We start from the raw sequence: 72089 nt of genomic DNA on the forward strand, positions 1-72089 counted from the left end.
TGAGTCCAAGACTGCCCATATTTCCAAGGCATGTTCTACTCTCCTCTGTATGTCCTGTGCCACCTTGGAAGCAGTCGTACACATCCTGCCGCTGCTATACCTTCCTGATCACATCCAAAACCCAGACTGTTGCAGATGAAACTGGAGTTCTGGACTTTTTGGTTCCGTCCAGAGGTGTCAGGGATAACACCCGAAGACCCCGGAGTTCTACCTGTCTCGGTGCACAAATAAACAGAAACACGGGCTTCTCGATGGTGGCGTCAAAGACCAAAGGTTTATTACTGCAGGGACACAGAAGTCACAGAAACTACACACGGGCAGTATCTAGGAGCCTGTTCGATTTGTACAAAGTGGGTTGCTCCTTAAATACTACATTTTTAGCTCGGGGCAAATTCTTTACATGTTAGTACATTTCTAAACCCTTGTGTCCTAAACAATAAATATTTGGCGTTACTCAGGACTCGTCAACAATATCTGATGTCAAAACATTACAAACGAGGGGTTCCCACTGTTCCATCATAATCAAATGTCAACTTTTCATTCAAGAGCCGGACCGCCTCATCGTAAATTTCGTTACCTCCCCCTAATAAAGGCCCAGAAGGAAAGGAGCAGAGCCAGGTGCAGAAGATAGAAAAGCAGGATAAGAGATGTTTGTGGGTCGTAAATGGGCAAGGCTACCAGCTTTGGCCGCCTAATCATGATCAGGCCAACGAACACGAGAACCAGTATGGCAGGACTGGCCTCAGGCAGAGGAGGCAGTTTCTGTTGAGTCATGCAGCCATGGCGTTTTTCTGTCTTAAGGTGCACGTGTCACTAGAGAGGTGAATCGCCGGCCAAAGCCTACGTGTCCTTAATTGAAATGAAGTGATCAGAGGTCACTGCGTGTCCATTGACTATGTGAGGGCAAGAAATACAAAATGGCTGCCGTAATCTAAGATGGATGCCATGGGTAGATCAGAAATGTGTTCATAACAGGAGTGTTCTTGCTCGTAGCATAGCGAAAACACCAGGATATGCTAAATGGATCATTTGTGGTTAATTGATACCAAAATTATGTATTTAGGACAATATTGAAAACACGGGTTCAAATTGTCACGGAACCTCAGACCCTCCTTTTGCCCTTACATAGGCAATTACTCAGTCTATGTCAGAGTCTATCTCTATGCTCATCAGGTCAGTGACATGTTGTTGCATCATCATCCTTTCTCGTACCTTGTCTCCAAATGCAGGTGGTTTTCTGAAACAGGTTGCAGCACAGAGACTACACAAAGCGGGACCACATTGGATAATAAGGCAGCACGAGAACAGGAATATTAGGAGGATACCAATGACCATCAGAACCTTCCATCCCCACGCTGATAGCAGAGTCCAAAGCCATTCCATTAAGGACCAGTTTCCCTTGTCTACGTGAATAGAGTCGGAAATCTTGTGTAGCTTAGAGATCGCTTCGTAGACAGTCGGAGCATTATTGGGAATAAAAACACAGCAGCTCGATTGGATCATTCTGCATACCCCACCTCGATCTGCAAGTATTAAGTCTAGAACCATACGGTTCTGCAACGTCATGAGACGATCCGCCTGAAGCTCAGCTGTTAAGTTACTAAGGGCACCAGCAGTTTCTGTAATAGTAGATTCAACTACCCGTGTTAGCTGACGTATATTTCTACTATTGGCCATAGTCCCCCAGAACGGAAGGAATCCTTTGAAGAAGTCTCCAGCTTCCTGACCAGCGGTATCTTCCTTGCTGAAAACACCTCTTGCTACTCTGGTCTTGTGATAGTCTGAAGAAGCAGTGTACGTTGGAGGTAACAGTCGAGCAATATAACATGAACCTGAAAAGTCAGAAGGTAGCCATGTATATGCTCTATCTTGACAAATGAAGTAGGTAACCCTAGCAGTAAGAAAGGCAGGGGAAGAGTTAGACGGAAACACGTAAGTCTCAACTCACTCACTCTTCCCTAGCTGAGCTCTCGGATTTCTCCCATTTCCTTGCAAACAGACTTGACCTCGGTGAGGTACGACCAAGACTGGAGCGGAGCTCTTACGCTTGCTTTCTCCCAAACTAATGCGATACTCTGTAGAATTCCAACTCAAATATACCCGTAATTCATCTCTAGGGTAAGATGGGGTGTTATTGACGTCTTTAATCATGTCAATGATTCCCTTGACTAAAGCTTTATTGGCAGAGTTATATTTAGTGGAACATGGTGGACGCGGGGGATAGGTCTCAAGAGCATAGAAAAAAATGGTCTGAAAGGCCTGAAATGATCCATTATAGCTAAAAGGCAAGACCAGATAAGGGATGCCTTTATCCATAGTGTGGGGTATCAAACCACACACCCAGCAGTCTGTTGTGTTAACTACCAGTTGGTGTTGATGCAAGAGCTGTACAAATGTGTTATTAATGAATTCTGAGCGTCGAGCTTGTTCATGTTCAGGAAACGAGTGAAAAGAATGATCAGAAGCAACAGTAGAAGAAACAGGATCAAGGGGAGGTACTGTAGTTGTTACCGGTGTAAAAATGAAATGCACACCAAAGACGATTCCACCCACCAACGTCATTAAAACAATCAAAAACGTAATTGCACATTGCATCAGAAAGCATTTGCTATGAAGAATTTTGTAAAGTCTATTTCTGCGAACATAAATTACATTCTCTCGGTGCAGCTCAGGAAGCTCCATCTTCTACGACCGCTCGCGACCACTGATGATGTGTACGTAGATGAAAATGCCTCTATCAGCCCTGGGAGTTCCCAGAACTAACAGAAAGATCGACCTTGTGTCTGACCTCCGCAGATTCAACTAGGCACACAGCCACGACCCTACGGCTACCCAGACGGCAAGGCAATTTAAAACAACATAACAATACAAAGTGTTAGTAAACTTCCTGGCTGGAGGCAATGTATCAAAATTCAAACGTGTAAAATAGGCAGTTTCCTGCTTTATTTGTCCTTATTGTGAGACCGTAAGTTGTATCTCAGTTTTGCAGGAGCTGTTTGATCCGGAAACAGTGTATTTTCAGCAGGGGTTGCAATGTTCAGGTTCGCAGGTGGCAAATGTTCTTTTGATGCAGAGGACAAATGTTCAGAGTTCAAAGGAGCAGTTTCAGAAGGGGCATCAGAGTTAGATGAATCAGTGATCAGTTCTGCATCACTGAAAGGGATAAACCTGGGGACTTGTTTAGTTTCAGAGGCGCCGATTCCTTTCTTCACCCAGTTGTCAAAAGGAAGCGGCAGGGGCACATGCTTGGTGTGCGTTGCATGGATCCAGTTCTTTCGGCCAGCCACACGTATAGCAGTCCTCGTCGCCAACAGGACTTGGAATGGTCCGACGAATTTGGGTTGGAGATTTCTCGTCCGTCCAAAATTTCTTATGACCACTTGGTCACCTGGTTTCAGCTGATGACCTGGACTCTCTGGTGGCTTTGGCAATGCATCGAAAACCTGTTGGTGAATAAGACTCAATTTAGCAGTCAAGTCGAAAAGGTAATCAATTAACATTGGGTATTCCAGCTGCTTAAATTCCTTCGGTCTAGGTACCCCCCAAACATTTGCAGGACGACCAAATGCAATTTCATACGGACTAAGCCCTACTCTAGAATGCACAGTCGCTCTTGTGGATAACAGGGCCAAAGGTAGTGCATCTGGCCAGGACAAACCCGTAGAGGCCTGTATTTTAGCAAGTTTCAGTTTGAGGGTGCCATTGTAACCCTCAACTAAACCAGCAGACTGGGGATGATTCGCACTGTGGAATTTCTGTTTTATCCCTAAACCGGCACACACACTCTGCATAACTTTCCCTACGAATTCACTTCCATTATCTGACCATACAATCCGTGGCATTCCAAATCTGGGGAAGTATTCTTTGAGAAGGATTTTGGCAGTGGACAAGGCAGTGTTGTCCTTTAGTGGATATGCTTCGATCCATCTGGAAAAAGCACAGACTACCACTAGGACGTACTTTAGATTATTGCAACGATCCATGTGAATGAAGTCTAACTGAATCACTTCAAAGGGGCAAGAAGGAGGAGCGAAGTGACCAGCGGGTGTGGGGATTCCCTTGCCAGGATTATGCATCAGGCATATCATGCAATTTCTCACCACTCTCTCTGCACACTTACTAATCCCATCATTCTTCCAGACTGGAGCCAACATCTTACAAATTCCTTTAGAACTGATGTGCGCTGCTCCATGCGCAATCGTTACTACTGCAAGCACATACGCATCAGGCAACATCCAACGCTGCTGTTCTGACAAATCAATCCAACACCCACTCGAGTCCAATTTACCCGTATTCTCTTTCCATGCAAGTTTTTCCTCCTCAGTCACCTCTTTCTGAATTTCTTTTACACTTTCCACTGTATCCTCACACATTCCAGACTCAGAAATCCATCTTGCAGACGTTGCAACATACATTCTACTCATCATATTCCTAGCTGTCTGTTTTGCGGTCTCATCGGCAAAAGCATTCCCACGACCAACATCATCCGTGATTGCTTTATGAGCACTACACTTCACAATCGCAACTTCCGTCGGCAAGGTTAGAGATTCCAACAAGTCGTTAACTAGCTGACCATGTTGAATCTTAGTCCCATGGGACGTAATGAAACCTCTCTCTTTCCACAAACGGCCAAAACTATGGGCCACGCCGAACGCGTACTGACTATCTGTGAACACATTCACTCTCTTTCCCTTAGCTAAAACACACGCTCTCGTTAGTGCGATCAATTCTGCAGCTTGGGCAGAATTCTGACTCACTCTCGCAGTCTCCACAATCGTACTCAAAGTCGTTACTGCGTAAGCAGCAGTCACATCACCATTCTCCAATTTAAAACACGACCCATCAACATACAACGTGCCATCTGGATCTGGTAACGGAGTGTCTTTAAGATCAATTCGTCCTTTTGTCTCTTCCTCGGTTCTGAAGCAACAGTCATGTGGTTCCGAATCACTCGACTCCTGATTAGTCGGCAACAATGTTGCTGGATTCAATACATTGCATCTTTTGATCTGAATTTGACTCGCTAGCAGTGTCAGCTCGTAGCCTGATAATCTAGCACTGGTAAGGTGTTGTGTCTTGGTTCGGTTCATGAGTGTATCCACAGCATGAGGAACCATAACCACTAGCATGTTGTTCATCACCAACCCAGCAGATTGTCGAATGGACGCTGCAGCTGCTGCTGTAGCTCTCAAACAACTAGGCAACGCTCTAGCTACTGGATCTAATGTTGATGAAAAATACGCACAAGGGCGTTGTTTATCACCAAATCATTGCGTCAGAACACTCAACGCGCAACCTTCTCTCTCGTGAACATAGAGCGTAAATGGCTTACTGTAGTCGGGTGTACCCAACACATGAGCTGAACACAGTGCATTTCGTAACTCAGAAAAACTCTCCTGACATTCGGCAGACCATGGCACAGGACTCGGAACACCTTTCCCAGTCAAGGCCACCAATGGTTTTGCCAAAAGAGAAAAATTTGGGATCCACTGCCTACAGTATGAGGTAATACCTAAAAAGGCACGTACTTCTCTCTGTGTGCTAGGAACATTCATCTGCGTAATTGCTTTTATTCTCTCTGGGGTCAACTTTCTTCCCTCCTTTGACAAGAGATGACCTAGGTAGGTCACTTCTTGGCAACAGTATTGCATTTTCGAAGGTGACACCTTATGATTCAAACTAGACAAATGATGCAATAAGGAAATTGTAGCTGCTTTGCAAGTTTCCTTGTCATCGGCAGCCACTAGAAGATCATCGACATATTGCACTAAAGCAGAACCGGGAGGAAGTACAAAGGAATCTAGCTGACTTTTTAATGCCTGACTGTAAATGGATGGGCTCTCACAATAGCCCTGTGGAGCACGTTTAAACCTGAAACTTCGACCTCCTAGAGAGAAGCCGAAAATATCTCTGCTTTCCTCGGCTATCGGAATGCTGAAAAAGGCATTCTTCAAGTCGATAACTGAAAACCATGTGGCTGTAGCAGGAATCAACGTCAACAATGCAGTGATGTCTGGAACCACAGGAAACTGCAGAATCACAATTTTGTTAACCTCTCTAAGATCGATTACAAATCTAAAGACTGGAGGCTTTGAAGGATCAGTGCGTTTCAAAATTGGCAATACAGGACTGTTACAGACATTTCCTCTAGTTTCTTCCACTACGTCTTTCTTGATCAAATCTTGCACAATCAATAAAAGTGCACGTTCACCTTCAGTAGAGATTTTATATTGTGGGATTCGTGGAAATTTGACATTCGCTTTTAAAGTGACTACTTAAGGTGGAATTTCTAAGAAACCTACATCGTTAGGACCAGTCGCCCAAAGAGTATCAGGGAGTGAACGCAGCTCTGGTGGGAGTGCATCCATCGACAAGTACATCGGAGAGATGATTCTTTTGCCCAATGTAAGCTGTACTCCTGAAGGAGAACAGTACAATGTCGCGTACAGGCGTTTTAACAAGTCTAAACCAAGCAGATTTTCATTACAACCGGTCGTCAAAATCAAGGGAGCTTTCAATTGACGGGGTCCAACAGAAATAGACAAAGGACCAGATACGGGGTTGTAAACAGGGGCGCCTGAAAAACCTACAGAAACATTTGTTAAGCCAGACAAAGGTGCGCCAGGGAGTTTCGCATGAATGATAGAACTTTTTGCGGCACCAGTATCCAACAGAAACGGTTAGACTACACCTTATGTTGCTACTGCGACATAAGGCCCACTCTGATCTACTGGAACTGATACTACTCCCTCTCTTTGTCCATGGCTGTCCTAGTACTCATTTTGCTGAAATTCTTCACTAACTTCACAGTAGTCTTCAACGTGATACTGTTGAGATCTATTTTGTTGGGCAGACTGTCCATTTCGCTGATCAAAATGATTAGAAGGGCGATCATTCGTTTGTGGAGGCATAGCACCTCGTCCTCGACCTTTAGAATTTTGCATAGAACCACCACGACCTCTCTGAGCTGCTGCAGCATTATTTTGTGCTAATACTGGACAGTCATTCTTATAATGACCTTCTTTCTTGCAGTAAGCACACTGGTTCCACTGATATTGCGGTCTCTGAGAGTTATAATCTGTCCTCTGATATGACCCTTGCTGTGTATTAGTCTGATTCGTGCGAGGCGGATATGCTTGCTGCAAAAGAACTTTAGTTTTCAAATCTTTTGTTTTCTTATCTGACTTTTCCTTCTCCTCTTTATCTCTATTTTCATAATACTGGGCAGTTGCAAGTATTTGCGCAGTTGTAGAGACAGCCCACGCACTTTCAGAATCTTTCAATTTATTACTGAGCTCTGGTAACAGATTGTGTACAAATTTATCGACGAATAGTCTCTGTCCTCCTTCTGTGCTCATATCCTGACCACTGTGATCCACGAAAGTCTCTTCAAACCTTGTGAAAAAGTCAGAGACACTTTCGTCCTTTTTCTGCCTGCATGCGGACAACTTGTCCCAGTTAACGCGCAATGCTGGCATCAGAGTCTTCATTAAATCAATTATTCTACCGGGCAAATCAGCAATTAGAGGTTCGGGTTTGGAACCACCTATTTGTTGACCATCCGCTGCTATTATAGCTGCCCAATCACCACCTAGGGCAACTGGATGATTTTCTTTACGTATTTTAGCCCAAATTGGTTGCGGAACTACATTCCCAAATAACATGTCGATGTCCGCTAAATTCATCACGCAAGCTTCAACTGTCTGCGCTAACTCTTTATAGTATCCGGCTGGATTTTTACGCGGATCTGGCAAAGCCTGTTTCACTGCTAACACTTCGGCTCGCTTCCACCGAATGTGTATCCACACTCTCTGGAATTGGGCCAGAGCGGCTGCAATACCACGTACTGCATCTGCTTGCACAGCTTCGCGCCAAATTAGAGGAACCTCCCTCATAGGATATTGGCGACCTTGTTTCGTACTACTTTTCTCCAACTCCCTAGGTGAACGAAGGGATGGATCCTTCCTATAACTTAAAATCAGTTCCATCTCTTCCTTTATATTCTGACCAACTATCATACCTGCAGCAAATTCTTTTTGGACATGAATTAATTCGTCTAGATTTGATTCAGAGTCATCTTCTTCCAATTCCTCACGCAAAAGGAAGCACTTTTCATCAAACACATATCGCTGTGTCGGTTCATTCCATTGCATAAATGTATCTAATACATCTCTTGCACTATATCTTCCACTTTTCGAAATCCATCTAAGAGCTGTGGAATCTAATATTCCCCGTTCTTCAGTACTAGGAAGCTGACTACGTCTCTGAACGGAGTCAGAAGCAGGAGTCTTAATTAAAGTTTTATAGAAGGGAGATAGAATATTAGAGACGGAGTCAGTGATTCTCCGACGAACAGAAAGCGGAGTCATAATGCTAGCAGAAGCCGAAAATAAAGTAGCAGTCGGAACAGACAGAACAGGAACAGTAGGACTAGCAGGCAAAGTAGCTTGTGAAACAACAGGTGTAGGTGGAGCAGGTATAGGCAAAGGATCAGGAAGAGGGGGTGCCGGAGGAACATTACCATTGACCACAGGAGGTACAGGAGCTTGATTCAGGGGAGCAGGAATACCAGGTTGTCCAGCAACCGGTAATTGAACATTCGGTAAAGGTGGAGCCGTAGCACCCTGTGCATACGGTGGGGGTGACCTCAACAAGTAAGACAACAGGGGATCCTTTTCGGGGTCCTCTATTATCTTAGCTGTACTCGATGGCAAGGCAGGATAGCACTTGTCTATCGCTAAATTACGCTCTCTATTGGCCACCTCCATCGCTTTCTCAGACTTGTTGAGTTGCAGCTGCTTAGCAGACTGTTCTAAAGTCAACTCTTGTTCTTTCTGTTCTCTCTTCAACTTCTTAATTTCTCTCTGTTTAGATTCTTTTCGCCAGTAACGGAAAGAATTAAACATTGCCGGCCGGGCTTTCTTCTTAAACAATTTTATTTCTAAATTATCAAGGACTTCAGGTTCAAAACTACCATGCAGAGGCCAACTAAGGACACCGTCTTTTTCTGTATATCGGATCCATACCTCATTATAAGATATAGGACCCACTCCAAACTTACAGTACAGATCATAAAGAGGAGTCCCAATCGGAGGAACCAGACATGGGTCCTCCAACCGGGAGTCACTGTTGCAACCAAAACACGACAACATACAGTTTTTCCGACTTACCATTTTATAATCCGGAACACAGAACAGACAAAACACAAACAAAGATGTGCGCGCTCGAACTAAGAACTTAGGCCTACCAAAGTGAACAAATGTATCGATACCCAAACTAAACCAAATGATTATCGTAATTAGAACAACCAGTGATAATCTTACGAAACCAAACCAAACCAAGAACTAAAAGGATTATCCAAACAGGAGCAACCCTTACGAAGTAACCAACTAGCAACCACTTAATACTTAACTGAGGCACTGAAGACGTCACCAAGAAGAAACCCGTCACGTCTCGCCGTACTAAGGTCTGCACCTCGGGTCCAAGACAGGGCGACGGTCAAGGCAACGGACCACTGCAGCCGTCCGAATGGGAACCCTCGTGGAAGAGAACGTCGGGCCACTTTTGCGATATGCCGGGATCGATGAAGTGGGGCGCCTCCCTCAGGAATCTTCACACGAAGCTTCTCGAACTCTTCAGGCTTTTGGACCGGTACCGAATGACGTCGCCCCACGTGGGCGCCAATTGGAGTTCTGGACTTTTTGGTTCCGTCCAGAGGTGTCAGGGATAACACCCGAAGACCCCGGAGTTCTACCTGTCTCGGTGCACAAATAAACAGAAACACGGGTTTCTCGATGGTGGCGTCAAAGACCAAAGGTTTATTACTGCAGGGACACAGAAGTCACAGAAACTACACACGGGCAGTATCTAGGAGCCTGTTCGATTTGTACAAAGTGGGTTGCTCCTTAAATACTAAATTTTTAGCTCGGGGCAAATTCTTTACATGCTAGTACATTTCTAAACCCTTGTGTCCTAAACAATAAATATTTGGCGTTACACAGGAATCGTCAACAATATCTGATGTCAAAACATTACGAACGAGGGGTTCCCACTGTTCCATCATAATCAAATGTCAACTTTTCATTCAAGAGCCGGACCGCCTCATCGTAAACTTCGTTACCTCCCCCTAATAAAGGCCCAGAAGGAAAGGAGCAGAGCCAGGTGCAGAAGATAGAAAAGCAGGATAAGAGATGTTTGTTGGTCATAAATGGGCAAGGCTACCAGCTTCGGCCGCCTAATCATGATCAGGCCAACGAACACGAGAACCAGTATGGCAGGACTGGCCTCAGGCAGAGGAGGCAGTTTCTGTTGAGTCATGCAGCCATGGCGTTTTTCTGTCTTAAGGTGCACGTGTCACTAGAGAGGTGAATCGCCGGCCAAAGCCTACGTGTCCTTAATTGAAATGAAGTGATCAGAGGTCACTGCGTGTCCATTGACTATGTGAGGGCAAGAAATACAAAATGGCTGCCGTAATCTAAGATGGATGCCATGGGTAGATCAGAAATGTGTTCATAACAGGAGTGTTCTTGCTCGTAGCATAGCGAAAACACCAGGATATGCTAAATGGATCATTTGCGGTTCATTGATACCAACATTATGTATTTAAGACAATATTGAAAACACTGGTTCAAATTGTCACGGATCCTCAAAACCAACAGTAAGTCATACTACTACCTCTTTCATTTGACTCCTCAGCAAAAAGATGTCCCACCATGGAGCAGGGAAGGGTGTTGGTATCCCTTGGGAAAACCATATGTTCTGGGAACCTCTTTGGGATTGTTTTACATGTATATCCAAAAAACATCTGTTCAATGCCCTCCGTGGCCAAATCACTGATACTGCACAGGCACAATGTACACAATTGGACATATGTTTACAACTCATAATCAGTAATAGTGATGTGTGCATTACATTGTGTCACACAACAGCTCCTCCTCATCAATATCACACTTAATAATCTCTGTGACACACTCACATTGCACACATCCCAGCACCTGTTTTGATGTTAAAGAGACATCTGTATAGATATATCATCAAAGTAAAACACTCTTTTTCTGCTACAACTCTGTATTGGACTCTTACTCATCACCCAAATGAAAAGACAATGTCTGTAAATGGGATTTCTAAGAAGTAATGTGAGAAGCATTTTAAGGGGACACTGGAAACAGACTCTGCATAATAGGTATGCCTCTATTCGGGGGAACACTGAAAGGCTAGGGCTCTGGGCACTGTACATTTGGCACATGCCTGAAAAGCTCAAAGTGCACAGGACCTGTGAATTGAAGTATATCAGGGGCAACCTATAGCAAAATCAAGTCCCATGCATATGTAGGCAATGTGTAAGTGCAAGTCATGAAAGTAAACACAGCAGTGACAGCATTAGTCACACATCAAATTAAAGTAGGTGTAAGGTACAAACATGAAAAACGGGCACATGTCCATGAAAAACAGAAGAAATGTTTGACACTTTAACACCCCCCATGTGTTGATAAACACATATCTAACATTAACACATAAAACACATATCCAACCTACATCACAGGGAGAAGTGCAACCTAAAGGATGTTGACAATAGCCAGTGCAAGCTGAAATACTTACCATATAACATGTCACCCAATGCAATGTCTGCCTGATTTGGATTTCATCCCACATAGACAGTCGTCCAACATTTCCCCTTGTCCTGTGTAACTCCAGGACTGGTTCCAAGGCCACATCATATTACCACTTCAACTCAATCAGTGACGAATCAAACAAAACTGTAGTCACACATCACTAACTATACAATAACATCAAATAGTTAGAAAAGTATTGGCAGAACCAATGTGTTCAAAACTATTGAAAGTCGTTTTTAATGACAGTATGTCACAACAGGATGTGTAATAAAGGCCAATGACCAGTCCAATGTTGATCCATGTGGATATGGGGTTCTGTTTGTGGGTGTTGAGGTGTCTATGCCTCTTGCTGTGGGTGATGTGGGGTGATAAGGATAGTGAGGGGATGGGTGTCTGCAGAGTGCTTGCATGTTTGATTTTTTTGTATTTTGTGTTTGTGACTGGTGCTTGTGTGTGATGAAGTGTGTGCTTGCTTAGTCTGTACTTGGGACAATAATGGTAATATGGAATTTGAATGGGGAAGGAGAAGGAGTTGGGGTGGAAGGTTGGGGTGGGTGGAAGGCTGCAGTTAGGGAGAAGTCCAAATCCTGAAAAGATCTCTGCAGGCCAGACATTGCAGTGTGAATGCGTTCCAGGTAGGCCACCACCTATTTCTGTTGGTTGCCTTGCCCCTGGATGGCATTCAGAATTGAGTTCTTGTCCACAGAGATGGTCCTCAGGAGTTCAATAACCTCCTCATTCAGGGCAGCTGGGCTAATAGGGGCAGGAGCTGAGGGGCTAGTAGCGAAGTTGCTCCCCTCTTAGGGGTTCCAGCTTAACAGCCTCAAGTGCAACTCAGATAAATCTGAGGTACTCTTCTTCGGCTGTCCATCCGATCCAGATTGGCAGGAATGGTGGCCGGCTAACATGTTCAAGAACTTGGGGATCAAGATTGACAATGGTCTGACGTTAAGATCTCAGATCCTTGGTCTTACGGGATCATGTTTTGGCCTCCTCAGGATGCTCCGTAAGTTCCTCCCTCTGCTTTCAGAGGATCATAGGAAGACGACGGTGCAGGCCTTAATAGGTTCAAGATTGGACTATTCCAACGTCCTATATCTCGGCCTGCCGGAATATCTCCTGCAAAGGCTGCAGTTGGTCCAGAACTCGGCCACACTGGCCATTTTTGGTCTGTATAGGTGAGCCAGACTTTCCGGTCTTTTGCAGTCGCTCAATTGGCTGCCTATCCGGAAGTGGATAGTTTTTAAGGCTTTGACCTTGGCCCATAAGGCTCTCCACGCCTCGGGAGCAAAATATCTCCAGAAGAGGCTTGCTTTTTACCATCCGGCCAGATCTCTGAGGTCTGAATCACTGCTCCTTGCGGTGTTCCCACGAGTAAAAAGGGCTCGTATTGAAGGTCGCTCTTTTAAGCTGTTGGCGCCACAGCTTTGGAACACTTTGCCCCTAGCATTGCGCAGTACCTCTAACTTGCTGAACTTCAGGAAGGGCCTTAAAACTTGGCTTTTTGCCCTTTAGGTCGCTCTCTCTTCTTTCTGGCTGGCCCATTTTATTTTACTGTGTTGTGTTTTTCTCTGTTACAGGTTTGTCAATAAAAGCGCCGGGACACTCTATGGAGTAGCCGTGCGCTATAAAAGACTATATTAACATAACATAACATAACATAACTTGCTGGGGACACAACAAAGAGTGTAGCAATGAAGCTGGGGGTGGTGGACAAGGATGAAGAAGGTACTGAACCCATTGGGTCTGCCACCACTCGGGGGTGTCCACCAGAGGATAACTAAGATGATGACAAACTTGAGCTGCTGTCTTCTGTGGAACTCCTTACACCCTCCTGGCCACTGTGTCCCTCTGTGTTTGTGGAGTCACGTCCAGGCCGCTGTGACCAGCTTTGTCCCCACCAATGTTGGCTCCTCCCCATTCGCTTTCCCTCAATGTAGCTGAAATGATATGTAGCATGGGTTTACCGCAAATGAGTTTACATTCCTAACCATCACAATTCAACAGAAAACATTGATGTACACATATCACACCTGCTACATGGTTCACCCGGTAGACTTCAAATTTAGCTTGAGTACATGTATACATGCTACATAACTGCAAACAGATGGTTACACTCACGTCATAACCCCAGAGAGGCCCAGCTGCATTGATGGAGTTGTCTACACTCCATCCTTATGCCCATACTAGGGTAGTTGATCACCTTGCATATTTTGGTACTTGTATTTTGCCATTGTAAAATGATGTAAGCAAATAGGATGGATAGAGTTTTGAAATGTGCATAGTGCTCACACAAGGCCCAGAGTTCAACATATCTACCTATTCCTCATAACACATCATCATGTCTCATGCAAATGTTCATTGCACAGTGATGAGACTTTGAACTCAAAATTACATCAACGTTGCCAATCCTGCTTGGTTCAGGTGATAATGCCATTCATAGACTGTATAGATACAAGCCAATACACCTTTAAAGGTTTTGGACCTCACTGATTATGTATGACATAAAGATGTGGGATCACAAGAGTCCCAATGGACTGGCTCATCACAGCGCTCTTTGGTATTTCAAACTCAGATTGCCTTGTACGGATCAGTGTAGACACTCATTATCCCTACAGGTCTACATCTCACTCCCTTATGCATGTCCCCAGTCAGTGAATCTGTGTTTTGAAACAGTATTGCAGATGAATCATCAACTGGCAAACGCACAGTGGCCAACACTCATTTCACGGTATCACCAGTACTTACCAAAGGGAACTTTTGTACTCACTTCATTCAGCCAGGTGTCTGCTCACAAAAAAAATTGGATGTGGGCAGGACTCTTCTGTGTTCCTGGTAAGAAATACAATAGGCCCAGCACAACATCAGGCACCATCTACTAGACCTATACAAACAATGACTCATCTTGTGTGTGGCACATGGGCCACCACCAATATTGTTTGGGAAATGCCTGCCTGTAACACACAAAGTTGGCAAAGTAACATCTATGACTCTAGCCAAGACTCATCCACTTGCAGTTGCTGTTGGGCCCTCAACTGCTCATCAAGCTCCATGCCCCTTCCACGTTGGGAGGACCTCCCCAGCTGGACCTCCATGATCCTCTGAGTCCAGCACCTCAGGTCCTCCCACCTTTTCCTGCAGTGAATGCTACACTGGTTGAAGACCCCCCTCCCCCAGGTCCTGCACCATTTGGGTAAAGGCTCAATGAAAGGATTTTTTTCTCTTGGGCATTGACCTGTATGGACTCAATAGATGTAGAAACAGATTGTAACTGGAAGTTTTGGGATATCTGTAAGGTTGTTACAAAAATGTTGACACACAGTCATCAAGAGTCAACACAATACATGTGTAAATGTCACACTCTAGTTACTGCTAAAGCATGAATGCACACAGATGTGGTCATCTGTTTACTCACCTCAATAATGTTCATGACCTGCACTGAATGAGCCAGCCCAGTGACATCATGTAGCCTGGGGCCATCCTACTTGGAATATGATGTGAACTACCTTGACACATCAAAAACCATGCTAAACTACAGAAGGCCTAAGTAGATGTTCCCTAGTGCTGAGTATTATAGTATACACAACATCTTAAGACTAAGTGAAAATGAAAGGGCTGGCATGTGTGGCGCTGCGAGCTTCCTCACTTTGGGATGTGTGGACATGAGCACTACTTATTGGGATATCATACTACATCAGAATACATTTGTGTGGTATGTACTTCCATCACAGGACGGACGCATATGTAGTAGTGCAACTGTTCGGTAGGGCTCCCATTCACCAGTAAGTGGAATTGACACTTGCTCAATTTCTTTTCATGATAGTGCGTAGCTACGGGGCTCATTGAGGGCTTTTGTGAAAGTATTTGTGTTATTCGCAGCGCTGTCATGAGTTACAATTAACATGAATACTATCTTAAAGGCCCACAATCAGCCCCGCATCTACGTACTATTAAGAAGAGGAATGCGGGCAATGTAAAGCAGGACGTGTACTTTCAGATCCTGAAAGCACACATCGTGTTGCATTTTTTCCTTAATAGTGCTTAGGTGCAGGGCTGATTAAGGGCCTTTGTAAAAGTATTTGTGTTAATCTCAGCGCCGCCATGTGCTGCAATTAGCATGAATGCTATTTCAAAGGAGCTCAATCAGCCCGCACTTAAGCACTATTAAGGAAAGAAATGCAGAGTCTCGAACAGAACGTGTACTTTCAGAGTCTGAAACCACACGTCCTGCTTTAGACTCTACATTTCTTTTATTAATAGGGCACAGCTGCGGGGCTGATCTGGGCCTTTGAAATAGTATTCATGTTAATTGCAGTGCACATGGGCGCTGCAATTAACATGAATACTATCTCCAGGAGGTAAGGGCACTTTTGTACTTTTTGCTCTTCCAGCCTGGCTCTTTGGAGCATGTGCATATGGTTTAGAACTTCCCAAACTGTGGGTCAGGGCTCCTGACCCACAGTTTGGGAAGTTCTGTATTACGGGGAGGTGCTAAAATAATGGGTTCCTTTGAAGTTTTATAGCACTGTACTGTGATTGTCATTGAAATGATTCATTTGCTCACCCGTTGCCCACTGTGGAGACCTTCATTGCTTTAAATGCTGGAAGGCAATATATGAGCCCTCAAAAGTGGGAGTGAGCCAGAGACGGGGTTCCTACTGGCGATGCTGCTCACTTCTCTCTCGATCTGCTGCACATTTGCCACTTGGGCTGTTACTCTTCTCTGACTTTGCTCATAACTGCATCTATTACTAATGCTGCTAGCCTTAATGGCAATTCATTTTCCATGTCCTATGATTGATTTATTGAACTGAGCTTCATTTTTGCATTTCATATTTTACTTTAATATTTTAATAAACCCATGTGGTTATCCTAAAATTACTGATCTTGAATTCACTTTGCGAGTCAGGCCTTTTCTTTCTTCCTATTGGCTGTATATTTATAATGCTGTTTTGAATCTTGTCAACTGCGCAATCTGTCGCCACTATCATGTAGATTATGTAATTGATGGCATCAATGCGTCCACAGTTTTATTGTCCCTCTTTACTTGTGTCTTTCCTCTGCTCACATTTAGGGTACTACTTTTTTTACTTCTTGATTAATCACTGCATGAGAGCGCATGTGTTTTCCAGTTGTCTTTACCTCATCTTCATCCCTCTCCCTCCCGCTCTGTGTTGTTCTCTCGTCCACTTACTTCTCTCCCCCACCCATGCTTTGTATTGCTATTTTGCTTGTGTGCTTCTGTTGTGTACTCTCTGTTGTGCTTCTCCCCAGCCCTCTGTGCGCTGCTTTTCCCCTTCCTCCCATCACCCCTGCTCCTCTGTTATCGCTCAACACCTGTGGCCCTCTTATTTTTTAATTGATTCTTTCATGGTAAAAAAAATCATTTTTTAATTTACTTATACAAGTGGTGTCCACCATCTTGGATTTGTCAATACAAAATTACAACAAATAGCGCTCACATCATTCCACTGATGTGTACATGCGTTCTGATGCCTTTATCAGTAGAGCTAAGGAAAAGACAATACTTTAAATCAAAATGATAAAGTTCATTTATCATCGAATTTTTGTTTGAATTTCTGGCAAGATCAATATCCCAGCTCATATTAGAAGAGAAACAGGACCAATATATTTAAAAAAACTGGCATGTGTTCTAGCTATACATTTCAAAAGCCATCTTAGCAAATATCAAAGTCTGTGGTTAGTCAGAATTAATTACTAGCTAATGGTCCCTACAGTAATGATACAGAGCTAAACATTTTCTAAGTAGTCTCCCAGACAGTAATCAGCAATAACAATATAATTCATGTAACGTAAGCGCGAAACACATTGCGTCCACATCTTTTGCGGAAAAGAGGTTGTAACTGCCTATGTCACTAGGAGGTCCACTAGGTAGAATTTATACTGCACAATGCCAGACACAGCCATGTTTAGTGCATTCTCTGCAGGGGCCATTGGGGCGAGAGCCCTTTGGCTTTCAATGACATCACATTCTACCAGAGCCCAGTTCTCGGAATGCAGCTCCTGGCTAAAGGATGAGAATCCCTGGGATTATATTCCCATTCACTAGGTTCACCACAGACACTCGCAATCAACCAAAGGGACTCAAGTTAGCCCTGCTGGCGCCTTGTTTTTTTTAACCTGCCTCATGCCATATTTTTAATTGATTTTATTGGGGTTGCTTTGTGTATTGTTTACTGTTGCTGTTGCTTTTAGACATTTATCACTGCTATTTTACAATCTATATTGTTTTTACCGATAGCCTGCACACTAGCCTGTTCAGCAATGAGTGGGTACGGATCCCGGTCCGCCATGGCTGCTGTGCCGATTGCGCGGAGGGCGGACCCACCACTAACACTCTCTCCTCACTTCCGCCCACAAGTCACATCCGGTTGGGACACGGTTGAGTCATACACCGGAACTAAGCATAAAACGGCGTTCATGGCAAAGGGCAGCGGGCGCACCTGAGGCTAGCCTGTCTGCCCCTGGACCGGGTTCAGGGCCAGAACCCCTGGTCTTTTAAATTCTCATGCTTTCAGATATACCGCATATACCCCCAAGTCTGCGCAAGCAGGGCTGACCGCGCAGTCCCAACTTTCTGTAAGTGGTGCTAATTACCGGGTGGTACTGGGCTTGACATTGGAGGAGGATTTATAAATGCGTGACTTTGCATTTCAGTGCGGTTATGATGACTACCACACAAACATGTGTTAGTCTAAGCCTGATGCGTGGTACTTGGAGGGCTGCAAAAGGCATGCAAGAAATGCAGCAGGAGATAAAACTCACAGAAGGAATGTTCTGTGGTTGGCTAAGACAGGACACAACAGGGCATTTTTCAGATTCCATTGTGGTGCGATCTTGAATAACACAGACATCTCTCAGGGATTTAGCATTCCCATATGACAAGTGATAGTAATGGACACATTGTTACATTAAAAGACTTTTAATGGAGAATATGCTTTTGAATACTGTATCCTTTTTATGTTTGTTGTATGTTGCAACCTGCCTTAAGACCCTTCGTGTGGTGCTGTATATGTAGAAATACACTGTCTTTTCACTTTATTAAGCAAATGCTTGAGTGATATTTCCACTGATATTTGTCGCAGCACCCACACACTCGGGTGGGTTCTAGTCGCACATAGCCTGGGCTGCAGCGCACAGAGACCTTATACTGTCGCACACAAAGAAATAAAATTGGAGGGAGCATTGGTCATAAGTCAAAGACACACAATGGCAATGTGGGTCAATGGAAATAAGTGTCAAATCAGGGTCTTACCTCAGTCAGCATTCCAAATATAGTCCATGTATTAGCTATCAGGGCTACTAGTGATAAAGAAAACTCATTTTGGGAACATCCATGGATCTGTAGGTCTAAGAGAGATTGTGCTGTGCATCAGTTGTCTTGTCCAGACTGCCCAGAATTCATTTTCAGGCCTTGCCCTCTGCAGACTGAGCATACCTATCCCACATGAACCTCACATTCCTAGCAATTCAATACATAAAAGTCAATCTTCCCATCTAATATGTGACCATAAGGTTGTGTGGCACTCTTAAAGTGGTCTTTGAGCAACAGTTTTGCTATATCTGATGTGGGCTGATTGATCTCTGGGACAGTACACATGGCTAACACCATTCTCCAAAGCTCCTAACAGAATACAGACACAGATCATGGAGTAAAGCATATACATATCTATGCGTATATACCATGATATGATGTGGAAAATCCTGATAGGTACTATGTAGACATGCATATATCTATGCATGTAACACAAGTACAATACAGGGAGTATAATACATTACAATGCTGATGCTCGCTCCATAAAGTACAGTGCTTCATAATGAATTACATGATTGTCACATATAGGCACCACTCCATTTCACCAAACAACACAATATGGTTACACTATGGAATTCAGAGGCACTTTGTAGCCTATGGGATTGAAAGGCAGAAGTTTAACTAAGTAAAAAACTGTATTTGAGATAGTTACTTGTTCCTCTGGTAAGCCATAGTGCTGGTCATACAGGGAAAGGACGTCTTCAATCAGGGTCTCCTCTCACCTGTTTGGCCAGTCATAATTGCACCCAGAGGTGGTATACAGCAGCTAAGGTGGAGGAGGTATTGATAGAAGCAGTGTCAGAAGGCAAGTGAGTGTTTTTTAAAGAGCAGCCTACATGTATGCCACATACACAGTCATCAACGTAGACCCACACAGTGATTAGACCGCAACCATCACAGAGACCATTGTTAGCCTATGGGTAAATAGCCATCATGGTGGTAACCACCGACTACGTGGTCGACTTCTGCCGGCAGAGGCTGTCCCAAATGTTTTATATGCCAGGTCAGGCATCAGCCATTTTAGCGGTAGGAAAGACAGTAATTGTGACTGTTAAGTGCATCATCACCACTACAAATGAGGCCTAACACGTTTAAATTTGAAAACCTCCCTACACATACATGTCCGGTACAAAACTTCATCTGTGAAGTGCATTACCGTGCGTACAGGCACAATGTGTGCGGTGCACTGTAAACTGTGTTTGGTGGTATTTCACATGAAATGTCATGATTTCTGAATTAATGACGTGCACAGTTCTGTAACAGACATGTGAAAGCCACATTGGTGATTATTTTTGGAAGATTAACAGTAAACAATTATAATGTGAAATATATGTAAAGCTTCATGAAGCTGTTATGTTTTGTCACATCACTATTGCCTCACTCTTCATATACATTACTCTGGACACTCTGACCAATGTTCAATTTTATTTTTATTCCTCACATGGGTACCCATTTCCAGACCTTCAGACCATAGATAAAAGACATGTGATATGGAAATGGTGTTGTACTCGTCAGACAATATTGGATTTATGTCATCAGCTGGAGTCTGACCTCTTACCTCACATCACTTTTCCTATACCTAAAAAACTATTGTAAAGCTCATGCATTTTCTTGCCACAGGTTCCTTTCAATTCACTGCCACTATAGCCGGTGGTAGGTGACAGCCAATGTTCAGTCATGTACTCCAAGAGGTGCTTACAGCAATTTTGAGACACGTGGACAGCTACATCCAGTTCCTCAGACTTGCAGATTTATCCACTAGGTAGGGTGATTTCCATGGATTTGGTCACATCCCAAATGTGATTGGATCCACTGATGGCAGCCGTGTTGCCTTAGTACCACCGCAAGTCAGGGAACAAGTGTACTGGAACAGGAAGCACCTTTATTCTGTCAACATGCAAGTTGTCTGAGTTACCGGATTAATACTTCTCAATCACCTGTCCCTGATTCCCAGGATTTGCGGATAGCCGGTTGGAATACGCTGAGTCTCCTAGACTCAGCGTATTCCAACTGGCTATGGTTTTTGGCACCGCTGAGGAATCCTACTACACCAGAAGTCTGCTTCAATGAGGCCCATGGAAAAAAAACAGCAGCCACCGGATTTGTACTTCTCAATCATCTGTCCCTGATTCCTAGAATTTGTGCATGATTCCTTCATACTGCGGAACAGCACCCTATCCCAGCGGATGTCACAACTACTATGGGAGAAGGCCTGTCTTGTAAGAAAGTGTGATCTGTCCTAACCTTGTGTGGGTAATGTATTGTAGTATAATCTGAAAGTGTGTAAATAACTCATTGTCTCCCATCTAGGAGATACGCTGAGTCTAGGAGGCACAGAGTATTCCAACCGGCTATGGTTTTTGGCACCACTGAGGAATCCTACTACACCAGAAGTCTGCTTCAATGAGGCCCATGGAAAATAAACAGCAGCCAGTGGAGTGGGCTTTTGGGCCCCTGAAAGCCAAATTAAGATACCTCGACAAGACGGGGGAGCACTCTTCTACTCACTCTGTAATTTGTGTAAGATTACTGTGGCCTCCATGACATTGCCCTGTAACTAAACATCCCTTACATCTCAGAGGATGGAGGAGGGAAGAAGAAACTCAATCAAACAAAATAATCTGCCATTTTAAAGATGGTTGCTGATTAGAAAACAGACAAGACCATGGATATCTTTAAATGCAACACAGAAGTTAAAACCTTTGAGGAATTGATTCCTTACAAAGCCAAGAAAAGGAGGCAGAAACTTTGGAGCTACACTCAGAAACGATACAGTTCTTTGTAATTATTTTTGGGGAAATTTCCTAATGTAGTTTGTCATTACTTTCCAAATATGCAACAAAGGAAAATGTGAGAATTGAGAATGTGACAAGGTGAGATCCATCAGAAAGCATGCAAGATGTTCCAAACCAACTAATGTAAAAAACGACCCATTGTGAAACATGACATGTGGTGAATCAAATAACAATATTGGTATATGATGTCTCCTAAGTTCAGGACATTGACATATTATGTGAAATGTACATGATCATGAAATGAGAAAATATTTTCTCCTAATTCCTAAAACGTCAAACGATCTGAGGTGAAATCAGTGTTGACTTGCAGATTTTTTATAAGGCTCAATTGTCAAAGGAATGAAGAAGATGAAAAATCTAAGACCTATTCAAAGGGATTTGAAGGCCCAACCAGGCTTGCTAATATCAGTCTGCTCTTCAGTTGCCTGCACACCACTCAGAAATGAAATATGATGACCAAAGTGTCCTTATCCATTACTCATTTATTTCTCGTGTTCTGTTAACTTTGTTAAGAGGAGTAATCTTTGGAAGAAATCATCAAAGATGTAAGAGGATCTTGAGTTCTTGGAAACAAAATAGGGCCTGTTTTCAAAGACCATTGCCTTTGGCTCAAAAGAAAAGTGGTCAAATATTTCTTCAACCACCAAAAATAACAAAGAGTAGAGTTATGTGTCACAGCTCAATATACAGTAAAGGAAATATGTTCACACCTACATTTTAGAGGCATCACAAGACATTTTAGTATCCAAAGGCATAAGGGCCCTAGTACTCCTTTATATTGATGGCTGATCTTAGTAATAGTAACCCTAGCAAAAATACAGACACACAAAGAATTTGACAGCTGGGAAATAGAAGTAAGAACAATCTTAAATTTAACAGAGGCTACAGGGCCCCTGGTGCCTCAGTGATTCGAGACACATGCAGCGGGGCAGACAGTTTCCCTCCCATTTTCCCATTTATTTCTGCACCCCCAGGTTTTGCATGGCTGAACTTTACAGTCCATGCTGTACTGAAATGCGATGTGGTGGTTTAATGTTGCTGCCTTTTTAATGGATCTCCTATGAACAATGAAAGACAGCACCATGGGCCAGCCTCCACAGGACCACCCAACCGATTTACAACTTGTAATCCAGCAGGCAGTCAGCAGTGGAGTTTGGCAGTGTAGGAAAGAGGTGGTGACGTGCCACTCCATTCCCACACTACCCAAATCATACTCAGGTCCTACGGGATCTTGGTTATAGTCATAGGGTCTCATGGTAGTTGTAGTGATTTCTATGTGGACTTACCAACACTTGACAAATGGTCAATTGCATGATAAGTGAACTTCAACAGTAACATGGCAGACAAGTGAGAAGTGGGTAAAAGCCAATGCCATAAGGGGGTACTTAGGAGTCTCACCACTGTCCATATAATGAGTTTCCTTTCCGACGAACCGAAAGTGGTGGTAGGACCACCATCTTGTTGTCGGAGGATTTGGGGTGCATACTCACCCCTTTCCTGTTATCCCAGGCAGAGTTCAACGTGGATCCCTTTCTTGATAATTGCCACAATTCTCTCTCAAATAGACTATGGCAACCTACTGTATTTAGGAGCGGGGGTTACTGGTGGGGAGAGGGGCGCAGGGGAAGCGCTTGTCAACTACCAAAGCAATCCCGCTGCCTCTTCCTAAGGCCCTGTCCTTTCTGATAATAACATAGTCAGAAGGAATGGCATTCGCTAGGTCAGGGCCAAAACTTTCTCCCAGCCAGGTCTCAGTTAAAAAAAAGACAGGGCGGCAAATTGTGGATGTCCAAAGAATGCCTGCTGAGAGATCTGGTATTAAGAAGAGAGCAAGGATTGTAAGTTGGCAGGGTCGCAGGGGATGCGACATGAGAGCCGACCAAATGCCATCCACAACCAGGGCAGCCTTTTCTCAAAGCCCGCCTACCAGGAAAAATGCAGCAGCACGTAGCCAACTCGCCCCGAAGGGAAAGGAGCTCCACAGAAGTATAGGAGCGCATAGTGGAAAAGAAAGAGGAGAGACCACCAATAGGAAGACCCACGTCCGCACCCGTCCGCATCCGGGACGCGGACGGGCGCAGACAGGCCTTCCTTAGGCGCTCCTTTGGCGCGGGATGGGTGCGTCCGCAAGGCGCGTCCGCTGCGCGGAGGGAAACGCCTCTAAACTTATAGTCACGCAGGGGGAGTGGAGGGAGAGCTGCACCGCTGGTCCACCGACCGGCGTGCTAAAGTCCTCTCAAGATGGCCACTGCTCTTTCCCACAATACCAAGCGGCACCTCGTATGCCGGACTACGGTGAGAATTGGAGTGAGGGATAGGTCCGCCCCCACTGTGCTGTTGCCACCCAGCACAAGCGGGAAAGACCCGAAATAAAGTAAAAAGGGGAGGGTAGAGATTGCACCCGGCTTTCAGCCTCAGGTGCAGAAACTGAAAAGATTCAGAGGGAAATAAAGTGTCAGGGAGGCAGAGGGCACAAACCTGTCCAAATATGTAGAAGCAGTCTGCAGTCAGCGCTGCTAGGGCTTTCAATCAGCGCAATGATTCCAAAAGCAGCACTAGGGCAGAAACAGAAGCATGCACTAGCACTCCACACGAGCAAGTGATTTATAATAAACAAACAAGTGATTAAAATGAAACACAGCGCGATAGCAATCAGCGCGCAGTGCATGTAAAAAATCAATTAGTTTTGTATAAGAGTGCCACAGCACATCTAGCCCCAGAACTCCACTTCAAAGTTCTTCACGTTACGAGTCTGAAATCTTAAATATGATCAGTGTGGTGCACCATAATATGTAAAACGGGGTGATGAAGGATGCAGTATCTGCCAAACAACTTTCAAGCTGTGTAGTCTAGCCATTTCTTCAATAGTCGCCATAATTTTCCTCATTTTAACCGAGATGCCTTGATTTGTCGAGTCAATACTAGGCTTCATAAAGCAGTTAAAATAGCCCATAATTATTAAGTCTCCCTGCCAGTCAAAAAGCTCCATGGTTAAGGTCTCAAAGATAGATGGATCATCAGTATTGGGTTGATAGATAATACATAACACATATTTATGACCATTAATAGGTAGCTGCACTATTATCCACCTGCCTCCGTTGTCATAAGAGGCTCTAAGCAAAGTGTTGTCTAGCCATTTATCAACTAAGATAGCAGCCCCTCAAATAGAGACTGACTGAGATGTACAAGCGACTATCTTGTAATCCAGTTCTTTAAGTAAATGTCTAACTTTGTACGCCAGATGAGTTTCAACCAATGCAGCAACATGAGGTTTATAATTATGAATTTCCGCCCGAACCAACTGTCGCTTATTTGCTGAATGCAATCCAGCTACATTCCAACATAAACACTTTATGACTCCCATTGTTTTAATACTAGAATCATACAGAGGCCCCAAGGACAAAAGACTGTAGTCCCTTTATCACAATTTTTAAGTAAATAAGATATGTTAAGCATTCATAACATACATAGCATTCCATGCCGTATATGTCATTACAAATATAACATATAAATCAGACATATTCTTTCTCCTTGCTCCTTCAAAAATTGTCTGTTTAACGCCCCCACCCCAAAGTCCGCAAGCCTCGATCAGCCCCACACTGACCAAACCAGGGGGACACCCTCCCACACCACCCTATTCCTTGGGGAAAAAATCACAACCATCCAGGTTGTCGATGAACCTGACAGCCAACGTGAACCTGCACCACCCTGAGTGCCACCCGTTCCACCCTTAACACAGCGTATAATTATTTAAAGTAGATTACAAAAGGAGAGAAACCCCCCAATTTTAAAGGAAGAAGAAAGCCCCCCCCCCCCCCCTAGAGCCTATTGATATCACTAGGTCATATAAGCTATCATAAGCATTATCAAAATATGCATTCAGTGCTTATAAAGTCTTAGGAGGCTGCTTGTTTTGGAGACTTCCATTTGTCAAGAGTTTGCTGCACCTCTTTAACTAAATGGAAATGCTAAGTGGGACCTGGTATTTGTAGCACAGGGCCATGATGGTATTTGGATTCAAGTTCAACACCATTTAGTAATGTCAGACATCTTGTAAGTATACTCCCCCCCACACTGTCACATAGACATATGCCCTGATGAAGTATTTGGAATGGGTGTTAGGAGGAGTGTTTGCTGTCACTACAACTCCCATCAGGCATGATTCCACACACACACCTTCCCACACAGCTCAAACAGCACACCAGAAAGAGTGGTGATCAGACAATGTGGAGTAGTGTACTATCAAGATGTCTGACACTGTTGCTTGGTGTCTGAGTTGACCACAACTCCCATCATGGCCTTGTGCTCCAAACAACAGTCCCCAGTGTCAGTCATCTTGACAGTGCATTTCCACTCACCACCAGGGACAGCATAGTCCTAGGTGTGCTGTTTGAGCTGGGTGAGAACATGTATGTGGGACAGAGCCTGATGAGAGATGTAGTCACTGCACACACTCCTCCTCCTAGACAGCCCAACCAGGTCACCAGGGAGAGTGATGTCATGGATGTGTAAATTCAAGATGTCTGACACTGGTGCCTGTTGTTCGACTTGACTACAACTCCCATCAAGGCTGTCTGCTCCAGACACCGTGCAGCAGTGTCAGCCATCTTGCTAGTATATTTACTCTCACTGTAAGGAAAGCATAGTTCCATGTGGGCTTGTTGGGCTGTGTGGGAGGAGGAATGTTTGCTGTCACTACAACTCCCATCAGGCCTGTGCCTACACCCACCTTCCTAGCCATCCCAAACAGCCTACCTGTGACTCTGCTTTCCTGAGAGTGAGGGAAAATGTACTGTCAAGATGGCTGACACCGGTGGCTGGTGTTTGGAGCACAAAGCCTTGCTGTCAGTGTGTAAGAAGTATGTACACGATAGGAATGTTACGCCTTTTAATTTTCATTCAAGGAATGTTGTTTAGCAATATGACATACACATCACATGCTCATTTACTGTAATTTGGTTTTCATTTCAAAATAGTCATTTGTATCACTGTGTCTTTTACAGTGATGTCTTTAGAGGTATAATTGGTAACTTTGAATGTGGAGTAGCTATTTATCAGACTCTGGTGCTCGTGGTAGTCCATAGATGCTCTCTGGCAGAAGGATGGCACACACCTTCTCCTCCCATGAAGTGAAGTGCGCAGGTGGTGCAGGAGGGCCACTGCCAATCTGCTGGCTCTGGGTGGGTTCTCTGGCCAGCAATTTATGGACCCTCCTTTGCACATCATAGTACCTACTCCTGATATCATCCATTGTGCACAGGACAGGTGTTTCAGCATACACCTTGTTTTGTGCATCTATCTCAGCATCTCGGGGCTACTTATAACATCACTACCACATTTTTTCATTTTATACCTGGGATTCAGCATCCTGGGTAGTAGCAACACATGTGGGGATTTCCTAGGCAACACCAGTGTCTCCAGCCCCATTCCGTCTAGCCACTATGCCAGCCATTGGAGTTGTGCCACCAGGTAGTATGCCTCAAAATCCGGAGCACCCAATCCCCCTTTTATTAGGGGTTGCGGTAGGACCATCAGAGACACCCTGTTCTGACCACCATCCCATATCAGGTCCCTCAGCAAGGCACCCGTATCCCTGAACCAGCTCTTGGGGAACACCACAGGGAGATTCATAAAGTAATATAGCATTCATGGTAGCATAACCATTTTGGAGAGCGCTACGTGTGCCATAACAGGAATTTTGAGGGATCGCTAGAACAACACATTTGCTTTTAGTGACTGAAATCCCCTACCCAGGGTTCACTCCAAGAGGTCGGCGTGGCTATGGAATACATGAATACCCAAATATTTGACAGACCACAGTGACCAGGTAGCTACGAATGGTAGGTCCATGGGTCTAGTCAGTGTGGATCTGGTTTTTCCGAGTGTTAATTTGGAGTCTTGATAATGTAGCAAACTCTTGTAAGAGCTGAAACGCTCTTGTGTGCCCTGTGTTCCATTTCTGATATATAACAACATTTCATCTGGATACAATGAGATCATATGCACTGTCCCATTAAGCGTTAATCTAGGACTCTCTCCCTCACACCTAACATGTACCGCCAGGTGCTCCATTCCCAGAGCGTGTCCATTTATATATAGAGTAAGGTGGGGATACTACTCTGCCCGTACACACCCTTGCTGTGGGTTCTGTGTATAATAAACTAACCCACTGCAGCCATTCATCTCCCAGGTCCATCATCTTCATCACCTGCAACATGATGTCCCATCACATAGAATTGAAGGACTTTTCCAGGTCAACCGCCACCGCCACAACATCTGGGTATTTCGACAGATATTTGTGAAATAGAACATGATACCATCTCCTCAGATGGTTGGAGGTTTACCTGGTTGAAATTATTCTGTTTTGGTCTGCATGAACTAATTTTTGCATGTGTGGCATAATTCTGGTGGCCAACACTCTACTAAGAATTTTAAAGTCGAGATTCAGCATTGACAATAGTTTAAAGTCCGCTGTACCAGTCGAGCCCGCTTTATTTTTAGGCAATGGAGCTACCAACGCCTCCCCGGTAGAAGTTGTGAGGAAGCCCAACTGTAGTGCCGCAGCATACATTTTTTCCAAATGAAGGACCAGAAGCGCTACATATGTATAATAAAATTCCATCGGCAGACCGTCTGGCCTCTGTGTTTTCCCTATAGCCATTTATTTGACTGCCGCACCAATTTCCTGTTATAGTTATCACCATCCCTAGGCTTTTGTGGGTCACCTGATCTAAAGCTTGCAATCCCAAGCCTATCAGGTAGGTCACCATTTTATCTTCCTGCACATCTCCTGGTTTACTATATAATTTAACATAATAGTACCTGAAAGTGTCATTAATAATTTTGGGAGAAAATACTGTCGACCCCTCTGGTGTTAGTATACTGGGGATCGGGGAGCTCCTGCTCTCAGGTCGTATCAGCCATGCTATCATTTTCCCAGCCTTTCCTCCTTCAACATGTTGTCCCCTCCTCATAGGTTCAGCAATCTAGGAGTCTCAGTCATTCCTAGGTTTCATTGTATTTACATTTGATGTCTGACAGTCATTTCTTCTCCTCTTCATTGATCCCAGTGGCCCTATCCAGTGTCTGTGTTTGGGTTTCTGAAGTCTGGAGATCCCGATTGACCTACCATTTAGTGCCCACTGTCTGTCCCAAGCATTGCCCTCTTACCACCGCCATGAACGTGTCCCATTCTATTAAGGGAGTGCTTACAGTACCCTGATTTTGTTCAAAAAAAGTTGTGATGGCATTGGACAGCTGTTGCCTAAAACAGTAGTCTTCGATCAAATTGGGATCCAATCTCTAGAGTGAAATAGGAGCTCTCTCTGGGGTAGGAGTAAATTTCAGTAGGAGGGGACTGTGGTCCGAGATGGAGGGCCCCAAATATTCTGCCCCCGCCAGCTTAGTTGCCACTTGCCTAGAGCAGAGGAACATATCTAATCTCGTGTGTAGGCCATCAAGTGGGGAATAAAAGGGGATCCAAACTCCAGAGTAAAATAGGAGATCTCACTGGGGTAGGAGTACATTTTAGTTGGAGGGGACTGTGGTCCGAGATGGAGGGCCCCAAATATTCTGCCCCCGCCAGCTTAGTTGCCACTTGCCTAGAGCAGAGGAACATATTGAATCTTGTGTGGAGGCCATGAAGTAGGGAATAAAAGGAGTATTCTCTCCTTTGTTTGTTTTGCATGCTCCAAATATCTAACGATTCCCCTCTGGACATCCATTCCCTTAAGCCCATTACCCTCATCACTGCAGCAGTACCCTTAAAGGTGGTGTGGATCTATCTATGTCCAGATCTATCACACAATTATCATCTCCCCCGATGATCAGATCACCTGCAGCTATTTCCCTCAATGGTTTCGAGAGCTGATGAAGAAACTGGATCTGAGCCTGTTTTGGGGCATACATGGTCCCCAGTGTTATTTCTCTCCCTTCAGCTTCCCCTTCACCAATACAAATCATCCAGCTGTATCGCGTGAACAGGGGTGCCAGGCCTAATCCATGTAAGGGTTATTCCTTAGTCCCATCAGGGCTCCATTGAGAATTAGGGAGAGGATTACCTTTTTCATATGCCTCCAACCAAGGCCATGCTTCCTCTGGTGTGCTGCAGAAGTTCGTGGGGCCATCCAGGATGATCCAAAGTTCACCGGAAATATCAGACAGTACTGCAAACCAGCTTCTCGGATGGCTTTTATGGCCTCTAGAAAGGATGCTCAGTGTGCGTGTACTTGGGCTGTGCGGTCTGGAAAAATCAAGACTGTGCTGTTGCCCATGATGTAGGGCCCATGTGTATGAGTTTCTTGTAGGGTCAAGTCCCTATCCCTATAATAATGTAGTTTGGCTACAAATGGTCTTGGAAATCTCCCCGGGGCAGGTGAACACCCTGGAACTCGGTGTGCCCTCTCAAGGGCAAAGAGCCTGGAGAGTGAATCAGGGGCATTGCTCTCTCAACTATTTTTAAAGAACAATACCATGTTCATGCCCTCCATTCCCTCTGGATTGCCCACTATTATTATTTTATTTCTTCTATTTTACCTTTCTGTGTCTTCAGCCCATCATTCCAGCTCTGTAACTCTTGTGGTGGGGTCCTCTAGGCGCAAAACAACTTGTTTGAGTTCTGAGTGAAATTCCGCAACTTCTTTGACCCTATCGGACAGCTTACCATGCTCATCTTGTAATAGCGCCAGCCCCACTGACACTGCCCCGATGTCTTGTTGTAGTGCCGCCTTAGTATCTGCAATTGCGGTGAGTATTTCATCCAGATGGAGGTGTAGTGAGTTTTCTGCATCTGTGTGGTCACTATTATCTCTTTCATTAGGCAGTGGGGAGGGTTCCCGTGTATTAGGTTGTGTGGACCCTGCTTTACTTGTTGGTTGTGGCATTTTAGCACCTGGTATAACAGATGGGGTGTCGGAAAGCCCAGTGTTTCTCGGGACTCTCTTCTCCAAGACCCCGCGGTCTGCGGAACTCTATTGCAGTTTTCAATATGTTGTAGGGACCTGCTTTATCTTGTGCATGTTCCCCCTGTCGCCTGTGTACCAGTGCCTCTATCACCTGTTTCACTCTGCCGGTTTCAGTTTCCCCACTTAGTCTAGTTTTTAACTCCCCGCTTCTAGTGATGTTCCTGTAGGGTTCTACTCCATCCACGTCTGGTCTATACATTTTTTGTTGTCCAGGGTTAGCTTTTTCTTTGAAAAACAACTATTACAGGAGGGTCAAGGGGAATATATTTATAGACCATCCAAGTTCAAAACCCCTATTAGAACTATAAAGAACAAAAAGAACTAGAAGGTCTGGAAAAAAAAGCTGAGTCCTCTAAGTCTTCAGTGAGAGAAATAAGCACTGATATAGCATTGAACCAGACCCAAGTGGTCGATGGACACTAAATATACGATCGAAATCCTATCAGCCCACCCTTTTGGCGGAGCCTCGTCATGTAGGACATCTAGAACCCAATTGGTGTATCCATGCCCAGATGAATTGGCTAGATATCACACTATTATGGTTCACAAGATGGAAGTGTCCACGCCACTGGCGGTGCTGGTACAGTGCAGTGCAGTGAAAAATAAGTGAGTGACATTAAAATGACGGTCAAGGCAAAAGAAAGATCCCTTTATTGTTATTCACCTGGACGTCATATTAAAAAAGGGTGCAAAACAGTGTGAAAAAATCACTGTCTACTTTGCTGTATGGTTGATAAGGCCAACATGTTTCTGCCATGAGGCGAAACTACACCGGCATTCTTAAGGGCCACTAGTATAAAACTTGCTACTGCAAAGATACACTCTATTGATAGTGCAAAGAAAAAGTGAGGTGTCAGACCACAATAAGTCTGTCAACAGTAAATGTGGTCAATTAGACCATCCTACCGTATCCTCTTGAACCATGTGCTGATAGAGGATGCAGTCCCTGCAAACAAAGACAGAGAGAAATAAAACTACTATTTGTTGTTCTCTAAACATGACAGTCTACCAGGGGCAGTCAACCCTGGAAAAAACTATCATGTCATGCAATGAAGACAAAACAAGACTCAGCTAGGCCAGTAAAACCTGTGACGGCCGATTGATTAATACAGGTTGCACATAGGGTAAACCACAGAGAATTCTGAATAAAGTTTAAACAAATAAATAAATAGACTTACCCAGCAATGTGTGGGAGTCAAGCCTCACCTCACCCGGCAACGGCTCGGAGAATGAGGCCCCGCTCTATGCACAAACATAATGAATAAAAATATAGATAGACTGTCAGCAATCTGATCAGTGTCCTCAATCATAAGTATATAGTCATAGTTGTGCATGCAAACGCTTGGTTGTAAGTTGCCCACAATGATCACAGTGCCATGGAGAAAAGGGGTAGGTATAGCATCAAAATGTTGAATGTAAAAGTAGGTTATAACTGACAAGAAAGATGGAGTATTCATAGCACTACATCCCTCATGATGTTAACAAGCATTTTGCAACCCAAAAAATATTTCAATATTCTGTTTGCAATACAGTACAAAAATAACTGAAATGAGGGAGAGAGATGGCTCAACTGACTCTGTGTTTAAGCCCATTCTTCAAGGATAGTCTACCCTGATCCTAACTGGTATAAAAGGTAACCCCTCTAAGTAAGTATCCACCGGCCAGAGCGCCGGCCGAACGAACCGCTCCATAGCATTCGCACAGACAGAAGTAAAGGGAAATCGAGCCAGCGTGTGGCAGATAAAGTCGCATAGACTCACCTCTCCGTCGGTACCTCTCGGCAAGATCCACAGCCGAAGGGGAGGCAACGAGGAGAGGCGAGAAGCGCATTTAAATACCCCCCGTAATTGGTGGAGGGTCCGTTGATTCGGCTCACCTGGTAGGCCGATGACGGTCCTCCAATGCGGGAATTCTGGCCAATGCGCATGCGCGCCGGTGAACCACTCGTGTTATCAACGTGGTTCGGATCCGGAGCATGCGCGGTGTTAAAGTGTAAGCGTTGTAAGCATGCGCGGAAGTCTCCATCCTGGTGGAGAATAGCGCATGCGTGTTGTTTATTGTGTATTTGTTCGTCTACGGTGCATGCGCATTCTAGGCTAGTGTTTAGTCAAAGATTAGAGCCTGCGGGAATAGACACCCATCATGAACAAACACTCCTACCACCTCATAGAACTGAGTTTTACTAGTGTCTGCGCCTGCAATGGTACCAACGGGAACACGGGGCACTGCAGGACCAGTTTAGCATATAATCAAGAGAAATATTATAAGTGTGGTAGATTAGCGATTCGAAATTGGGATGTGAAAGGGGCATGTCTCAGTCGTTAATGTGTGCAAAGCCACAGTGTCTGCGCCTGCAATGGTACAAACGGGAACACAGGGCACTGCAGGACCAGTTTAGCATATAATCAAAAGAAATATTATAAGTGTGGTAGATTAGCGATTAAAAATTGGGATGTAAAAGGGGCATGTCTCAGTCGTTAATGTGTGCAAAGCCACAAAGGTGTGGGACACTACAGGAATAACTGATCATGTAGGCAAGAATTAGACACATGTAAAAGCAGCAATGGTATACAGTGTCTAATATGGACTATATAATGGTAGGACCATCTCGTTTGTGTATTATATCTACCAAAAGTCCAATCATGGGGTAAGACTGGCGTACAGAGATGTTTTATAAAGCAGGCTATGGGTAGTATTACTCATTTTGCATGGGTGGTCCTAGGTGGTCTTAAAGACAAAATGCCAAACAGTAATGATTCAGATTCCAGTCAATGGAAAATATGCTATGGTCAGTAACCCAGAGGATAAGTGAGCTGTTCATATGGACACCCATGGGATGTTGTCATTCAACCCTGCCACATCAGTTTTTAATTTGAAAATCCAACGTTGTTCCTTGATGAACAAAAACCGTGAAACATCTGTGATGTGTGCTGGGATGAAGGGTTGTTCCAGGACCAACCACCTCAAATCGTCTGCTTTATGTTTCTTAGCTAGAAAGTGGTTCGTTAGGCAGGTATACTGTTTGTTGCAACGTATCGTGCTCTTGTGTTTACTAATACGTAATTTTACTTTTCAGGTGGTATGTCCGACGTATGCTAGACCACAAGGGCACGTGATCATGTAGATCAATTTCTCTGAGTTGCAGTTAGTGTGGTTAATCAGTCTCCATGGTCTGGATGTTCCAATGTCAATAGAAAGAGTCTTCTGAGTCTGAGGGCATACGGTGCAACCACCGCAAGGGTAATGCCCCCTGACCGGAGCAGTGTTCCAAATAGTGTCAAGAGTAGTAGTGGTATCTCTTCTCTGGGTCTTGGGTCTGGTATGAACCAGACTATCCCTGATACTGGGCCCTCTTTTGAAGGCAAACAAGGGCTTGGGTATTTCTCCAGATGCTGTGTTCAGGATCTTCCAATGTTTCAGCACCGTTTTTTTGACCACATTAGATAGGGTACTGAAAGTATGTACCATCGTGATCCTGTCAGAAGGCGTCTTACTGTGTCGATGTTCAATCAGTGCCTCTCGATTGTTGTTGAACGCTCTTTTGTGCGCCCGACGTATCAGATAATTTGGGTAGTGACGTTCCTTAAGGTTTGACGATAGCTCTTTAGCGTGTTGTTCATAAAAGGTGTTCGAGGAACAATTTCTGCGAACCCTCAGAAATTGGCCTACCGGTAAGTTGTCACGGAGTGACTGCGGGTGAAAACTCCGGTATGAGAGCAGTGGTGACTTTATCTGCCACACTCTGGCTCGATTTCCCTTTACTTCTGTCTGTGGGAATGCTATGGAGCGGTTCGTTCGGCCGGCGCTCTGGCCGGTGGATACTTACTTAGAGTGGTTACCTTTTATACCAGTTAGGATCAGGGTAGACTATCCTTGAAGAATGGGCTTAAACACAGAGTCAGTTGAGCCATCTCTCTCCCTCATTTCAGTTATTTTTGTACTGTATTGCAAACAGAATATTGAAATATTTTTTGGGTTGCAAAATGCTTGTTAACATCATGAGGGATGTAGTGCTATGAATACTCCATCTTTCTTGTCAGTTATAACCTACTTTTACATTCAACATTTTGATGCTATACCTACCCCTTTTCTCCATGGCACTGTGATCATTGTGGGCAACTTACAACCAAGCGTTTGCATGCACAACAATGACTATATACTTATGATTGAGGACACTGATCAGATTGCTGACAGTCTATCTATATTTTTATTCATTATGTTTGTGCATAGAGCGGGGCCTCATTCTCCGAGCCGTTGCCGGGTGAGGTGAGGCTTGACTCCCACACATTGCTGGGTAAGTCTATTTATTTATTTGTTTAAACTTTATTTAGAATTCTCTGTGGTTTACCCTATGTGCAACCTGTATTAATCAATCGGCCGTCACATGTTTGACTGGCCTAGCTGAGTCTTGTTTTGTCTTCATTGCATGACATGATCGTTTTTTCCAGGGTTGACTGCCCCTGGTAGACTGTCATGTTTAGAGAACAACAAATAGTAGTTTTATTTCTCTCTGTCTTTGTTTGCAGGGACTGCATCCTCTATCAGCACATGGTTCAAGAGGATACGGTAGGATGGTCTAATTGACCACATTTACTGTTGACAGACTTATTGTGGTCTGACACCTCACTTTTTCTTTGCACTATCAATAGAGTGTATCTTTGCAGTAGCAAGTTTTATACTAGTGGCCCTGAAGAATGCCGGTGTAGTTTCACCTCATGGCAGAAACATGTTGGCCTTATCAACCACACAGCAAAGTAGACAGTGATTTTGTCACACTGTTTTGCACCCTTTTTTAATATGACGTCCAGGTGAATAACAATAAAGGGATCTTTCTTTTGCCTTGACCGTCATTTTAATGTCACTCACTTATTTTTCACTGCACTGCACTGTACCAGCACCGCCAGTGGCGTGGACACTTCCATCTTGTGAACCATAATAGTGTGATATCAAGCCAATTCATCTGGGCATGGATACACCAATTGGGTTCTAGATGTCCTACATGACGAGGCTCCGCCAAAAGGGTGGGCTGATAGGATTTCTATCGTATATTTAGTGTCCATCGACCACTTGGGTCTGGTTCAGTGCTATATCAGTGCTTATTTCTCTCACTGAAGACTTAGAGGACTCAGCTTCTTTTTCCAGACCTTCTAGTTCTTTTTGTTCTTTTTAGCTTTTTCTTTCCCTTAGTTTGGTCCGAGAGTCATCGGCCTGGCCCTACTGCGCAATGCCTAGGCCACTTCTGCACACATCTACCATTTCCCACTATTCGTTGTTACTTATGGAATACTGTCCCTGTGTGTCTGTGGTCTTCTTTGCCACCACCGAGCTCCAGGTTTCACTCTCTCCTGTTCGGGAGTCATTCACCGGGCCTCTATCAAACCCCTGGGCCAAGCGTCTAGTGTGCTGTGACCCAGGGGGGACTTCTCAGGCCTCTAAGAGCTGATCCTCAACTCTCCCCGTCTGTGCCTCAGTTGCAAGGCTTCTCCAATCCTGCAGTATGTTGCTTCCTCATGTATATTGCTTCTGGGTGTTCGGGGACCGAGCCCCTCATTCTGCGCCTGTTCCAACAGGCAGTGGCCTTCGACGTTTCTTTGGATTGCCTCACTCCTCCCGGTTCTGTTTTGCCTGGATCATGGCTTCCCAGGAATGCAGGATTCGCTGGGACAGGCGCTGCACCACTTGGGGTGGAGTGCACATCTCCTGCCTTCTGTATTTGCCCACTTTATACGGTTGTGGGCCTCATCTCCGCATCATGAATGTGCTTATGGTCAGGGCTCTGCTCCGGTTCTCGCACAATATGATCTGCTTCCGCACAGGGCAGGGCGGGGACTCTCAGGATGCTCCTCTGCCCTGCCGGCCCTCCAGATGTTTCGTGCCTTTGGCCCATGGCTGCTCCTTTGTTCCCTCTCTATTTCTCCTTTTCGGAATCGGTGCCACACCCATTATAATGCACCCCCTTGGAGGGATTGCCTCCTTTCCCTTGAATGGACAAATTACGAATATTTGCCTTGACAGGGACAGAGCTCTGCCCTTATGTGACCGCCATGTTGATGCTCCCGCCACGCCCCTTGCATCACTAGCATAATTAAATATTAATTAAAAAACAGAACTACTTTGTCTGATGCCCGATGAAGCTACCTGGTTTAGCTATAGGGGAGATAGACCGTGGATTCCCTCCTTGGTCGTCACCTACCCAGTCGGTCTTTAGACAGACTTTCTCTCGTCTCTATGGTTGTCTCTTCCCTTATCCTCACTTTCTCACCTCCTCTACTCCCCACTTCTTTTCTCTCTCCTTTCTCTCCTCTCCTAATGTATTGCTGATTGTTTGATGTAATATGTAATTGTTGATCTTTTTCTGTTATACTGTTAAACCACATTGTTGCACTTCTTTTCGTCCCTCCTGCATCCTCCCTCTCTTTATGTCTCTCCTTCTCCCCTCTCTCAATGTATTGAGACTGAACTTTTTTGTCTGATGCCCGATGGAGCTACCTGGTTTAGCTATAGGGGAGATGGGCCGTTGATTCCCTCCTTGGTCATCACCTACCCTGTCAGTCTTTAGACAGACTTATTTTTGTCTCTCCATATTGTCTCTTCCCTTTTTTCTCTCCTTTCTCTCCTCTCCTAATTGTATTGCCTATTTGTTTGGGATTTATTGTGTAATTGTTAAACTTTTCTGTTACATTGTTGATTTTCTGTTACATTGTTGATTCTCATTTAAAGCGCTCTGATTCCTCCAGGTCTAGCCATCGCTATATAAAACTCTTTAAATAAACATTGAAATTAATTAACTTCCCAACCTTTGCCCTTATATTCCCCACAACCCACACCTAAAACTAAACTGTCAAAAAATGAATTACACAACTAAAATGCATTTTAAATTAACTAATTATTAGTATTTAAAAACGAATTACAATGTAAGTAAAATTCATTCACTCCCCACCCTTTACCCCTACAATGCAAAACCCACACACATAAAAAATCAATTACCTTTATTAATTATCAATGACCTAATTAATATTCATTATCAACTAATTATTAGTGAATTAAAAATAAATTACTTCCCACATTTACCCCTAAAAACCCCACAACCCGGAACTAAAATTCATTACACAAATTTCCAAATGTAATTATCAATTAATTAATTAATATTAACAACTAATTATTAATTATTTAAAATTAAAAACTTCCCACCTTTTAACCCTATAAACCCAAAACTCCACAATATAATTCAACAAATAAAAAATGTATTATCAATTATTTATTATTAATAATTATCAACTAATTATTACTTAATTAAAAATAAATTACTTCCCACTCTTTACCCCTATAATCCCCAAAACCTGAACCTAAAATGAATTATACAATTACCATAAATAATTATAAATTAATTAATACTGATTAACAACTAAATAATAATTAATTAAAAATAAATACCTTACCACCCATACCCTTATAAACCCCACAAGCCACACATAAATGATACCACCAAAAAATGTAAAAACACAATTAACATTATTGAATCTCAATTAAATAAATAACAATTATTCATTAATGTATTATAATTGAATTACTTCCCACCCTATTCCCCTATGAACCCACGACCCGCTACGGAACTAGAAAGCACACAATTTAAATAAAACAAAATTCATAACTATTAAAAATGTAACACGTATATATATAAAAGAACTATAAACAATAATTATACGAAAAATACATCACATACATTTAAAATATATTTTAAAATACACAACACTAACTACAAAATCGATATTTTAAACAACTATATGTTTGCAAATTATAATAATGACTTCTATAGTTTTTTAAATCAATATTTCTTACTTTAAAGTCAATATTCTTGCTTTTGATATTTCTGTGTCACGATATTCAACACTCAATATTTGTGTAAGTCGACATTTCCAACTCAATATTTTGACTGAATACCAATTGCATGATCAATGTGATTTCTTTATTGGTGATGGTGGGTCTGTTAAGCAAGGTGATCCCCTGGGTGCTGGTAGATAGGATGGCTACAAGAGTGGAATGGTCTGGTTGGGGCTTGAAGTTTACTTAGATGCTGGTGATCCTGATCGTGAAGAATGGGGGCCGCTGGCTGCGGAACTCCTGAGCGGGGGGCTACTGTAGTGGAGCTTGCTGCCAGAGAGGTGAAGTGTTTTTCTATGGGAATGCTTTCCTTGACATTGTTTGTGCTACTTCTGATATGGTTGTTGAGCACAGACCATTTGATTGCTCTGATTTGCTGATGGTACTCTCTGAGAGCGGAAATGTAGGTGGCCTTGTTGATCTGCATTCAATGTAATTGGAGTAGCATTTTTGTGAGCCTGAGCTCTTTTATGATTTGCAAGGCTTTGTTGGCTTTGTGAGGAGTCATTTTAGATTCCAGGTGGTGATCCAAGTTTTGAAGTTTGAGATTGATTTGGGGAGGTTGTTGTTGTGTTGTGGTGTTGGGGTAGGAGTCTGTAGGACCAGGATACTTCTGAGATCCTATTTCACTCCCTTTGTGAAGATTTGGTGATGGTGTTTCTGTGGTTATTGGGGATGGTTATACTAAAGTTCATGAGGATGAGGTTGAATGCGTTCAGATCAGGTAATCGATGTAGGATTGTTTTCTGTGATTTTGATGAAGCTGGTAAATTTGGGGAAATAGGTGACCAGCAGCATGTGTAGGGCCTTCCACTTGCTCAGTGGGTACAAATTTAGACAGGTCCAAGAAGCATGAAGTGTTATATAAACATTACAATGCTATGTGATACACTACTAAATTAAAGGGAAGTGGTATTCCCAGAAAAAAACTGTAATTTGTTTGTGCTGCAGTACCCTGCCCGTCAAACATCAAATTAGACCCTAAATTTAAATTTCCAATCTCAGAACCCAGTTATCTCTTATAGCAGTAATTGACTGCATCTTTGCCGTTGCCCCTCTACTTTGCTTCACCTTAGACCTTTGTCTAGGTTCACAGCATACAAATACTACATACAGGGATACATTTATATCGCTATATTTAAAAATATCATAAGTAAACAAAAAATAAAATAGGTATGGTAAAGCTGTTGCAAAGATGCAATGCAGATCCGTAACATATAATGAATAGACAGTGATATTGTCATATGGAAATATCTGGAAATCTTATTCATACATGTACATGGGAGGCAAAGGCATTAATTGGCTGAGTGTACCTGGTATTGCAGGATAGAATAGTCCACTTTGTAGAACTACCAGACCTTTTAACTCCTTGGATGCTGATGACGGAACCGCTCCGTCATCAGCTGCGGGTGCGCTGTGCTGATGACGGAGCGGTTCCGTCATGGCCCGCTCGGAACACCTGCGCGGCGTGAATTCCGCGCCTGCGCTGGACGTTCCATTGAGCGGGGCGGGCCATGACGGAACTGCTCCATCATGAGCACAGCTCAACCGAGGCTGGTGACAGAGCGGTTGCGTCACCAGCATGCGGCCGCCGCGCGGCCGCCCCACCCCCTTAGCACTGCGGCGGAATAGCCGCCGCAGTGAAGGGGTTAAAACTCTATGGCTCTGTTTCTTCTGCAATGTGTAAACCAGTGCAGTTTCAATAGAATTTGACACTGGAGAGACATTCAGAAAGGGGTGGAGGGAACCACAATTGTCTAGATCAGACTGATGGAGATGGTACTAAAATGGTAATGAGGCAGGCTAATGGAAGGGATGTACAGCTCAAAGGGTCATTTTTAATCCAATAGCTGAATAGCTGCTTGGGGCCATGAGTCAATATTTCTTAGAATAGTGAATTGTTCAAACAAACAGATGCACAATTGTTTAACCAACTTGTAGGGATAAGGCACGAAAAGGGGATGGTGAGGGAAGCAATGAGTCCTCTTGGCTATGAATAGAGGAGGGCTTAGATAGTCAGAACTCTCTCCAGGGACTATTTCCAGAAGGGGCTGGTGTGAAATTAGACACATGAAGAAGACCAAGAGAGTGTTGCCATTGAGAAGAAAGTACGTTTTATTGCAAGCTGTTTCTGGAGCTGTGGTGTCCGAGTGCACAAGAATGAATTGACTTGAAAACACGTCACCACAGATTTCTGTAGCACAATCGGCCGAGCTTGTGGTCCTAAATGTGGTCCTTAAAAAATTCTGTGAAAGCTCAGCAGCAAATGAATGTAATCGAGTTGGACTGTATGTTGCACTGGCACATCTTTTACCGGAACCATTGATTGCGCACAGGCTTCTGGGGACCAAACATCATGTGCCCAATGTTGAGCGAGGTCAAGATGTCAAGGGATGGGGCATGTATCAGTGATGAAAGTCCTAACACTTCCACTTACGGTGATGAGACACCAATAGATGCTGTGGGAGAGAGTGCACCAAGCACTGAGCTGCCTCACAGCTGCAGAGCTGTGTCACATACCGAGGACCTGGGCCAGGAGTCAGGACTGCGCATGGATAGCGAACTTGGATCCGATCTGAAGGCCTGCTCTCACAATGGCAACATTAACTCCATAAAGGTCTTCTTCATCCAGACCACCACTAGAACCCTTAGAATTAACTCTCACTTATCTATTATATACTTTAGTGTAGCTGTCCTAAAAAAACTCCTCAGTACCAACTCAGCACTTAAATATTTCCAAAAAAACAACATCCTTTGTCTACAAGAGACCTGGGCCAATAAACCCCCTAATCCTTCTAGGTTTCTATGAACTTCACACCCTAGCAATAAAACGTAATATTTTTGGGAGAGCATCCGGCGGCCTTACGATTTACATAACCCAAGCTGGTAGGGGGCGTGGCCCAGCAAGATGGCAGAGTAGTCGCACTCTCCATGAGCTCCGACTATCTATGTATCCGGCATTATCCTGGAGGTGGTAAACGGACATTCATAGCTTACATTGTTTGATTCCCCTCTGTCTCTGCCCGGAGCTGCATCACCACAGCCTTGACTGTTATTGCAGCGGCTACAGCGGATCTACGGCTGCGACGTCCGGAGCCGGCCAGCATTCTTGCAGGCCCAGGCGGCCTGAAGCTTGCTTTGCTATGGAGGCAGGCACTCAGGAGCTTAAGCCCGGGCTGCTGTGGTGTCTCCGACAGCGGATCCCAGTGTGCTGTCAAGGGCCCCCTGGAGGTGGAGCCTGATGGTGAGTAGCACGGAGGGTGATTGCTGGGACCCTGACTCGCCGCAGCCGTTTTGGGAGTTGTTTCTCCCTTGGCTGCGCACTCTATCCTCTACAGCGTAACGCCAGGCCCCTGAGTGGCATGTTCTGCAGGCGCCTGTGACCCATTTACTGTGGTGATTCCGTGAGGCTCCGGCTAGTGCCGTGGCGCATTGGATAGTGGGGATTTGGCCCAGACATGTGGGGCACCCTGGGGTGAATCATGCTGAGCTGCATCATCTATGGTTGGCAGCCTTCTGCAGCCTGAGGTGTCAGCCTAATAATAGCTGAGGCGGTGAGTCCTGTGCTGTGGCAGAGGCCCCCTGGCTGGAGAGGAGTGCTTTGCTGGGTGCTCGTCACGGCAGCCTGGTAGAGTACGGAGCCAACGAACAGTAGCCACAGATGGGCTGTGGACACATGCCTCTTTGCCACTGCTGATCTCCTCATTGGGAAGAGGAGAATAATTAAGTCTCCCCTTGTCTGCTATCCCCCTGTGCTGACACCCTGCCCCTATAAGACTGGGGTGCCCCCTTCCACTAAGGGGGCCTCATGGTGGTGATCTCTGTTTGCCCTGACATCCGGGGTCTGTACTGTGTCCTGGTGACTTTTTGGCCGCCCCATTCGCTGGAGGGTTCAAAATCATAGTCTATGCTGCTCATTGCCAACAGTGCATGTGGCCTTAGGCTGTCCTCATTGTGTGACCACACAGCCACAATGGTCAAGGATAAAGGGAACAAAACAGCCCATCTATGCTCAACCACTGCCCTTAGAACATGGGGCCACGGTGTTGACACTACCTACGGGCCCGGATGCTCCGGTGCATACATAACGGAGGTCCTGACGGCCATCCACACCATGAAGGTTGAACTAAGCACAAAAATAGACTCTGTGGCTATAGACCTGAACTTGCTCAGATGCGATTTGCGGAAGGTCACAGACCGCATGACAACCACTGAGAAGAATGTGGGTACATTGCAAACAGAGCTGCACAAGCTCAAGGACACAGTGATCAATATGCAGCAGAAACTGGTGTGACTGGATGCACAGGCAGAGGATGCTGAAGGACGCTCCTGGGGCAATAATCTCTGCTTTGTCGGATTTCCGGAAAAGGTGGAAGGTCCATCACCGGACCTGTTTCTGGAGGACTGGTTGCTCAGCGTTTTAGCTCCAAAGAAGCCTTCCCGCTTCTTCATGGTGGAAAGAGCGCATCGGATGCTGGACCCCCTCGACACCGGGGGCACCCCGGAGCTATGATAGCCAGCTTTCTTCACTTTCTTGACCGGGACTTGCTGCTTTAACTGTAGCACAGCAAAGGCCACCTACAAAATGAAGGACACCAAATTTCCATCTACCCGGATTATACGCAGAGGGTGCAAGAGCAAAGGAGACCCTTTTTGGTCATTAAACACTGCATGAGGGACCTGAACCTTTGGTATAGCCTGATCTATCCAGCGAAACTCTGAGTGAAGCATGGTGGCAATACATTATTGTTTTTCTCGCCAGGAGTAGCAATGATTGGCTGGACGCAAGGGGCTCCCCAAGGGCCAGTCTGGTGCCCTCAACTATGACACCAGAGAAATCTGGGCCTCGTAGCCACTCACGGGGTTGTCGTCGCCGGGGAAATCACTGGATGCAGCTAAACCCCGCAGCCCTATCAGGATCCGGGTTTGCTCGAATGGCACATTGCAGGCCTCGGACGTTGTGCCTGACTCACAACCATCATCACCGGGGCACCCGTCCAGCACCAACGTGAGCGAAGATACGGATGTCTAAGAGGGGCACTGTGCTGGGGTAACTGAACTACTCCAACTCCCAAGGCATATTTGTGATACTCACTTGGTAATGCTGAAATACTGTGGACAGTGGTGGGGGACACCAACATGGTATGGAGTTTATCACTGATCCATACCTGATGGTAGGGGCCCGGGAGGCCCCTCTATTAGAGGCCGGTGTCTGTCGATGGAGTTGGAGGCATGTCCTCACACCTCACCATCCAAACACCCACTTGTTTCATGGGGAAGGGTGGGAGGTAGGTACTGCCATTTTCTTGTTTCTTATAATCATAAGGTTATACATTGGGGTGTTCCAATTGGGAATGGGGTGGCACCTACATGCCTACACCGAGCTACATGTGGCACAGGGGGGATTCTGGTTTAGCCCAGAGGGTGGGGTTTGATTATTATCAGTCTGTCCTTTGTGGAGCTCGAAATAACAAGAAGCAATACTGTACTGAACCTAGGGAGGGTAGGGATCACCTCCTATGTGACTGCTTACATTGGGGACAATGGGGAGTCAACGGAAGAGTGCTGGGGTAGCTGCTATGAGCAAGTGGCTTACGTGGAGCATGTGAGGTATCACCACCCTTGAAAAACGCAGAAGTATATTTGCTTATTTAAAAAGATATAGGGTGGCAGTGGCATGTCTGCAGGAGACACATGTATGGGGAGATTCCGTAAAATGTTTGGAGAAACAATGGAGGGGCTAAGTGTATGCCACTTCATATTATGGCTTTGCTCAGGGGCCCTGATGTGGATAGCACTAGGAGTCCCATTGCAACACTTACACCATGTTATAGATCCTGACGGACGATATGTCATTCTGTATGGGAGATTGGATGGGTCAGAGATCTGTATAATTAAAGTATATGCTCCAAACATTTACAATGCCCTTTTTTGGGGTACCTTCTTGTGGCGGCCTCCCCCTACTTGGGAGCACCAATACTTTTAGCCAGGGATATGAACTGTGTATTAGATGGCAGCCTAGACAGGGAATCTCCAAAGCTACACACTAGGCCAAAAATGACCAGATACCTACACAGGCTAATGCAAGGGCTAAGATTACGTGACATGTGGAGGGAGCGTCACACCACTGTGAGACAATTTTCCTGCTATACTCCAGCCTTGCAAACTTCCAGTCGATTGGATTTTGAATTTCTATCCTCAGATGTGGGTTGGAGTGTAGGAGGGGTGACATTTCAGACTAGGTACCTCTCTGATCATGCCCCGGTCCTATTGGAATTAGGGTATAGAAGAGTGAGGCCTGACATACCCCTTTGGCAACTTTTCATTGATGCTCTCACAGACCCGCCCTTTGTAACCACAATATCCATGCAGCTGGGTAACTACTTTCGGGAAAATTGGGGGACGGCCTCAAGCCGTGCTATGGAGTGGGAGGCCATGAAGGTGGTGATCCCGGGTATATGCCTAAAGACCACATTTGGCATCCGAGCACAGCTGGAAATGTGTGGAGAAGCGTGGCTCAGTGGTTAGAGGCGGCAGACCCAGAAGCTGAGATCGGCTGTGGACCAGGGTTCGATTCCCCGCCTTGGCGGGTCTCGGGCTCAAAATTCCTCGGAGTCGACAATTCTCGCTCCGGTGCCTACTCGACTCACGGGGTCACACTCTGCGACTCTGGGCAATAGCATCCTTAATCTCCACTACGGCCCCTCGCAGGGGGATGCCTGGCTTTCACCCTGTGGATACCCGGCCGGGGTATCTCACAGGGGAATACCAGGACGGGTTCCCTAAGCAAGCGCCTTGAGACCCCTGGGTTAAAGAGCGCTATATAAATCGAAGCACATTTACATTTACATTTACAAATGGATATCGCTCAACACGAGGCTGCTCTGGGGAGGTTGGAGGCAGTCCAGCCCCTCCAAAATTGGCAGAGTGGACTGAGGCTAAGGAAGCGCTTTTGACAGACGTCCGTAGGTTAGAAAAAAATCAATATACGACATACAGGCAGCGGCTTTACAGAGAGGGGGATAGAACTGAAAGACTTCTGGCACAGTTGCTCAAACAAGAAATGTCTGCGATGCAGATAAGGGATGAGGCTTCACCCAAATGTGTATGCAACCCGCTATTACAGAAGCACTGGCAACTCATTTGGAAAGAGTGGATACTAACCGTCCGGACGTAGGACCTGAGGTAACAGGAGGTTTCCTAGATGTGCTTGGGCTCCCTCAAATAGCTAGAGAAGAGCAAGAGATTTGTGGTTACCCCGGTAACTAAGAAGGGACTTCGAAGCACTATAGGCCTTCTTAAGACAGCCAAAAGCCCGGGCTCTGATGGCTTACCCGCAGAATTCTATATGTCCTTCGGGCCACTCTTGGTGGATAAATTACTGGAGGTCTACAACGAGGTACGGGGCAGGAATGTACTCCCACCTACCATGAGTGAGGCTCTTGTTGCAGGATAAAGATCCTAACCAACCGAGCTCCTATATATCGATATTGTTACTGAACACTGACGTTAAAATTCTAAGTGGCATTTTAGCTGAAAGCCTTTTCCCACTTATGAAATGCCTGATTCACCACGTTCAAGCAGGGTTTATCCTGGGGCGGGATTCAACTTATAGCTTACGACGGTTTGCACACGTGTGGCACACTCCTGCTCTCCTCAAGACCGACACTGCAATGTGTCCTTACATATAGCACAAGCATTTGACTCAGTGGAATGGCCATATATGTATACACTCCAACACTCATTCTTCATGATCCCACAATCCTTTTTTAATACATTGGAAGTCTTGCTTGGAGACTTATTGTGGGGCAAAAAACATAGGAAGGTGAGTTTACGGACATTACAGAGAACTTGGGGGAAGGGGGGACTTGAGGTTCCATGACTAGAGCTTTACTGTATGGCTCCCCAGCTCCAGTTTGCCGTGCACTGGCTCGATGACGATGACAATTGGGAAAAATCCCTTTTGGCAGGGAGATACCAACAGCATACGATTGCAGGGCTTTTAATTATGGGAGGAGCGATTCCTGACCGCTATCCATACACAATACGCCATGTTGCTACCCTATAGGAAAGTGCAGTTCGGTGGGAAGTCCGTCACGCTCCATACGCCCAGGACATGCCTCCGTGGGAAATTCGACCCTTCGCCGCAATCGTTGACTCTATGTTGATTAGACGATGGAAGGAGGGGGGTTGGTTACTTCTGGGAGACCTTTATAGGGCGGGGCAATTTATAACTCCGGAAGATGCTTGTGTAGAATTTGGATTGGAAGCGGGACAATTCCTGCAATATGCAATAATATTGACAGTGGTCTGGGAGTGGAGTTGTGGCTGCACTTTCCCTCCGAACCCCCCGCCACTAACAAACTAGTAACAATGTTGTACATGGCACAGGGGCAACACCTCATATCTCACCTCTACCAACATGATGTCCTGCTAGAACCCTTGGGTATGCAAGACAAATGGGACGTAACACTGCACTCCCCTCTGACAGCGACGGAATGGGGGAAAGTACATGAAGGGAATTGCAAGGTGAACGCTAATGCAAAGTTTAACTACTCCAATATAATGTCATTCATCATGTGTACATGACCCAGCGCACCCTCCATACGATATACCCACAACGTACGGACGCTTGCTCTATGTGCTCTACCGACTTTGTACATATGATCTGGCAATGCCCCAAACTCAAGCCTTACTGGGACGCTGTCTTGATCTGTTTAGGAGAAGCTGCGGGTTGGACTATCTCACAAGAAATCAGATAGGTACTCCTGGGCCTACTACCTAGGCCCAAAAATAAGGCACTGAGTAGGACATTTGTAAATATGGGCTAGACATTGGTTGAGCGACCAGTAGTTATACGGTTGATGCAACCCCAGCCACTGACACATACTGACTGGCTAAAAGATATGAAGGATTGGGCAATGGTGGAGCTCATCAGAATGAAATTTGTGAGGCAAGATGACAAAGTAGAAAAGGACAGGTTGGTGTGGAATACCATATTAATAGACCTCCAAGGGGACCTGGATCAGACCTCCCAACCGGCGGAGCAAGGGGGCGTGACTCATATTGGTGTGAGCATATTTAGCCCAGGCCTGGAAAGGTCAGTACGTCAGTAATTGGCACAAATTGCATTGAGGGTCCGACTACCACTGGGAGCCAGGTTGCTACAGGGAACAGGACGACATAGATGGAGGGTTACTGTTTATGTTTATTCACTTTTATGGCATTGAAATTGTTATACACCACAATATTTTGAAATGTATGTCTCTCTGATTATATAATGTATGAGACTATCCACACATGGGAATATTGTTTATTGGGACTAAACTGTGTTTGAAATATGGACGATCATAAATACCGCGATTTGTGGAATAATATTGTGTGTTATAATTGAACCTATATGCCAATAAAGAACAAATTTAAAAAATAACAAGCTGGTAGAATAACGACTACCTTAATTGCAACCAACACTAAAGATTTGCAAGTAGCCCTAATCAGCGGGCTAAAAAGCAATGATAATTTAATTTGACTTTTGTCAATTAACTGTTGTGTTAACCCTGCCACACACCGAAAAAAACAAGAACGAAAAACACTGGCAACAAAAATTGAATATTTACAAAATAAATATGCTTCACATCTCCCAGTTATTGTCAGTTACCTGAATACTCTGGAGCTTGGGAATCAGTAAACCCAAGCCAACCTCTTTCAGCATTTCCAGTTACAGCCTGGTTTCTGAGCACGCAATCAAAGCGTTCGAGGATCCCCTCTGACCCCCACATCCCTCTTTCAGAGGCAAGTCCACATCTTTATCTCAGGCCACCTGGCATCCTACCACAACTATTTTGAAGTGAACAAAAGAGATGAGAGTGACCACAGACCGCTGAGGGCAAATCTCCAATTAGAAGGGAAAGTCATCCCACAATTGCAAACACCAGGGGCTTCAACCAGGCAAAAGTGTCACAAAGTATTGAGTAGAATAAAATGGTCGGCATAGCTCGGCCTAAAACATGCGGAGTTGATTACTTTAAAGAGTTGAACCCATCAGAACTACATACAGTCCCCATCCCACTGTACTGGGAAGCACTCCTAGAGGACCTAAAACAAGCTCTAGGGTGGGGACCGGGCAACACCCAGATGCTGGTCACCCATGTACATCCACCCAACCTCTATATCAAACCAAGGGAATTACACCTTGCCAAATGAAGCCTTTCAAAGACCCTAAAGGCAAGGAAAAAGGGGAACAAATGTGAAAATACACTGAATCTCAGCCTTATGAGCAAAGCATAGAAAGAAAGTTTGGTACATAAAATCATAGTAGATTGAGGCAGAATGGCTGAAAATCTTCACTTTTCTCAAAGGATCGGGACATATACAACTTAAGAAATACATCATTAATCACAGTAACACCAGTCAGACAAAATAGAATAGAATAGTCGTCGACGAGGGGTCAGATACACAAAACAGCTTTATTTTACCCATCAGACCACACCATATACCAACTTACAACAACCTTCCTCAGCAACATGTCAGGCCCCAAAACACCAAATTTTACTGAGGTAGAGGTAACTGATTTAATCAAAAAGGTGAGGTCAGATGGAGCCCCAGGTCCAAACGGGGTCCCGCATCAGTGTTCAAAGCCTCACAAGAATACTGGTCAGGACTGCACATAACACTCTTCAAGCATGCCTATGCCAACTCAACAATTCTATTGCCATGAAAAGGTTCCATCCTCTTTCCAATTCACAAAAAAGGGAACCGCATGAAACCAGGAAATTATCACCTCTTCACCTGATTGGACCGAGAAGCTAAAGCTTATGCAAGATTATTGCTGAAAGAACTGGATGCCTGGGCAAACAATAATAGGATCCTTCCCTTCTTTCAATCAGGATTTAGGCCTGAAAATCCCCCCATTGATAACATCCTAGCACTGGGTTACTTGGCACACCGAGCTACACAGCCGACACAAAAATCTCTCTTTTGCTGTTTTGGGGATTACTGCACAGCATTTCACTGGGTAGATCAAGGAAAACTGTGGTAAAAACTAGACTCCTGGGGAATCCCCTGACCGTAACTAAAAGCAATAATAGAACTACACCAGGGAACCTGGGTCTGCGTAAAGACCAGCCAATCCACCGCAACAGTAACAGTGTTAACCAACAACGGTCTGAAACAAGGCTGTGTCCTTGCTACCCTACTTTCCAATCTTTACACAGCAGACCTGGGCACAGCCCTGAAAGGTGCTTGCCTACTAACACCAAGGTTGGGGAAAGTACAGCTCCAAATCCTCCAGTATGCCGATGACATCGCAATAATGGGCTATACATGAACCAGCTTACAGAAAGCCCTTAATGCACCCCACAGCTATAATCAAAAGAATATTCTCACAGTGAACCAGCTGAAGACCAAGTTTTCCATCGTTGGGAAGTACCCTCGAAAGAAAACCACCGAATGGCATTTAGGTGTTCAGCAAATTAAAACATGCACAAGATACAACTATGTGGGTGTCAGGCAATCAGATTGGGCAAAACCAGTGTCACACCTAAAACATCTAAGAAGTAAGGGAGTCAGCATCATTTACAGTTTAAAACATCTAAATAAACTGCTACATAGTGCCACTGCAGAACCCATCCTGAAAATCTTAAAAGACAAACTTGTCCCCTCCCTCAATTATGGTCACCTTGGATTTTCTGGCGCACTCAACAGGTACTAACACTCCCCCAACAGGCTAGAAGATCCAGAATGAGACTGGATTGCGGACTAACTCATTTGGATGTCATATGTTTAGGGGACATAATTAAATACTACATCAGCACTCTGCGTGCCTCAGCACCATCATAGATAGCTCAAATCAAAACAATTTTTGAAGTGGCTGGCTCTCCAGATCAGGCACAGTTGGCAGAGACCACAAGCTTACTTGAAATAGAAGTTCAAAATCTGTAAAACCAGGACATCCCGGTCACAGCCTGAAAAAATCAGAGAACGCACAGGTTGAGAAAATCTAATTTGAAAGGGACGTGGAAATCTTACGCTGCCAATCCAATTTCTCCAAACTGGATGCCTCCTATATCCAGGGATAACCCCAGCCTTACTTTGAGCAAGTATTGACAGTTAAAACTTTGAAGAGATTCTCATGCACAAGGCTCCTTGCACTACCAGAATCGGACTTCAACCCATCCTCGGACCGCCGGGACAACTCAATTGCTTGCAGTCTATGCAGCTACCAACGCAAATCCTGGCTTCACCTACTGTGCTCTTATCTAAAAATGGCTAGAGAGGGCCACCGCCTGGTATTCGCTACTTGCAGTACTAATGGCCTTAGAAACTGTAGTGAAGTCTCAAATGTGTGTTTCTCCATCAAAATAGCAAACCCGCGGCCAGACTAGGGAAATTCGCCGATGCAGTTCGGGTCGCTCTTACAAACACTACTAAAGCCACCACCAGCAATCAGCTGGCCATCAAACCAGAATTATGGCATTTAAATGGCTTGCACAGCATAGAAGGAAACACAAACAATTAAGACCTGAAGACCAACTGTACACGTCAGACCAGCTAATTCACTGAATCAAGGACTATATTCACAGACGTCGGATTTAATAGATTTTACTCTTAATTAATGCTGGGACAGTTAAAGATTTTCTCTAAAAAGAGCATTAATCTACTACGCTAAATGGTTCATTCAAAGCCCTAAGACAGAAAGGAACTGCAGACGCAGTTGTCGCCCTAATGCATTAGAACTTTAGATTCAGCCTGGACTACGCCTTTCCACGATTTTATAGAGTTTAGCGAACCCAGACATCCCAGCCAGAACGCACACAATGCCTATGAAACTAGGGGCATATTAGTCAGTACCTGGTTAAAATTATCGCAGTTTTAGTGGCAGAAACTGCCGCTAAAATGGTGATAATGGGCGCTAATATACGTTATAGATTCAAATAGAAACCCAGGTTAGATATGCCGGACATCTAACCTGGGCTTCTATTGGAATTCTATAACGCATGTTAGCAAGCTCATTATCGCCGTTTTAGCAGCAGTTTCCTGCCACTAAAACAGCGATAAGTTTCCCTACATACTAAATTGCAAGATATTGTAATAATTTTAACTAATTGAACAATAAAGAATGCATTTATTAAGTGATAAATGTCCCTTAGAACAAGGTCCTAAATTGAAACAAAACACGATACTTGACGAAATGGCTAAAGAGGCAGCAGAAAGAACATTGTTTGTGTGGTGCAGTTAGAGACTGCGGTGGACACATAAATGCGCAACAGCCAGATCATACGAACCTTACAAGCAGTTCTCGTCCGTCCAGAGTCAAACTAGTTTTGCAAGGGACAGAAGTTCTGTACTCTAGTTCTAAAGATTTAAACCAGTGCTGTTCCACATTATTATGATGTACTTCTTTGAAATGGGTCGATAAAATACTGTATAATTCGCCCTGAAAAATAGTGAAATGAAAATCCGTATGGAGTCATTTTTCCCCATAACAAAACTGCCTGTAATGTCATTTAGTCCATCATAAAAATCTCTCTCTCCATGATATGTCTCTGTCCGAAGTAATGTTCGCATTTTATTGGTTATATCTTTCTTTGCAAGAGGTTAAAAGCAGAGCTGTAATCTAGCAGCCCGTTTAAATGCCATTGCAAAACACAGGAATTTAAGAGGTGAAATAAAACCAAGATAAAATGCCTTCATGATTTGAGAGTTTAAGATGCTGCCCTTTGGAGGTGTCTTGAAAGTCGTGTTGATAGCTGATCAGTTCTGATGCGTTCGATGAATCATAGTCAGGTCATGTACCTGCTGCTTACAGTTGACAACTCAAGAGGAGATCACAGATTTCTTTTAATTTAATTAAATGAACAAGGTAAATTGTAAACTCTCATGAGAGTGGGTTATGTTTTTTTGATAACTAAAGCCATTTAATGGCTAAGCAGCAACTGGGAAAGGTTCTTTCTATTCACTTAATGCCATAACAGTTTACACTGTCAGTTTATCGTGCATTCATGCTTGGGAGGGACAGAGAAGCATTCAGCTCACTAATTTCCTATATTGTTGCAACATTTTAATTATTAGATAAAAATAAGCATGCACCTACTTCACGATATTCAATTGGATTTCAACGTGAACAACAATTATTTATAACAGGTCTATTGACATGAACCGTGGGACTGAGGACACCCTCAATAGTGTAAATCATAAATCATAGAATTAGGGGTAGCTGTTCACAAGTAATAAAAATGAAAATAGACAATTTTATCTCTAGTTATTTTGCCTGGCAAGAGACAGGCACAGCAGTTTTTAGCTCTATAAAAATAGGTTTTTTATATTACAAGTTCAAGTTCAAGAATTTATATAGCGCACTACTCACCCAGAGGGTCTCAAGGCGCTTGGGGAGGGGGTTCATTATATATCGAATAGCCAGGTTTTGAGTTCTTTTCTGAAGGAGATGTGGTTCTGTGTAAGGCAGAGGTGAGTGGGGAGTGAGTTCCAGGTCTTGGCCGCCAAGTAGGAGAAGGATTTACCTCCCATGGTGGATCTTTGGATACGCTGAACTGCGGCGAGGGCTTGATTGGAGGATCTCAGTTGGCGGGTGGGTGTGTAGAAGGATAGTCGAGTGTTGAGGCATTCGGGACCTAGTTTGTAGAGGGCTTTGTGTGCGTGGGTGGGGAGACGGAACGTTATTCTCTTGTTGACGGGAAGCCAGTGGAGGTCTTTCAGGTGGCCGGTAATGTGATCTTGGCGAGGGATGTCTAAAAGGAGTCTCGCTGATGCGTTTTGGATGCGTTGGAGTTTTTTTTGTAATTTGGCTGTGATTCCGGCGTAGAGGGTGTTTCCGTGATCTAGTCGACTCGTGACCAGTGCGTGGGTGACAGTCTTTCTTGTCTCGGAGGGGATCCAGCGGAAGATTTTTTTGAGCATACGAAGTACGTTGAAGCAGGAGGATGAGACGTCGTTGACTTGTCTGGTCATCGAGAGTGCGGAGTCTACTGTTATATCCTGAAGAAAAAAATATTGCTTTGTAGTTTGACTGACCTGAAATCAGATGGACCTAACTGCAGTGAAAAATACATTACATTGCTTCTTATGTCGATAGCTTTATGATTGTCCACATGAATTGTTTGGTGGGCCAGCTGACAAACCTTTGGTGTAGTAATGGATTCTCCAGACCAGGCTGAGGCATAAGGCGAGAGGACTGTAGAAAAAACAGGCCAGGAAGTGTGCTGGTAACTATAAATTAAGACAGGACAGATAGCTTACTTTTATGTCTCATTCTATTTTACATGTTCGTGTATGGATGATTTGACAGTGAAAGGTAAGTACAACGAACAGTGAATGACTGACATCTTAGAACTTGAGGCATACTGGACGAATGTGAGCATAAAGCGTGGACAATCAGCGTGGTCATCACTTTTTCTGGGTAGAAGTTAATGTTCTTACAGCAAGTGCAATAATTTGATTCAAATCATTTAAACCTAAGGTGACTCTGAAAGTGAATACGTTTTAGACTTTTTATAAAGTTAGGCCTAAGAGGAATGTTGATTACTCTGTTGAAATTCGTGCAATTCGCGAACATTGAGTAACGAGAAATGTCGAAAATTATTCGAAATTTTACATTACGCAAATGTGTGTCATTTTTGTTAGCAAGAGAATAAATATTCCACCAAGATACATGGTTTACTTAAGCCAGTCTACTGGCGAGTTATTGTATAACTTTTTCACCCAAAGTGCATGCGAAAAATGGCACTCGAGATACTGGCAAACCTAATTTGGCCCGAAAAGCATAATTTGCTAAACTATTATGGGATTTCAATATTCTTGCAGGACCATTTAATGCAATGTTGTGGACCTTGTGGTTGTTACATGCCATCTTGAACGAGCCCTGGCTTCTATGGAGAGCCACTGAAGAGTGTGGAACACTCAACTGATATTACCAATTCTCTTGGTTATAGTCAAAGCAATTAGCACGGGCCTTCGGGTGGTGAGGAGTATTATAGGAAGACCAGCCAGGAGACTGTTGCCATAATCAATCCTTGACAGAAACAGGGATTGGACCATAATTCTGAGATTAAATTATGAGATGAAATGGCTAATTTTCCGGCTCAATAAAATGTTTACACTCTTAGCCATTGCACCGATCTGCGTTTATACGTAGAGTCTACTGTCATGGGTGAATCCTAGTGATTTGGCATTGACAATGATACCCTGTTTGCTGTCAAAGACACAAGAGCCATCAATCTAGGAAATGACAGGTAAAGTCAATTGTGCTGATGCGATAAGAAAAAAAACTGCTTTTACCGGTTATGTTTAAAATAATAAAGGATTGCCCAGTCTTTGGCTGGTTGAATTGTTTTGTCAAGTAATGTAACATCACCGGGCGAGGAGATCACGAGATAGATCTCCAAATGTGTTGAAGATAATAGATCTATGCATTCTTGAGTGGGACTCCAAATGGTCAGTGTAAGTGTTAAAAAGTGTAGTACCCAGAATAGAACCTTGGAGACAACCTGCTTTAGCACAACTCGGCTGGAAAAGGAATTATCAATATTTTGTCCACAGTGACAGATTTGAAAGTTAGCACTCAAACTATTTAAAGAGTATGTAGTGAAGACTCCGTATCCAGGAAGTTATAAAGGCAAAATTAATTGTCAGAGACTACACAGCTACGGAGAGACAACGAGAAAGAAAACTCCACCGGAACAGAGCAACTGCAACTGTCACTACTTTCAACATAAACACATTCTAAGAACAGCTTAACATTCTGCTAGTTCACACAATATCCTAGGCACAATAGCAGAATGTTAAGCTACCACAATACAATGTACGTACAGACTGCAAACCATATGGAAGAGTACTACATACCTTCCCTTTTACCCAAAACAGAAAAAAAATACAAAACAATCACACACAAAAACCTAATCCCTTAACCACAATATAGTTCATAAACAATTATGTTTGAACCTTGTTGGGAGTAACAATAACTCGCAAACTCTTCCTGGGTAACCCACACATGGGCAACCACCTGTCTGGCACAACCGTTGTCTTTAAAGCATGCCTCAGTGGGAGCACTTCTCACTTTAACCACCAATGCCCTCTTTAGACCTGAACATGGTTCCCTCTGACCTTCTCTACTCTAACAGGTTCTCCAAATTTGACTCTCATTTTCTTCACATGTATGGGAGACTTTATGCAAATCATGTCCCTGACCTCCAGAGGGACCGTTTTAAACTTTTTTTTATCATCATACCAGACCTTCTGTTTTTATTGCTCAAATGACATATACTGTTTTAAAATAGGCATACACTTAGATACATCTGATTCAGATTTTAGCCATTTCGCCATCTACCCAGGCCTGAAACTAATATTGCCCTTCCTTCTTCACAACAACTCAAAAGAGAATACTTTAGTGGATGAGTGAGGTGTTGTCCAGTAGAACCGTAACATGCTGCTTAACGATCTACTAACATCATTGTTCCCCACTTTGGCCCATCTGATACACTCACCAATCACTGGGTTCATCCTCTCTTCAAGACCATTGGTTTGTGGCTGGTACAGCAAACTCCTCAGATGCTTAATGCATTCAGAATCAAGAAACATCTCAAATTCAATACTCAGAAACAAAGTTCCAGTGTCCGAGACTAGAACTTCAGGGAACCCTTCTCTCACACAAACCTCTCTGAGGAATTCCACTATTATTCTGCTACTTGATTCCCGGACCATTTTAATCTTAGGCCATTTGGGCACATAAACCATGACAACTAAAACATGACTGGCACCCCCAGATATTGAATCATACGGCTCCATGATATCAATATCTAACTGTAACCAAGATCCAAAAGGACACTCTATAGGCACAAGAGGAGGAGTTGATACCTTAAGACCTTTGTCAGACATCTTACACACACAACAATTTCCCACTTTTTCATCAATCTCCACATCCTTGCCTGGCCACCCAAACATACACAGATGTGGCGCTTGGTAAGTTTTCATCGGCTTTTGGAGTTCTGGACTTTTTGGTTCCGTCCAGAGGTGTCAGGGTACAACACCCAAAGACCCCGGAGTTCCACCTGCCTTGGTGCACAAATGAACAGAAACACGGGCTTCTCGATGGTGGCGTCAAAGACCAAAGGTTTATTACTGCAGGGACACAGAAGTCACAGAATCTACGCACGGGCAGAAACTAGGAGCCTGTTCGATTTGTACAAAGTGGGTTGCTCCTTATATACTAAAAATTGTGCTCTAGGCAAATATTTCACATGTCGGTACATTCCCAAACCTTTGTGTCTCTAAACAATAAATATTTGACGTTACACAGGAACCGTCGATAAAATCTGATACCAAACATCTACGAAGAGGGGTTCCCACTAGTTCATCACAATCCCCTGTCAATATTGCATTCAGGACCCGGACCGCCTCATCGTAAAGTTCGTTACCTCCCCCTAATAAAGATTCAGAAAGAAAGAAACAGAGCCAGGTGTGGAAGATAGAAAAGTGGGATAAGGGATGTTTGTAGGTCGTAAATGGGCAAGGCTACCGGCTTCGGCCGCCTAATCATGATCAGGTACAATGGACACGAAGACCAGTTTGGCAAGACTGGCCTTGGGCAGAGGAGGCAGCCTTTGTCGAGTCATGCAGCTACAGCGTGATCTGGTTTAAGGTGCACGTGTCATGTAAGAGGTGAATCTCCGGCTAAGGCTACGTGTCCTTAATCAAAGTGGAGTAAATGAAATGATCAGAGGCTATTGCATATGTGAGGGCAAGGAAACACAAAATGGCGGCCATGATCTAAGATGGATGCCGTGGGTATATCAGAAATATGTCAATGGAAGGAGTGCTCTTGCTCGTAGCGTAGCGAAAACACTAGGATATACTAAATGGATCATTTGCGGTTCACTGATACCAATACTATGTATTTCCGACAAACTTGAAAACACGGGTTCAAGTCGTCACGAAGCCGTCACGGAACCTCAGACCCTCCTTTTGCCCTTACATAGGCAATTACTCAGTCTATGTCAGAATCTAGTTCTATGCTCATCAGGTCAGTGACATGTTGTTGTATCATCATCCTTTCTCGTGTCTTTTCTCCAAACGCAGGTGGTTTTCTGAGACAAGTCGTAGCACAAAGACTACACAGAGCAGGACCACACTGGATAATCAGACAACATGAGAATAGGAATACTAGGATGACACCAATGACCATTAGAACTTTCCATCCCCACGCTGAGATCAGAGTCCAAAACCACTCCATGAAGGACCAGTTTCCCTTGTCTACATGAATGGAGTCCGAAATCTTGTGCAACTTAGAGATCGCCTCGTAGACTGTTGGAGCATTATTAGGAATAAAGACACAGCAGCTCGATTGGATCATTCTGCATACCCCACCTCGATCTGCAAGTATAACGTCTAGAACCATACGGTTCTGCAACGTCATGAGCCTATCCGCCTGAAGCTCAGCTGTCAGATTGCTAAGGGCACCAGCAGTTTCAGTAATAGTAGATTCAACTACCCGTGTTAGCTGACGTATGTTTCTACTATTGGCCATAGGTCCCCAGAACGGAAGGAAGCCTTTGAAGAAGTCTCCAGCTTCCTGACCAGCTGTATCTTCCTTGCTGAAGACACCTCTCGCTACTCTTGTTCTGTGGTAATCAGGTGAAGCAGTGTATGTCGGAGGCAATAATCGAGCAATATAACATGATCCTGAGAAGTCGGCAGGCAACCATGTATAAGCTCTGTCTCGACAAATGAAATAGGTACCCCTAGCAGTAAGAAAGGCAGGGGAAGAGTTAGCCGGAAACACATAAGTCTCTACGCACTCACTCCTCCCTAGCTGAGCTCTCGGATTTCTCCCATTACCTTGCAAACAGACCTGACCTCGGTGAGGTACGACCCAGATTGGAGTTGAGCTTTTACGCTTGCTTTCTCCTAAACTAAGGCGATACTCTGAAGTATTCCAACTTAAATATACTCGCAATTCGTCTCTAGGGTATGATGGAGTATTATTGACGTCCTTGACCATATCAATAATTCCCTGGACTAAAGCTTTGTTAGCAGAGTTATATTTAGTGGAACGTGGTGGACGTGGAGGATAGGTTTCGAGAGCATAAGCAAAGATGGTTTGGAAAGCCTGAAATGATCCATTATAGCTGTAAGGCAAAACCAGATATGGAATACCTTTATCCATAGTGTGAGGTATCAAGCCACATACCCAGCAGTCTGTAGTGTTAACTACCAGTTGGTGTTGGTGCAAGAGCTGTACAAAAGTGTTGTTGGTGAATTCTGAGCGTCTGGCTTGCTCATGTTCCGGAAACGAGTGAAAAGAGTGTATAGAGGAAACAGTAGAAATAGCAGGATCAAGGGGAGGTACTGTAGAAACTGGCACAAAAATCAAATTTATGCTAAAGACGATTCCACCCACCAATGTTGCTAAAACAATCAAAAATGTAACGGCACATTGCATCAAGAAACATTTGCTGTGAAGAATTCTATTAAGTCTGTTTCTGCGAACGTAAATCACATTCTTTCGTTGCAGCGCAGGAAGCTCCATCTTCTACAATCCGCTCGCGACCACTGATGATGTGTACGTAGATGAAAATGCCTCTATCAGCCCTGGGAGTTCCCAGAACCAACAGAAAGATCGACCTTGTGTCAGACCCCTGCAAATTCAAACTAGGCACACAGCCACGACCCTACGGCTACCCAGACGGCAAGGCAATTTTAAAAACAATAAACAATAGCAAACTTCCTGGCTGAAGGCAAAAGTTCAAAATATATATAAATATATCAAAATCACAGTATGCAGTTGCCTGCTTTATTAGTCCTTTTTATGGCTTCTAAGGTTGTATCTTTTCTTCGCTGGTACTGTCTGATTGGAAAATAGTGTATTACTAGCAGCTGTTGCAGAGTTTAAGTTCGCAGATAGCAAAGTTTCTTGTGATGCTGGAGACAAATGTTCAGTGTTCAAAGGAGTCCTTTCAGGAGGAGAGTCAAGTTTCAAAGTGTCAGTAATCAAATCGGCATCGCTGAAAGGGACAAATTTCGGAGTTGTTTCAGCTTCGGAGGCACCAATTCCCTTCTTCACCCAGTCGTCGTAAGGCAGCGGCAAAGGAACACGCTTTACATGAGAGGCGTGAATCCAATGTTTACGGCCAGCGACACGTACAGCTGTCCTCGTTGCCAGTAGGACCTGGAAGGGGCCGATGTAGCGAGGCTGAAGATTCTTTGTCCTCGCAAAATTTCTGACCACCACGTGGTCGCCGGGTTTCAGCTGATGCCCTGGACTCTCCGGAGGTTTTGGCAAAGCATCGAAGACCTGTTGATGAATAAGACTCAATTTAGCAGTCAAGTCGTAAAGGTAGTCTATCAACATAGGATATTCAATGGAGCAAAAGTGTTTAGGCCTCGGCACACCCCAGATATTTGCCGGACGGCCAAACACAATCTCATATGGAGAAAGCCCTATTCTAGAATGCACTGTTGCTCTCGTTGATAACAAGGCCAAAGGAAGTGCGTCTGGCCAGGCTAAACCTGTGGATGCTTGTATCTTGGCTATCTTAAGCTTCAGAGTGCCATTGTAACCCTCGACTAAACCAGCAGATTGGGGATGGTTTGCACTGTGGAATTTTTGTTTCACTCCTAGACCAGCACACACACTCTGCATAACTTTCCCTATAAACTCACTTCCGTTATCTGACCATACAATCCGTGGCATTCCAAACCTAGGGAAATATTCCTTGAGAAGAATTTTGGCAGTTGGTAGGGCAGTGTTGTCCTTTAATGGGTATGCTTCTATCCACCTGGAAAAAGCACAAACTACCACCAGGACGTACTTTAAATTGTTGCAGCGTTCCATGTGAATGAAGTCTAACTGAATCACTTCAAAGGGGCAGGAAGGAGGAGCGAAATGACCAGCTGGAGTTGGAGTTCCCTTGCCAGGATTATGCATCAAGCACACCATACAATTTTTCACCACTCTCTCTGCACACTTACTGATTCCCTCATTCTTCCAAACCGGAGCTAACATCTTACATATCCCTTTAGAACTTATATGCGCCACTCCATGCGCCATCGTCACTACTGCAAGCACATATGCATCAGGCAACATCCAACGCTGCTGTTCTGTCAAATCAATCCAACATCCATTCGAGTCCAACTTGCCCGTACTTTCTCTCCATACACGTTTCTCTTCCTCAGTCGCTTCTTTCTGAATCTCTTTCACACTTTCCATAGTGTCCTCACACATTCCAGACTCAGCAATCCATCTTGCAGACGTAGCAACGTACATTCTACTCATCGTGTCTCTAGCTGTCTGTTTAGCAGTTTCATCAGCAAAGGCATTCCCACGACCAACATCATCCGTGATTGCTTTATGAGCACTGCACTTCACAATCGCAACTTCAGTCGGCAAGGTTAGAGATTCCAACAAGTCGTTAACTAGCTGACCATGTTGGATCTTAGTCCCATGGGACGTAATGAAACCTCTTTCTCTCCACAACCGGCCAAAACTATGGGCCACGCCAAATGCGTACTGACTATCTGTAAACACATTCACTCTCTTTCCCTTAGCTAAAACACACGCTCTCGTTAGAGCTATTAATTCTGCAGCTTGGGCAGAATTCTGACTCACTCTTGCAGTTTCCACAATCGTCTTCAAAGTCGTTACCGCGTAGGCAGCAGTCACATCACCATTCTCCAATTTAAAACATGACCCGTCCACATATAGCGTACCATCTGGGTCGGACAGGGGAGTATCTTTTAAATCGATACGTCCTTTTGTCTCTTCCTCCGTTTTGAAATAACAGTCATGTGGCTCAGAATCACTCGACTCTTGATCAGTCGGCAACAATGTTGCTGGATTCAATACATTGCATCTTTTGATCTGAATATGACTCGCTAATAATGTCAGCTCGTAACCAGATAATCTCGCACTAGTAAGGTGTTGAGTCTTCGTTCGGTTCATGAGTGTATCCACTGCATGAGGAACCATGACCACTAGCATATTGTTCATCACCAAACCAGCAGATTGTCGAATGGAAGCTGCAGCTGCCGCTGTAGCCCTCAAACAACTAGGTAACGCTCTGGCTACCGGATCTAATGTTGATGAAAAATACGCACAAGGGCGTTGTTTATCACCAAATTTCTGTGTCAGAACACTCAACGCGCAACCTTCTCTTTCGTGAACGTAGAGCGTGAATGGCTTGCTGTAATCAGGTGTACCTAATACAGGAGCTGAACACAATGCTTTTCGTAATTCAGTAAAACTCTCTTGGCATTCATCAGACCATGGCACCGGACTTGGAACATTTTTCCCAGTCAAAGCTACCAACGGTTTTGCTAAAAGAGAAAAATTTGGGATCCACTGCCTACAGTAAGAGGTAATACCTAGGAAGGCACGTACTTCTCTCTGTGTGCGTGGAACACTCATCTGCGTAATTGCTTTTATTCTTTCTGGGGTCAACTTCCTTCCCTCCTTTGATAAGAGGTGACCTAGGTAGGTTACCTCTTGGCAGCAGTATTGCATCTTGGAAGGAGACACCTTATGATTCAAATTGGACAAATGATGCAATAACGAAATCGTAGCTGCTTTGCAAGTTTCCTTGTCATCGGCAGCCACTAAAAGATCGTCTACGTATTGTACTAGGGCAGAACCTGGAGGAAGGACAAAAGAATCTAGCTGACTTTTTAAAGCTTGACTATAAATGGATGGACTTTCACAATAGCCTTGTGGAGCGCGTTTAAATCTGAAACTGCGACCTCCTAGACAGAAGCCGAAAATATCCCTACTCTCTTCGGCTATCGGAATGCTAAAGAAAGCATTCTTTAGGTCTATAACTGAGAACCATGTAGCTGTAGCAGGTATCAATGTTAACAAGGCAGTAATGTCTGGCACTACAGGAAACTGCGGAATTACAATCTTATTAACTTCTCTAAGGTCTATGACAAACCTATAAACTGGAGGTTTTGTAGGGTCAGTTCGCTTCAGAATCGGTAATACAGGACTGTTACAGACATTTCCTCTAGTTTCTTCAACTACACCCTTCTTAATCAAGTCTTGCACAATCAATAAAAGTGCACGCTCACCTTCACTCGATATTTTATACTGGGGAATTCTTGGAAATTTCACATTTGCTTTCAAAGTCACTACATACGGTGGAATTTCTAGGAGACCTACATCATTAGGACCAGTCGCCCAAAGAGAATCAGGGAGTGAACGGAGCTCCGGCGGGAGTGCGTCCATTGACAAGTACATCGGAGAGGTGATGTTTTTTCCCAGTGTAAGCTGTACTCCTTCCGGAGAGCAGTACAATGTCGCATATAGTCGCTTTAACAAATCTAAACCAAGCAGATTTTCATTACAACCTGTCGTCAAAATCAGGGGTGCTTTCAATTGGCACGGTCCAACAGAAATAGACAAAGGACCAGATATCGGATTGTACACAGGGGCGCCTGAAAAACCTACGGAAACATTTGTTGAGCCAGACAAAGGTGCGCCAGGGAGTTTCGCATGCATTATAGAACTTTTTGCGGCACCAGTATCCAACAGAAACGGTTCGACTACACCTGATGTTGCTACTGCGACATAAGGCCCACTCTGATCCACTGGAACTGATACTACTCCCTCTTTCTGTCCATGGCTGTCCTAGTACCCATTTTGTTGAAAACCCTCTTCTACTTCACAATAATCTTCAACAAGATATTGCTGAGATCTATTTTGCTGAACAGATTGTCCATTTCGTTGATCAAAGTGATTGGATGGACGATCATTAGTTTGTGGAGGCATAGCACCTCGTCCTCGTCCTCTAGAATTCTGCACAAAACCACCACGACCTCTCTGAGCTGCTGCTGCATTATTTTGCGCCAAGATCGGACATTCATTTTTATAGTGACCCTCTTTCTTGCAGTACGCGCATTGATTCCATTTATATTGAGGTCTTGATGTACTATAATCTGTCCTTTGGTATGAGTTCTGCTGCGTATTAGTCTGGTTCGCGCGAGGCGGATACGCCTGCTGCAAAAGAACTTTAGTTTTTAAATCTTTCGTTTTCTTTTCTGATTTTTCCTTTTCCTCTTTATCTCTATTTTCGTAGTACTGCGCAGTCGCAAGTATTTGCGCTGTCGTAGATACAGCCCACGCACTTTCTGAGTCTTTTAATTTATTGCATAATTCAGGTAACAAATTATGCACAAATTTATCGACAAACAATCTTTGCCCTCCTTCTGTACTCATGTCCTGGCCACTATGATCCACAAAAGTCTCTTCGAACCTCGTGAAGAAGTCCGAGACACTTTCGTCTTTCTTTTGCCTACATGCTGACAACTTGTCCCAATTAACACGCAATGCTGGCATCAGAGTCTTCATTAGATCAATTATTCTACCTGGCAGATTAGCGATCAAAGGTTCGGGTTTCGCACCACCTATTTGTTGACCATCTGCTGCAGTGATAGCTGCCCAATCACCACCTAAAGCAGCCTGATGATCCTCTCTACGAATTTTAGCCCACACTGGTTGCGGAACTACGTTACCAAATAACATATCAATGTCGGCTAAGTTCATTATACAAGCCTCAACTGTCTGTGTTAATTCCTTGTAATATCCGGCTGGATTCTTACGCGGATCTGGCAAGGCCTGCTTTACTGCTAACACTTCTGCTCGTTTCCATGGAATGTGTATCCACACTCGTTGGAACTGCGCTGGAGCACCTGCAATACCAGCATTATCATCACGTGGCACTGCTTCGCGCCAGATTGGAGGAACTTCCCTCATAGGATATTGGCGACTTAGCTTCATTTTACCTTTCTCTAAATCTCTCGGAGAACGAAGAGATGGATCATTCCTAAAACTTAAAATGAGTTCCATCGCTTGCTTTATTTTCTCACCCACTATCATTCCAGCAGCAAACTCCTTTTGAACCCTAATTAAATCTTCCAAATCTGATTCGACATCGTCTTCTTCTATCTCTTCACGTAACAACGAGCACATCTCATCAAAGACGTATCGTTGCGTTGGTTCTCCCCACTGCATAAATGTGTCTAACACATCTCTCGTACTATATCTTCTACCCTTCGAAATCCATCTGAGAGCCGTGGAGTCTAAAACTCCCCGTTCCTCAGTACTAGGAAGCTGACTCCGTCTCTGTACAGAGTCAGGAGTAGGAGTCTTAATCAGGGTTTTATATATAGGAGACAGCATATTAGTAACTGAATCAGTGATTCTTCGACGAACAGAAAGTGGAGTTAGTACACTCGCAGACATAGAGAATGCAGTGGAGGTAGGAATAGATGAGGAAGCAGTAGGAGTATCGAGGAAAATAGCTTCTGGAGCAGTAGGTACAGAGGTAGGTATAAGAGTTGGCAGTGTAGGAAGAGGAGGAGCTGTAGGAACATTTACATTCACCACAGGAAGTACAGGAACTTGGTTCTGAGGGACAGGAGCAGGAGCACCAGGTTGTCCAGCAACCGGCAATTGAACATTCGGGACGAGCGGAGCCGTAGCACCTTGTGCATACGGTGGAGGTGACCGTAACAGATAAGACAGCAGAGGATCGTTTTCGGAGTCCTCCAATATCTTAGCCATTTTCGATGGCAAGGCAGGATAGCACTTGTCAATCGCTAGGTTATGCTCTCTAATGGCTACATCTATGACCTTCTCACACTCGTTAGCCTGCAACTGTTTAGTCGCTTGCTCTAGAGTTAACCCTTCTTGTTCTTTCTGTTCTTTCTTCAACCTTTTCATTTCTCTCTGTTTGGATTCTTTCCGCCAATAACGGAAGGAATCAAACATTGCCGGCCGGGCTTTCTTCTTGAACAATTTCGCTTCTAAATTGTCGAGAATCTCTTGCTCAAAACTACCATGCAGTGGCCAACTAAGGACACCATCCTTCTTACAATAGCGGACCCATATCTCATTATAATTTATAGGACCCACGCCATACTTACAATATAAATCATATAGGGGAGTCCCAATCGGAGGAACCAGACAAGAGTCCTCCAATCGCGAGTCACTGTTGCAACTAAAACAAGACAACATTTTCCGACTTACCATTTTCAGTCCGGAACACAAAACAAACAAAACACGGAACAAATATGTGCACTCGAACCAAGAACTTAGGCCTACCAAAACGAACTGATGTATCGATACCCAAAACTAAACCAAATAGATTATCGTAACTAGAACAACCAATGATAATCTAACAAAACCAAACTAAACCAAGAACCAATCAAGGATTTTTAACAATCCTCACAAAGTAACCAGCTAGCTATCACTAAATACTTAACTGAGGCACTGAAGACGTCACCAAGGAGAAACCCGTCACGTTTCGCCGTACTAAGGACTGCACCACTTCGGGTCCAAGACAGGGCGACGGTCAAGGCAACGGCCCACTGCAGCCGTCCTGAACGGGAAACCCTCGTGGAAGAGAACTTTGGGCCACTTTTGCGATATGCCGGGATCGATGAAGTGGGGCGCCTCCCTCAGGAATCTTCACACGAAGCTTCTCGAACTCTTCAGGCTTTTGGACCGGTACCGAATGACGTCGCCCCACGTTGGGCGCCAATTGGAGTTCTGGACTTTTTGGTTCCGTCCAGAGGTGTCAGGGTACAACACCCAAAGACCCCGGAGTTCCACCTGCCTTGGTGCACAAATGAACAGAAACACGGGCTTCTCGATGGTGGCGTCAAAGACCAAAGGTTTATTACTGCAGGGACACAGAAGTCACAGAATCTACGCACGGGCAGAAACTAGGAGCCTGTTCGATTTGTACAAAGTGGGTTGCTCCTTATATACTAAAAATTGTGCTCTAGGCAAATATTTCACATGTCGGTACATTCCCAAACCTTTGTGTCTCTAAACAATAAATATTTGACGTTACACAGGAACCGTCGATAAAATCTGATACCAAACATCTACGAAGAGGGGTTCCCACTAGTTCATCACAATCCCCTGTCAATATTGCATTCAGGACCCGGACCGCCTCATCGTAAAGTTCGTTACCTCCCCCTAATAAAGATTCAGAAAGAAAGAAACAGAGCCAGGTGTGGAAGATAGAAAAGTGGGATAAGGGATGTTTGTAGGTCGTAAATGGGCAAGGCTACCGGCTTCGGCCGCCTAATCATGATCAGGTACAATGGACACGAAGACCAGTTTGGCAAGACTGGCCTTGGGCAGAGGAGGCAGCCTTTGTCGAGTCATGCAGCTACAGCGTGATCTGGTTTAAGGTGCACGTGTCATGTAAGAGGTGAATCTCCGGCTAAGGCTACGTGTCCTTAATCAAAGTGGAGTAAATGAAATGATCAGAGGCTATTGCATATGTGAGGGCAAGGAAACACAAAATGGCGGCCATGATCTAAGATGGATGCCGTGGGTATATCAGAAATATGTCAATGGAAGGAGTGCTCTTGCTCGTAGCGTAGCGAAAACACTAGGATATACTAAATGGATCATTTGCGGTTCACTGATACCAATACTATGTATTTCCGACAAACTTGAAAACACGGGTTCAAGTCGTCACGAAGCCGTCACGGAACCTCACTTTCCTGATGGTGCTGTTTCTCAACTTATGAGGGGGAATAAGTTTATCAAACTGCAGCGACATGCCATCTTCAACAAAAATCAATAAATCAATCAATCAGGTGTTTGTAAAGCGCACTACTCATCGGTTAGGGTCTCAAGGCGCTGGGGGGGAGGGGGTGCAACTCCGTTGGGGTCATTTGAAGAGGCCGGTCTTGAGTGATTTCCTGAATTGGTGCAATGTCGGGCTCATCGGAGGTGAAGGGGAAGATCATTCCAGGTCCTGACTGTGAGGTAGGAGAATTATTTTCCACTCACTCTGTTCCTGTAGAAGTATGAGACGGTGGCTAGGGCAAGGTCGGCTGAGAAGAGGTTTCTCTTGGGGGTATGGAAGGAGAGGCGGTTATTTAGATATTGAGGCCCAATGTTGTGGAGGGACTTGTATGTGTGTGTGAGTAGCTTGAAATCTCAATCTCGACTTTAAAGTATGACTGCAGTAAAGGAGAAAAAACCTTTTCCCTGGGCCACCCTCTCCTCACAAGTTCACAGACGTGTTGTAATGTCTGTTCATTTCTTAAAGCGGCCATCCATTCTTCATTGGAAACCATCATCACTTTGGGTATTTCTAACACCGCACCCAAACAATCTTAGCAACCCTAATCAAAAAGATCAGAAAATGTCACAAAATTATCCACAAAAACATTACGTTGAAGACGAGATGGAAAATCAGCCCTTCCCTTTCTCCCACCTGAGATGTGAATGATATCAAACTGATACTGAAGAAGTTTGGTGGCCATCCTCAAAATTCTGGGAGTGCAACATTTACTAACCCAAATACTTAGAATACACACTAGAGGCTTGTGATCAGTTTGCACATATGGCTGACATTTCGTGATGGCCCACAAACAAGCTAACAACTCCTTTTCAATAATTGAACAGTGGAGCTCAGCTTCTCTCAGCACTCTCGAAGCAAAAGATATGGTATTATCACATGTATAAATTTCTTGCATCAATACAGTTACCCGACCTACCTGGCTAGCATCCACAGTAATACAGCTCAAGAACGCAGTTTAAAAAAGCTTTAATGCTTCACTCGTGCCCAACAAAGTTTTGGTTTGGTCCACTTTCCACTCCACACAAACTTAACTCCTTTTTTTTTAGAAAATTACTAATGGGGCGCACTTTGGTTGCAAAATCAGTGATAAAGCATGAATAGTACTCATACAAACCTACCAGTGACTTCACACCTGTCTTATCCTCAGTTAGTGGGGCACTCACTATGGCTTTCACTAAACCCGCCCTGGGCTTTATTTTGTTTTGCAAAATTATGTGTTTAAGATACTCAACCTCCTTGCGCATAAGTTTACACTTCTCAGTTTTCAAGACAACCCCATGCTTCTGGAACATTTCCAAAACTCTTTGAAGAATGTCATTATGGGATCTGGCACCCTCGGCAAAACATCATCCTGAAACACTAATACACCTTCCACCCCTTTGAGAAAATTGTACATTACTCTCTGGAGAACCCAAGCCGCAAAGGCCAAACCAAGGGGCATTTGACTGTATTTAAAAACACCAAGGGGTGAAATAAATGCAGTCAAATGTTTTTAATCAGGATGAAGTTCTATCTGATGATATGCACTTACCAAATCGAGCTTGGAAAATAACTCTGCCCCCCTTATGCTAGAGAACAAGTAATTGATTTTAGGCAAAGGATTTGAGTCAACCCAAATGTCCTTATTCAACAACCTCAAGTGCACGCACACATGAAGCTGACCACATCTCTTGCAATCCACCACCAAGGGAGATAGTAATAGGGAAGATTCCACTGACGACTCAATGATGCCTTTATCACACAAACCCTTCAGTTCTTCCTCTAGGTCTTCCCTCACACTAAAAGGGACCCCTCTCAGTTTGTGTTTAGTTGGGACAGCACCATCCTTTGAATTGGTGTTTAAATCGTCAAATCTTACCCAATTCATCACTGATCACAGACGGAACACACATTCCATCTTTGTCCAGCAACGATTTAGAAAAGGGGGTGGTGATGAACAGAGTGTCTGAGTTAAGCAGACCACTCTTACCCAGTCCAAAGATCAGGGCTTAATCCATCACCGTTATTTATCTCACTGCCCCATCCCAGCTCAGAACCTGGCTATATGCAAATCAGTCTGTCCCTGGCCCAGTGCATCATGGGAACAGGGCAGACTAAACTACCAAGCCAATTCTTCACCAGAAAGGAGACAAGCTACCGGGGACCGGTTTCTGGCATTTCAGCCTTCTTCGGCCCGGCTTGCTTGAATCCTGATGGAGCAGTGAGAAAGGGACTCATGTCTGAGTATACCCTGCCACACCTATAGTGGCCAAAAACGATTTAGAAAAGGGGGTGGTGATGAACAGAGTGTCTGAGTTAAGCAGACCACTCTTACCCAGTCCAAAGATCAGGGCTTAATCCATCACCGTTATTTATCTCACTGCCCCATCCCAGCTCAGAACCTGGCTATATGCAAATCAGTCTGTCCCTGGCCCAGTGCATCATGGGAACAGGGCAGACTAAACTACCAAGCCAATTCTTCACCAGAAAGGAGACAAGCTACCGGGGACCGGTTTCTGGCATTTCAGCCTTCTTCGGCCCGGCTTGCTTGAATCCTGATGGAGCAGTGAGAAAGGGACTCATGTCTGAGTATACCCTGCCACACCTATAGTGGCCAAAAACGATTTAGAAAAGGGGGTGGTGATGAACAGAGTGTCTGAGTTAAGCAGACCACTCTTACCCAGTCCAAAGATCAGGGCTTAATCCATCACCGTTATTTATCTCACTGCCCCATCCCAGCTCAGAACCTGGCTATATGCAAATCAGTCTGTCCCTGGCCCAGTGCATCATGGGAACAGGGCAGACTAAACTACCAAGCCAATTCTTCACCAGAAAGGAGACAAGCTACCGGGGACCGGTTTCTGGCATTTCAGCCTTCTTCGGCCCGGCTTGCTCGAATCCTGATGGAGCCGTGAGAAAGGGGCTCATGTCTGAGTATACCCTGCCACACCTATAGTGGCCAAAAACGATTTAGAAAAGGGGGTGGTGATGAACAGAGTGTCTGAGTTAAGCAGACCACTCTTACCCAGTCCAAAGATCAGGGCTTAATCCATCACCGTTATTTATCTCACTGCCCCATCCCACCCCAAGCGTGGAAGGGTATTCTCAGATGTGAGACCCTTGCTCATTGCACCATCAGGATTCAAGCAAACCGGGCCGAAGACGGCTGTAATGCCAGAAACCGGTCCCCGGGAGCTTGTTTCCTTCCCAGTGTAAGAATTGGCTTTTGTAGTTTGGTTTGCCCTGTCCCCATCATGCACTGGGACAGGAACAGACTAATTTGCATACAGCCAGGTTCTGAAACTGGGATGGTGCAGTGAGCTAAAAAACGGTGTTGGATCTAGCCCTGATCTCTTGACTGGGTGAGAGCTTTCTGCTTAATTCAGAGACTCTGTCCCTCACCACCCCTTGTTGTAATTATTTTTGTCCACCCTAAGCGTGGAAGGGTATTCTCAGATGTGAGACCCTTGCTCATTGCACCATCAGGATTCAAGCAAACCGGGCCGAAGATGGCTGTAATGCCAGAAACCGGTCCCCGGGAGCTTGTTTCCTTCCCAGTGTAAGAATCGGCTTTTGTAGTTTGGTTTGCCCTGTTCCCATCATGCACTGGGACAGGAACAGACTAATTTGCATACAGCCAGGTTCTGAAACTGGGATGGTGCAGTGAGCTAAAAAACGGTGTTGGATCTAGCCCTGATCTCTTGACTGGGTGAGAGCTTTCTGCTTAATTCAGAGACTCTGTCCCTCACCACCCCTTGTTGTAATTATTTTTGTCCACCCTAAGCGTGGAAGGGTATTCTCAGATGTGAGACCCTTGCTCATTGCACCATCAGGATTCAAGCAAACCGGGCCGAAGACGGCTGTAATGCCAGAAACCGGTCCCCGGGAGCTTGTTTCCTTCCCAGTGTAAGAATTGGCTTTTGTAGTTTGGTTTGCCCTGTTCCCATCATGCACTGGGACAGGAACAGACTAATTTGCATACAGCCAGGTTCTGAAACTGGGATGGTGCAGTGAGCTAAAAAACGGTGTTGGATCTAGCCCTGATCTCTTGACTGGGTGAGAGCTTTCTGCTTAATTCAGAGACTCTGTCCCTCACCACCCCTTGTTGTAATTATTTTTGTCCACCCTAAGCGTGGAAGGGTATTCTCAGATGTGAGACCCTTGCTCATTGCACCATCAGGATTCAAGCAAACCGGGCCGAAGACGGCTGTAATGCCAGAAACCGGTCCCCGGGAGCTTGTTTCCTTCCCAGTGTAAGTATTGGCTTTTGTAGTTTGGTTTGCCCTGTTCCCATCATGCACTGGGACAGGAACAGACTAATTTGCATACAGCCAGGTTCTGAAACTGGGATGGTGCAGTGAGCTAAAAAACGGTGTTGGATCTAGCCCTGATCTCTTGACTGGGTGAGAGCTTTCTGCTTAATTCAGAGACTCTGTCCCTCACCACCCCTTGTTGTAATTATTTTTGTCCACCCTAAGCGTGGAAGGGTATTCTCAGATGTGAGACCCTTGCTCATTGCACCATCAGGATTCAAGAAAACCGGGCCGAAGACGGCTGTAATGCCAGAAACCGGTCCCCGGGAGCTTGTTTCCTTCCCAGTGTAAGAATTGGCTTTTGTAGTTTGGTTTGCCCTGTTCCCATCATGCACTGGGACAGGAACAGACTAATTTGCATACAGCCAGGTTCTGAAACTGGGATGGTGCAGTGAGCTAAAAAACGGTGTTGGATCTAGCCCTGATCTCTTGACTGGGTGAGAGCTTTCTGCTTAATTCAGAGACCCTGTCCCTCACCACCCCTTGTTGTAATTATTTTTGTCCAGCATTCACACAGTCTACCACCATGATCTGGTCTTTAGCACCAGGTCTGAGAATCAATCCGAACAAACCTTGGTGAAACTAACCTAGAATGTT

The sequence above is a fragment of the Lissotriton vulgaris genome, chromosome 2_1 (assembly GCF_964263255.1).
Source record: "Lissotriton vulgaris chromosome 2_1, aLisVul1.2, whole genome shotgun sequence".
NCBI lineage: Eukaryota > Metazoa > Chordata > Amphibia > Caudata > Salamandridae > Lissotriton > Lissotriton vulgaris.